The following is a 72,089-nucleotide window of genomic DNA, read 5'->3' on the forward strand; positions in this document are numbered from 1 at the left end:
TGGAGTCAATTACAGTATAATTCAGATGCCACGTAAAATGTCCGATTTGATAGATAGATGGATGAATAAATCAAAATATAGCTGTGCAGCAAATTAAATCGCGATGTGCGTCTGTGAATATACAGCGCAAAAAGGCTGCCGCTTGCTCATTAACCAACTACCCCCCCCCCCCCCCACACACACACACACACACACACACACACACACACACAGCGGCACAGATGATTATTTTGTCCTCCAGGTTCGTGTGCCGCCCCCCATAGAATCCCTCCCGGCGCCCTCCCAACTTCATCCCTTATCGTCTCCGCTCGCCCATCCTCTAGAAAAACGCTTTATTTAGATTATTTTTGTTTTCCTCCAAGTTCGTGTGCCGCCCCCCACGTGACATGAAAAAGTGCCGCCCCGGGCGGCTGCCCCGTTCGCCCATGCCTAAAACCGCCACTGCATGATGGTCATGGTTTTTAAAGCGTCTGCTGTCTCATTCACTATGTGAAGACGTGAACACATGAACATATCCAGAGCTACTCTCAAGAGAACACTTAATGATCATTTTATAATTTTATTTAAAAGAATAATCATCAAATACACTAACTGAAAACTCATAGGTGTTTAGTACAAGTGGACACATTCTCTCACCTCAGCGGTCAAGATTGAGCCCTGAAAATCTCAACATGCTTACATTTCTTCATCATAATCTGACCTGAAAAAAAGCAAAGAAATGCATGCTGCTATGATAATCTCAGGAAAATATTAACAAACATGACCCTGCACATATTGCTCTCCCATATATGCTGTTAAAGAGGAAGGACAGTTTGATTTATTCTTGTCTAATATAAAGAGAAATAACTTATTCCTTATTTTGTTCAAATGGGAGATGCGCAGCTTTATTTTATTTATTTTTCCCCCAAAAGTTAGACTCATACTTCCATAAGTTTTTTTTATTTTCATTAAAAAAAAGTTTGTTACAATAAACCATGTTCATCCAAAAACCATATCTCTTTTTATTCATTTAAGGGTCATTGTAGCTGATGATTATACTAATAATAATGATAGTTTAATACCGTATACCACGAAACCGTGATATTTTCTGAGACGATTATCATACCGTGAAAATCTCATACCGTTACAACCCTAATCCCCACCTTCAGATCAGATCACTAAGACCAATTAATCTGACTCCATTAAATTATGCTGCTGTTTGTAATAGGGTCAGTGGTGGCCTAATGGATAGGGAAGTGCACTTGTAATCGAAAGGTGCCACTGAAGTACCCTGAGCAAGGTACCGCCCCCAAGCACTGCTCTCCTCTGCAATGTCATGGTGTCATATAGGTTAAATGCAGAGTACACATTTTGTTGTTGTGCACTGTGTGCTGTGGTGTGTCAATGACAACTAATCACTTCACTTATATGCCATGCACTACGAGGCATCACAGAAAATATTTAAAAAGTATGACACAAAAGGAATTGTATTACTGATTAATGAATAGTTTGTTTCCAAGTTATAAATAATATAATAACCGATACATTAGATGTTAAAAGTTATAACACCCATAAACAATGACAACTGTATTACATGAAATGGTTGCCAATTGTTAAATGGTTTCCAAATTTGCGACTAAGAGAGCCCATGCGGCAATCAATCAAATGAGTCAATCAATATATAAACAAACAAACAAATACGGAGGAACAAAACATAAAACATGCACCTCTGAGTCTCTGATTTCCGATCGGGCACTTGTGTGCTCCAGATGTGGTAGTCCCCAGCAGTCATCACTGCACACTGGTAGATCTCCTGTCATACATATCAGACCATGCATGAAAATATTAACCAAATAAGTGTTTCACCACATTTCTGTGATACTGAGCCATCTTATGAAGCATATAACACTTTCTTAGGGTGGCTGAAGGTTGGTATACATTTAGCTGCAGATCAAGTACCCACTGCAAACATACATAAGTATACATATTCTAAAAAACATGGATGTGTTAAGGTTTTTATTAAGTTGTACAACCAGGCCCTCAAAAAATATATATTGTCTTCATACCAGGGGATGCTGCAGTTGTCATACCATGAGCTGGTGCTGCTGTTGTTGTTTGTGCTTGTTCGGCTGGTGCTTCAGCTGGTGCTGCAAAAAAGCACATTTTAAACCAAATGATTTAGAATGAGTTAAATCGGTTGTACTGCATGCATTTCTCATCAACGCTATGCTGTCTAGCATTTCTGACAGATTTGTAAGTTATAGCTTTATGATCTTTCAAATTGCAAAATAAACATGAGGAATCACCTACAATTAAAAGACAAATATAACTTCACGGCACCGGACAGCAAAATTACATAAACATGACATAAACATGACATTACCACTAATAATTTAGAATGAGGGTGGAATACATACCCAAAACTGTCTGACCATTGGAATTTAACTGTATGTCCACTCCTTTGCCCAATCTCTTCTTCATGCTTTCTATGGTTCTTGAATTTCTAGCATTGTTGTAGTGACACAAAATATTTCGCATCAAAAAGACATGCGATGAGGGAGTCATCATGTTGAGAAAATGATTGTTTTTCCTCATTCCAGCAAAGAGCTGTTCAGCACACGGGCTGTTGATCCAACCACGTAACTCTGGGACCAGTTCCACCTTTCGCAAGACATCCCTGGCATCTTTTGAGTTTGCCTCATGAAATCTATCATAAAGAGCATAATGCTCAGACGATCCAGTTATAGGGTGGCCATTTTCATCAGGAACTGGCTTCTTGGTGACTAGCCATGGCAAGCTCACTTTTATCTGTCCAGTAGTGGCACATCTGATGTTATCTTCAGTAGGCTCAAGTAACCTACCCCCATGAGGTTTGAAGGGTAATGATTCTGGATCTCTTAGGTTGGTATGTGTTGCCAACCCTCTCGCAAAATCATATAATACAATGTTTGGAAAATGTTTCATCGACAATAAAAGGTCAGCAAAGTCCCGGGGGCTCTCAGCCCTTATGTTGAACTTAACACCATACACCACAGCACAAGGACAGGTGACCACAGCCCATCCACCTGTTTAAGGAAACTGTAAATCAGAGTGCAACCATTCCAAGTAATGAAACTAAGAACTGTCTGTAAAAACGGTCTCTCAGTAATAGAACACAACTTACCAGAAGCTCCCCAGATCTGTGAAAACACCTTATCATAACTCGCTCTGTTCTTCATTTCTTGTTGAAGTCTCGTTACCAGGTCCATCCGTGAGCCTTTGGGGTCTATGCCACACTGTCGGCACAGAGCACGCACAGCTTCCATCTATAATGAACATTAGTATAGTTGGTCTGGCGTGGTTCAAAAACACACATCTTTGACAAAACTGACAAAAATTGACTTAAGTTCAGTACCTTGAGCTTAAGAAGTTCATCAGTCAGTCGGTCCTCTGTGAGGTTAAACTCAGATTCCTCCTTTGCACTACAAGCAGAATACACTTCTTTGTATTCAGTGTTGAGTACAACATCCCTATCTCTTGTGTGAGGACCAATCCACGGAGCCCAACTATGGTAACTGGGATGGACGACAAATGGGTTTGACTTGTTGCCTTTAAATGATGTTAGAAAATATTATTAACATAACAGTACATTATTCCACGATAAACAAAGTAAATGCTAGAATACTGTCATCCCACCTAGAACATTGTGCGGACTGTACTTACTTGGGACCAACCCACGGCTGATCATTTCAAGGGAAACCATCTCCCAGAAATTTTCAACACTTACCTTTCCATCAAAAGTCTGAGATGGTTCCTCAATGCTGCTCACTAAGGAAAGCAAGACTTAAGTAAGCATGTTCCAAACAGTCATAGCTGGATATGTGGTGCTTGAAACAATGTAAGACTAAGAAAATGAATAAATGTGTTCACTTACCAGGCATGCTAAAAACGCCCTTCTCATGAAGGTCCATCACAACAGATACTGGATGATAACCACACGATACACAAGCATATGTGTAACCGAGGTCTGACAGTGCTTCAAAGCTTAAATAAGCCTGCAGGACCCTTTCCCTGGATGGATAGGTTTTACCAGAGGTCTTCTCCAACACATCCATGGCACTCCCTACTGCCTGATGAGTCTGTGAAATTGATGTATGACATTTAAAGGCTTTACAATATATTATTTTGATAAAGTATTCGTAATTGTTTTAAATGATTAAAACAACAGAACATGGTTCCTACCTGAAGTGTATTGCGTAGAAAATGGCACATGTATATGGACAGAAGTGTGTGGTCATCGAAATTGTGGACACCATCAGTCCACTCCTGGTATCGATATGCCATACCACACCTGTAGCACCATTTTCTGTACACTGAAATTCCTAATGGACACAAGCACCAGTAAATGTTACACATTTATCTTTCACCATTTTACACTGTGACATGTCTCTATACTTTGCACAGTACTAAAAGCCAGTGTATGAAATTATCTCAGTAAGCATACAAGTGTGAATTGCTGGGAAGGAGGCTAAGCTGCTGATAGTGGAAGTCATGGCTACACTGACATTTACAGTACATGTAGTGAGTAATGAAATGTTAAAATATCGATAATAAATATTTAAATAAAGAGAGAACATACCTTCTATGACATCAGTGATTGTTAGGATTTTAGCCTTAGATGTAATCAGCACAGGTTCGCTTAGAGGAGTGGGCTCTAAACATTCTGAGCAAAAGGTTTCTGATGGTATGAAGTGCACAGGGAAATGAATGGTCTTGACCACGTCTGAGGGGAAAATCGCAGGCAGTTTCTTCTTATGAAAAATGTATTGAACCATCCGCGACAGATTTTTGCCTTCAGGTGAGTATGGAGCTCCTTCTTCTAGGTCAAAACTTTCCATGTCAATTGGAAAATGTTCTGTGATGTTCTCCTCCACACTTCTGGTTTTTCTGAAGAGTGCCTGGTCTGTTTCAAATAAATGCCACTTGGCAACATATTTAGGTATGCATGACTGCCTTGGGTTCGCGCAAGGACAATGCCATGAAATGATTTTAGAATTGTACCTTACCACCACTCTGCCAAGCCGGCTGTAATAGGAGATAGTTGACTCGTATACAGAAATGTGCTTTTTGTAGGGGGGTCCACACACAGTCACCAGACAGGACAACGGGACTCCTGCATCATTTGCTTCTCTCTGACGTACCAAACACCTTTCCTTTTTGTCTTCCCCAAACCACTTGTCATGTACCATCACCTGCAAAACATCCTCTGTAAGTGATGGAGTGTCCATTCTGGCTGGAGGGCAGTACACGAGGGACTGAATGTGGTGGCACTCAAATGGACGAAGGTTTGACCTCTCTGCAAACTCTGCATTAATTCTGCAGATATCCAGCTCACACATTGTTTTTTGTTCAGGACCCCATGTCCTTTTAATGACACGTACTGGTGTGCTGGGTGCTATAAAAGACTTTGCTACTGCAAACACTCCATTTGTGTAATCAACACACTGAGCACTGAGGTGGTTCTGTGCCGTAATGTCCATTTTGATGGGAGTGTGACGTCTTCGAAGATGTATCCGTAGGTTCCGTCTATTAAGGATTAGGCCACAGCTAGTACACTTCACTGTTTTCTGCTTTCTTTGGGTGAGAGGGTGGTAGTGCTGGTGCTGCTGAGGAGCCAGGATCAGAGGAACATGAAGAAAGTGAGGGGTGGAGGATGGGGACTGGGGGAGGGGGACATGCAGCTTCAGAAGCAGTAAAGGAGGGAGCAGGAGAGGCGGGAGGTGACTGATGCGCTTCCGTTGTGGTTGGCTTGGTTTCACTGATGCATTGGGATACATGATGTTTAAACTGGTCTTTGCGTATTATTGTTTGGCTGCAATAAAGACAATGAAAGTGTCCTGTGGGTCTGCAATAATTGTTGCATTTGCTGATGAAGAAACCTGCAAGACGGCAACATGAAGACCAAAGCTATCAACAGAAAAGAAAGGTATACACAGAACGGGACTGGGGGAGTGAGGTCAGGAGTAGCTGATCAGAAAGTTACAGTGTCAAACAAAACACAAACATAGGTAAATTAGCTTACCAATATTCACATGACTTCAGGGACTCCCACTAAGGAACTCCACATCATTTTGTCTATCTTGATTGTAAGAAGTGCATTCTACATTTAAGCATGTGTATGTTTTAAAACCACCAAAATCAATAGACCAATAAACATCATTAGGAATTACCTCTATGCTGTACTGCATGTCTCACGTGGCTCTGAATGTGTGTTGTAAATTTGAATTGTTGGTCAGTTGCATAAGTGCAGCATGGGCATCTGAACACACCGTCTAGGCAAAACCATGTTGCATCAGGACTGGCCTGTAAATGCGTTGGATGCTTTAAAACATAAACAATAAAACATTGTGTAAACTTACTGTTACTCTGAGGTGCACGCTCATTCTAACAACATAACATGCATGCAGAAGTAATGCAGCTTGTAAGGTTATCAGGCTGTGATATCGATAAAATATCTTATAGAGCATTCATATCATCAGCATTAACTTGAGTATCCTGAGCATCATAATATAGCCTAAACATCTGCATAATTAACAATCATAATATACTATTTTTACATAAATACCATTGAGGTTGTTGGTGTAATTTAATAATATATCGGTCACATACTCCATAACTCTTAATAAAACAATTCGGTCATCATAATCAGAAAAACTCAAAAGCACCTGTCGTAGTCTGTTTTCTACATATGCATTTGTGATAAATATTTTGCAATATTGTCATATAATTTTTAGGACATAAGGCCCAGACCTGCGGTCCCTGAAACAAAAGAGAAACAACCTAGCAGCAAAACGTACCGTCTGCGTTTTCTAGTGTTACGCCCTAAAACAAAACATATATACATGATTTATTTATTCAAATTTCATTTTAGTCTATTCAATGTGTTACCCTTCTCATGTTCTGAATCTAAGGGCATTTCAAGTCCAGAAATTTTAACTAGAGACACAATATTTAAGTAGAGGCATACCCAATTTCATTTTAGTCTATTCAATGTGTTACCCTTCTCATGTTCTGAATCTAAGGGCATTTCAAGTCCGGAAATTTTAACTAGAGACACAATATTTAAGTAGAGGCATACCCAAGCGAAACAAGAGAAAGTGTGAAACAAGCACAACTACTTTAGCCCAAGTTTTTAAAAATGAGAAAAAGCCGTAATCAGTTTAACAGTTTTATTTCAATGTCAAAGAGAAAAAAAAACACTTCACCAAAGGCGAAGATCCATCCATAGCGGCTCTGGGTCCCGTCAGCGTAGCACAAAGCTAGCGTGATCTAGGCTGCCATTATCCAAGGAGCAGGGCCAGGCGCGTGCCACCCGTTTGAACAATGCGGGCGAAATAACTGCCTTATGGGATGCGAAGCTTGCGCATGCGCAGTGACGCAGACGCGCCTTTCAAAATGGCGGCGGCAGCAACACACGCGAAAGATCGATCTCCTGTATTTTCTTAGTTTTATTCTAAACAAGATGCCCCGATTTCATTTAAATACATTTAATAGCTGTAGGAACTAGTGAGCGGTATTTAGCAACATGCTATGTTAGAATAATGCCATCAAACGTGTCTGTTAAGCATATCACAGCGGACATACACGGAGGAAACATGGGGTAGAATCAAACAGGCCACAGGCTTTGAGATAGGCTGGCTCCCCAAGCTATTGCCCCCATTTAGCCCGAATGTCATAGACCTCTCCCCCCCCCCACATCCTGACAAAGATGTATTTAGTTGTATTTTGTTATCAGGGTGATCGTCCGTTCGCAGGCCACTTTGGCCATGTGGTGTAGTCATAAACCGTCGCGGATGTTTACCCGAAACCGGGGCATCAAACAAAGAATAAGGATTCCTTAGACAACCCATTTCAAAATATGGCAGCAACAAACGGAGTGCCCAGTTATTTCAAATAAACCATGACCTTTTTTTTAAAGTATTGAAGCACTTTTCTACCAATGTGAATAATAAACATTTTAGACAAAAAAAATCAACGAATAACGCTGGTAATTCGTTGTCAAAATGAGCGTACGGCATTAGCCCAGAAGAGGGGTGGCAATTTGCATATGTGAAAGCCTATGTGAATGAGACACAGGTCCAAAACTTTTAACTAGAGACACAATATTTAAGTAGAGGCATACCCAAGCGAAACAAGAGAAAGTGTGAAACAAGCACAACTACTTTAGCCCAAGTTTTTAAAAATGAGAAAAAGCCGTAATCAGTTTAACAGTTTTATTTCAATGTCAAAGAGAAAAAAAAACACTTCACCAAAGGCGAAGATCCATCCATAGCGGCTCTGGGTCCCGTCAGCGTAGCACAAAGCTAGCGTGATCTAGGCTGCCATTATCCAAGGAGCAGGGCCAGGCGCGTGCCACCCGTTTGAACAATGCGGGCGAAATAACTGCCTTATGGGATGCGAAGCTTGCGCATGCGCAGTGACGCAGACGCGCCTTTCAAAATGGCGGCGGCAGCAACACACGCGAAAGATCGATCTCCTGTATTTTCTTAGTTTTATTCTAAACAAGATGCCCCGATTTCATTTAAATACATTTAATAGCTGTAGGAACTAGTGAGCGGTATTTAGCAACATGCTATGTTAGAATAATGCCATCAAACGTGTCTGTTAAGCATATCACAGCGGACATACACGGAGGAAACATGGGGTAGAATCAAACAGGCCACAGGCTTTGAGATAGGCTGGCTCCCCAAGCTATTGCCCCCATTTAGCCCGAATGTCATAGACCTCTCCCCCCCCCCACATCCTGACAAAGATGTATTTAGTTGTATTTTGTTATCAGGGTGATCGTCCGTTCGCAGGCCACTTTGGCCATGTGGTGTAGTCATAAACCGTCGCGGATGTTTACCCGAAACCGGGGCATCAAACAAAGAATAAGGATTCCTTAGACAACCCATTTCAAAATATGGCAGCAACAAACGGAGTGCCCAGTTATTTCAAATAAACCATGACCTTTTTTTTAAAGTATTGAAGCACTTTTCTACCAATGTGAATAATAAACATTTTAGACAAAAAAAATCAACGAATAACGCTGGTAATTCGTTGTCAAAATGAGCGTACGGCATTAGCCCAGAAGAGGGGTGGCAATTTGCATATGTGAAAGCCTATGTGAATGAGACACAGGTCCAAAACTTTTAACTAGAGACACAATATTTAAGTAGAGGCATACCCAAGCGAAACAAGAGAAAGTGTGAAACAAGCACAACTACTTTAGCCCAAGTTTTTAAAAATGAGAAAAAGCCGTAATCAGTTTAACAGTTTTATTTCAATGTCAAAGAGAAAAAAAAACACTTCACCAAAGGCGAAGATCCATCCATAGCGGCTCTGGGTCCCGTCAGCGTAGCACAAAGCTAGCGTGATCTAGGCTGCCATTATCCAAGGAGCAGGGCCAGGCGCGTGCCACCCGTTTGAACAATGCGGGCGAAATAACTGCCTTATGGGATGCGAAGCTTGCGCATGCGCAGTGACGCAGACGCGCCTTTCAAAATGGCGGCGGCAGCAACACACGCGAAAGATCGATCTCCTGTATTTTCTTAGTTTTATTCTAAACAAGATGCCCCGATTTCATTTAAATACATTTAATAGCTGTAGGAACTAGTGAGCGGTATTTAGCAACATGCTATGTTAGAATAATGCCATCAAACGTGTCTGTTAAGCATATCACAGCGGACATACACGGAGGAAACATGGGGTAGAATCAAACAGGCCACAGGCTTTGAGATAGGCTGGCTCCCCAAGCTATTGCCCCCATTTAGCCCGAATGTCATAGACCTCCCCCCCCCCCACATCCTGACAAAGATGTATTTAGTTGTATTTTGTTATCAGGGTGATCGTCCGTTCGCAGGCCACTTTGGCCATGTGGTGTAGTCATAAACCGTCGCGGATGTTTACCCGAAACCGGGGCATCAAACAAAGAATAAGGATTCCTTAGACAACCCATTTCAAAATATGGCAGCAACAAACGGAGTGCCCAGTTATTTCAAATAAACCATGACCTTTTTTTTAAAGTATTGAAGCACTTTTCTACCAATGTGAATAATAAACATTTTAGACAAAAAAAATCAACGAATAACGCTGGTAATTCGTTGTCAAAATGAGCGTACGGCATTAGCCCAGAAGAGGGGTGGCAATTTGCATATGTGAAAGCCTATGTGAATGAGACACAGGTCCAAAACTTTTAACTAGAGACACAATATTTAAGTAGAGGCATACCCAAGCGAAACAAGAGAAAGTGTGAAACAAGCACAACTACTTTAGCCCAAGTTTTTAAAAATGAGAAAAAGCCGTAATCAGTTTAACAGTTTTATTTCAATGTCAAAGAGAAAAAAAAACACTTCACCAAAGGCGAAGATCCATCCATAGCGGCTCTGGGTCCCGTCAGCGTAGCACAAAGCTAGCGTGATCTAGGCTGCCATTATCCAAGGAGCAGGGCCAGGCGCGTGCCACCCGTTTGAACAATGCGGGCGAAATAACTGCCTTATGGGATGCGAAGCTTGCGCATGCGCAGTGACGCAGACGCGCCTTTCAAAATGGCGGCGGCAGCAACACACGCGAAAGATCGATCTCCTGTATTTTCTTAGTTTTATTCTAAACAAGATGCCCCGATTTCATTTAAATACATTTAATAGCTGTAGGAACTAGTGAGCGGTATTTAGCAACATGCTATGTTAGAATAATGCCATCAAACGTGTCTGTTAAGCATATCACAGCGGACATACACGGAGGAAACATGGGGTAGAATCAAACAGGCCACAGGCTTTGAGATAGGCTGGCTCCCCAAGCTATTGCCCCCATTTAGCCCGAATGTCATAGACCTCTCCCCCCCCCCACATCCTGACAAAGATGTATTTAGTTGTATTTTGTTATCAGGGTGATCGTCCGTTCGCAGGCCACTTTGGCCATGTGGTGTAGTCATAAACCGTCGCGGATGTTTACCCGAAAACCGGGGCATCAAACAAAGAATAAGGATTCCTTAGACAACCCATTTCAAAATATGGCAGCAACAAACGGAGTGCCCAGTTATTTCAAATAAACCATGACCTTTTTTTTAAAGTATTGAAGCACTTTTCTACCAATGTGAATAATAAACATTTTAGACAAAAAAAATCAACGAATAACGCTGGTAATTCGTTGTCAAAATGAGCGTACGGCATTAGCCCAGAAGAGGGGTGGCAATTTGCATATGTGAAAGCCTATGTGAATGAGACACAGGTCCAAAACTTTTAACTAGAGACACAATATTTAAGTAGAGGCATACCCAAGCGAAACAAGAGAAAGTGTGAAACAAGCACAACTACTTTAGCCCAAGTTTTTAAAAATGAGAAAAAGCCGTAATCAGTTTAACAGTTTTATTTCAATGTCAAAGAGAAAAAAAAACACTTCACCAAAGGCGAAGATCCATCCATAGCGGCTCTGGGTCCCGTCAGCGTAGCACAAAGCTAGCGTGATCTAGGCTGCCATTATCCAAGGAGCAGGGCCAGGCGCGTGCCACCCGTTTGAACAATGCGGGCGAAATAACTGCCTTATGGGATGCGAAGCTTGCGCATGCGCAGTGACGCAGACGCGCCTTTCAAAATGGCGGCGGCAGCAACACACGCGAAAGATCGATCTCCTGTATTTTCTTAGTTTTATTCTAAACAAGATGCCCCGATTTCATTTAAATACATTTAATAGCTGTAGGAACTAGTGAGCGGTATTTAGCAACATGCTATGTTAGAATAATGCCATCAAACGTGTCTGTTAAGCATATCACAGCGGACATACACGGAGGAAACATGGGGTAGAATCAAACAGGCCACAGGCTTTGAGATAGGCTGGCTCCCCAAGCTATTGCCCCCATTTAGCCCGAATGTCATAGACCTCTCCCCCCCCCCACATCCTGACAAAGATGTATTTAGTTGTATTTTGTTATCAGGGTGATCGTCCGTTCGCAGGCCACTTTGGCCATGTGGTGTAGTCATAAACCGTCGCGGATGTTTACCCGAAACCGGGGCATCAAACAAAGAATAAGGATTCCTTAGACAACCCATTTCAAAATATGGCAGCAACAAACGGAGTGCCCAGTTATTTCAAATAAACCATGACCTTTTTTTTAAAGTATTGAAGCACTTTTCTACCAATGTGAATAATAAACACTTTAGACAAAAAAAAATCAACGAATAACGCTGGTAATTCGTTGTCAAAATGAGCGTACGGCATTAGCCCAGAAGAGGGGTGGCAATTTGCATATGTGAAAGCCTATGTGAATGAGACACAGGTCCAAAACTTTTAACTAGAGACACAATATTTAAGTAGAGGCATACCCAAGCGAAACAAGAGAAAGTGTGAAACAAGCACAACTACTTTAGCCCAAGTTTTTAAAAATGAGAAAAAGCCGTAATCAGTTTAACAGTTTTATTTCAATGTCAAAGAGAAAAAAAAACACTTCACCAAAGGCGAAGATCCATCCATAGCGGCTCTGGGTCCCGTCAGCGTAGCACAAAGCTAGCGTGATCTAGGCTGCCATTATCCAAGGAGCAGGGCCAGGCGCGTGCCACCCGTTTGAACAATGCGGGCGAAATAACTGCCTTATGGGATGCGAAGCTTGCGCATGCGCAGTGACGCAGACGCGCCTTTCAAAATGGCGGCGGCAGCAACACACGCGAAAGATCGATCTCCTGTATTTTCTTAGTTTTATTCTAAACAAGATGCCCCGATTTCATTTAAATACATTTAATAGCTGTAGGAACTAGTGAGCGGTATTTAGCAACATGCTATGTTAGAATAATGCCATCAAACGTGTCTGTTAAGCATATCACAGCGGACATACACGGAGGAAACATGGGGTAGAATCAAACAGGCCACAGGCTTTGAGATAGGCTGGCTCCCCAAGCTATTGCCCCCATTTAGCCCGAATGTCATAGACCTCCCCCCCCCCCCACATCCTGACAAAGATGTATTTAGTTGTATTTTGTTATCAGGGTGATCGTCCGTTCGCAGGCCACTTTGGCCATGTGGTGTAGTCATAAACCGTCGCGGATGTTTACCCGAAACCGGGGCATCAAACAAAGAATAAGGATTCCTTAGACAACCCATTTCAAAATATGGCAGCAACAAACGGAGTGCCCAGTTATTTCAAATAAACCATGACCTTTTTTTAAAGTATTGAAGCACTTTTCTACCAATGTGAATAATAAACATTTTAGACAAAAAAAATCAACGAATAACGCTGGTAATTCGTTGTCAAAATGAGCGTACGGCATTAGCCCAGAAGAGGGGTGGCAATTTGCATATGTGAAAGCCTATGTGAATGAGACACAGGTCCAAAACTTTTAACTAGAGACACAATATTTAAGTAGAGGCATACCCAAGCGAAACAAGAGAAAGTGTGAAACAAGCACAACTACTTTAGCCCAAGTTTTTAAAAATGAGAAAAAGCCGTAATCAGTTTAACAGTTTTATTTCAATGTCAAAGAGAAAAAAAAACACTTCACCAAAGGCGAAGATCCATCCATAGCGGCTCTGGGTCCCGTCAGTGTAGCACAAAGCTAGCGTGATCTAGGCTGCCATTATCCAAGGAGCAGGGCCAGGCGCGTGCCACCCGTTTGAACAATGCGGGCGAAATAACTGCCTTATGGGATGCGAAGCTTGCGCATGCGCAGTGACGCAGACGCGCCTTTCAAAATGGCGGCGGCAGCAACACACGCGAAAGATCGATCTCCTGTATTTTCTTAGTTTTATTCTAAACAAGATGCCCCGATTTCATTTAAATACATTTAATAGCTGTAGGAACTAGTGAGCGGTATTTAGCAACATGCTATGTTAGAATAATGCCATCAAACGTGTCTGTTAAGCATATCACAGCGGACATACACGGAGGAAACATGGGGTAGAATCAAACAGGCCACAGGCTTTGAGATAGGCTGGCTCCCCAAGCTATTGCCCCCATTTAGCCCGAATGTCATAGACCTGCCCCGCCCCACATCCTGACAAAGATGTATTTAGTTGTATTTTGTTATCAGGGTGATCGTCCGTTCGCAGGCCACTTTGGCCATGTGGTGTAGTCATAAACCGTCGCGGATGTTTACCCGAAACCGGGGCATCAAACAAAGAATAAGGATTCCTTAGACAACCCATTTCAAAATATGGCAGCAACAAACGGAGTGCCCAGTTATTTCAAATAAACCATGACCTTTTTTTAAAGTATTGAAGCACTTTTCTACCAATGTGAATAATAAACATTTTAGACAAAAAAAATCAACGAATAACGCTGGCAATTCGTTGTCAAAATGAGCGTACGGCATTAGCCCAGAAGAGGGGTGGCAATTTGCATATGTGAAAGCCTATGTGAATGAGACACAGGTCCCAAACTTTTAACTAGAGACACAATATTTAAGTAGAGGCATATGTAGTGGATCCTCTTGTGCGTTGTGTGCGTTGATAATAAAAGAGACTCCACACAAGGATGTAGTTGTCATGTGCTTTAGTTTTTGATTTCTTCGAGTCTGCATTGAAACATAACAGCCACCATGAGACAGTGAAAGGAGGAATCTCTGCTCTAGTTGTGCCTCCTATCGCTATGACATCCCGCGTAAGAGAGCTAACAAGCATTGACAATTCTTTGAACAACAATAATAATGAAAATATAATGGAGAGAAAAGCAAATACAGCAAAATAAAACAATGCTATAATGATCCATTTACATACCTGCATTGAAACATAACAGCCACCATGAGACAGTGAAAGGAGGAATCTCTGCTCTAGTTGTGCCTGTCAATCATTACATACTTTTTCAGTGTATATTCGTTTCACAGGAAATACATTCAAATCTCTCCTGGATCATTAAAAATAAACAAATATAACTTCATAAGTTATAATTGTATAACTTCTATCACAGATGAAACTTTTAAACTCTTTTACCAAAGAATCATGAAATACTGAAAACGCAGAAGCGTACCGCATGTGTAATGGCGACCATTAATCACAATCATACCTGGAATAAACGTACTCTTTACAACATTCATAACTTGGATTACTAATCCCCGAACAGAGTTAACAAACAACCACGTTTCACACAGAAACTCTATAAACAATCAGTAATGAACAATATTTAACCACTTTTTCCGAGGAGCTGATAAAACATACCTCCTATCGCTATGACATCCCGCGTAAGAGAGAGCGCGCCCGGAAATGACATCAGCTCTACCCTCGCGGTTACACACTACATAGTCTACGTGACAGCGGTTCCTGAACATCTTAGATAAATTAACTAATTCACAAAAAGGGAAAACAAAAAAATAATAATTCAGAAATATAAATTGACCTATATAAAGAAATGAAAATGATGCATAACATATACTCAATCACATGACCTACACTCACGCAGTGTCTCCTAATACAAATTTCAAAATAAAAATTCTGTACATTTAGTGCAATTGGTTAATAGCAATTTCAATAATCTAGTGTAACAACATTACACTTGCCACATCCACCCCCACTGTTTTACACTAGATTATCGGACAGACCAACATCTCGACTCATCAGCGTTGTCATTCCACATAAACCATCCTAGGTCATACAGCTTTAAAGCTATCTTGTTACAGATTCAGATAAATCAAGGGCAGCTAATCCCCAACCTACCATTTGAAAAGCCATGCCATATACACAGCCTCAAGTATGACATACACTAACAGCCACTAAGTGAGCTTGCTTTTACAAGCAAACCCATATATCAAAGATCATAAAAAAAATCCTCCTTTCCCCCAGGAAAAGTTGACAGGTGTACACTTAAGCACCAAAATACACAGAGCAACACAAAACCGATACCCGATGGAAAAGTAAGAAAAAAAAAAAAAAAACACAGTCACACTTCTATCACAGGACAGACCCCTTGAGTCGACATTATCTGTATCAATCTGCTGACGGGTTTAATAATTCTACCAAACCTTGTGTGCATTCTTTGCTGTTCATGAGATTCTGCTACAACATGACAAAAATCTTCATGTTGAGACGAACTCACAGGTCGCTCTTCCGAAACAGTGCAATTATGATCAGCAACAGCCATCACAATTTGAGACACAGAATCTTCGTTCTGAACATCTAGTACAGGTGGCACCTCCTCGTATGGTGCATGGCACACAGACATTGAACCATGAGACGTATCGTCAGAATCGGCCTGACACTCCATCCCCCCATCATGGCTAGTGTGTCGCATCACTTCGTAATCACAAATCCCATGTTCAACACTGTCCGTCACACCCTCCATTTCACCCGCACCCATGCCCGCAACCTCATTCAAATCAGCAATCCATTGAGAAGTTCTGTCTGCAGAATTACCTGTCGGACAGTCAGTATGTGACGTAGCACAGTTCGAACATAGATCACTCTCTGAATCCACTGAATCATCCCAAGCAGGCAATGGTAAGAAGTTCACAGGCATCAACAGATTCCGATGGACAGTCCTGACACGACCTGAACCAGGGTGGCGAATCTTGTACGTATTCAAGGAACAGTTCTTACTCACTACAATATACACTGCGCTTTCCCAACGGTCAGCTAATTTCCTTTTTCCTTTCTCCCCCTTGTTTGCCAGGAGGACCCTATCACCCAACTCCAACAAATGACCCTTGCACTTGCGATTATAATGTTCAGCCTGTTTGCTCTGTTGTTGGCGTGCATGTCGTTGTGCGAGTGACATAGCCTCCCTTAAATCCTCCCCCAGGGACTGGACATATTTACTCACATCAACAGTTCCCCCATCCAAAATTACACTCTCAAACAAAACATCCACTGGCAATCTCGGGGTACGACCAAACATCAAGAAGAAAGGAGGGTAGCCAGTAGTCTCATGCCTAGTGCAATTGTATGAAAAAGTCAGTGTGTTCAGCATCCGAGGCCAGTTAATCTTAGACCTCGGAGGCAAAGACCTTAGCATATCACCGAGCGTACGATTAAACCTTTCGGTCTGACCGTTACCCATAGGATGATATGGTGTGGTACGAGATTTGGCAACACCTGACAATTTTAACATTTCTGCAATTAGAGAACTTTCAAAGTTCGCACCCTTATCAGAATGAATACGTGCCGGGAAACCATATACACAGAAGAAATTGTTCCACAGAACACGAGCAACAGACTTTGCAGTTTGATTCGGACAAACGTACGCACATGCAAGTTTTGTGAAATGGTCGGTTATCACCAACACATCAACCGACTTGTTATTGACATCCTCAGCCATCCAGAAATCGATACAAACTAACTCTAGCGGTGCTGTTGTAGCTATCGACACAAGTGGTGCCCTGGCCTCCGGCTCAGGAGTCTTACTCAACACACATCTCTTGCAATGCGACACGTGCAGCTTTGTGTCTTTCTCCATAGAAGACCAATAAAATCGCTGTCTTGCAAGCCAAAGAGTGCGGTGTTGGCCCTGATGACCTGCGTCATCATGCACCCCTTTCAGGACCAAACCTCGCAAGGCTGCTGGCACAACGTACTGGAAAACCTTTTTCTTGGTTATTGGATTCTTAGATACCCGGTAAAGCACGCCTAAATTGATTGTGAATTTACCCCATTGCCTGAGTGTTCGTACAGTTTCCTTCGACTCATGACCCTTTTCTCGTCTAGAAGGCCGTCTACCTCGTTCCACAAAGAACCTCACCCTACTTATGACTGGATCCTTACACTGCTTGTCGAGCAACTCAGCATGAGTAAGCTTATTGAAAGGATACTGCGTGTCATCCTCCAAACCTCCCAAATGCTGGACATATGCGACTGCTCTAGCTGCAGCAGCTTCCTCCCAGTGACGATGAGAACGGAGCACAGCTGACATCTCCTCACAAGACACTTTCCCACCAGCAAAACTCTGGACCAAATTAGTCACTTCATGACACCCCTGCGACCCAGACATTGTCTCAACATCCTCCCCTTTTGTACGGTCACAGGATAAATGAAACATACCTTGCACCTGCCCAATCTCGAGCATCTCCGCTTCATGCCTCAAGATGTCATATGGTGTTCTGGTCAGTCTGTGCAAAATCCTGGAGGCTGCAAAAGGCTCCCGGCTTAAGGCATCAGCTACCACGTTCTTCTGTCCAGGTATGTACTGTATGTCAAACTCAAAAGGAGCTAACTTCGCAACCCATCTCTGTTCACAGGCATCAAGCTTCGGCTTGGTTAAAATATACTTGAGCGGGTTGTTATCCGTCCAAACCGTAAACCTGTGCCCGTGAAGCCAATGACTGAATTTATCGCAAATGGCCCATTTCATTGCCAGAAATTCGAGCCTATGAGCGGGATACTTGGACTGAGCATGGTTAAGGGATTTTGAAGCAAAAACGATTGGTCTCGCGACAGCATGCCCCTCCTGAACTTGGGAGAGCACTGCGCCAAGACCCTTCATCGAAGCATCAACAGACAGAATGAACGGTCTCGAGAAGTCAGGATGAGCAAGTAAAACTTGTTTTACCAGCGCCGCCTTCAAATCCTCAAATGCCCCTCTACATTCATCTGTCCAGTCATCAGAGGTGATTTTCCGGACAGCTCCGGTTCTTTTTCCCATACCCTTCGCCTTCCGAGGTTTCTTTTGGCCAGTCGTCAACTGAAAAAGAGGCCTAGCAATCATCGAACAATTCTCAATGAAGTGCTGATAGTATATAACCATCCCCAAAAAGGACCTTATTTTGCCCACCGAAGGGGTGACACCATCAGCCTCCATTAAATCCTCTTCTAATACATTCGTAATAGCCTCTACTTTCATTGGATCACTAGCCACCCCCTGCTGCGAAACGATGTGCCCTAAAAATTTAACTGATTTCTGTAAAAATCTACACTTGGAGGGCGACAGCTTCAAATTATGATCCTTGAGACGCCGAAACACCATTTCAAGTCTCTGCAAACTTTCTTCCTCATCCTTACCAAAGACCAACAGGTCATCCAGGTAGCAGAGTAAGCTCATGAAATTTTGATCCCCGAAAATAGTCAGCATCATTCTCATGAACGTCGCGGGACTGTTGCAAAGCCCCTGTGGTAAGCGGTTGTACTCATGCAGACCAAGGGGAGAGCTGAAGGCGGTAAATTTTTTATCCTCCTCATGTAAAGGGATGTTATAGTACCCAGACGTTAAATCCATGGTGCTAAACAAAGCATTTCCCCCCAGTGCTGCCAGTACATCTGCCTGGTGAGGGAGGGGGTGCGCGTCCCTCACTGTTCGGGCATTCAACCACCGAAAGTCAGTGCACAGCCGCAAGTCCCCATTCTTTTTCCAAACTAATACCAACGGTGACGCGAACTCGCTGGATGATTTTCTGATGATCTCTTTCTGCTCCATTTCATCTAAAGTCTGCTTCAGCTTTAGATAATGTGCCGGTGAGAGTCTGCGGTAAGGTAAACGAAAGGGCTTGTCATCCGTCAAACGAATGCGATGACAGAACCCCTTAGCCTCACCACAATCCAACGAGTGCCTAGAGAAAACACACTCGTATTTCTTTATCAGGTCAACAAGCCTGCTCCTCCAAAAAGGCGACACCTCACAGTCATTCACATTTAAGTCTGTGAGACCAAGCTTATTCAATCGAAAGTCACTAGAGTGCCCAACATCAGACACTGAGCTCTTCGCTGATAAACTACCACAAGAACTTGTACTAGTCCTGGCCACATTCTGGAAAAATTCCTGCTCTGGCACCTGATCAAAATCTTCCAAAGCGACGCATGGATAGACATCAGCCAGCTTCGCGTTCCTGCGCAGCACAATTTCAGAGTTTGTGGGGTTTATCATTTTCACTGGGAGCCAGCCATCGCCCCATAAAGGCGAAATCACTCTTCCAACAAGGACATTACGATGGACACAGCGAGAAGTACTAGGCTCAATCACAACCGTGCTGCCCACTGAGAGTTTCAGTCCTGGTGGCAGCCGACCCCAGACAAGGTGCTCACTCATCGGCTGCAAAACGACAGCAGATTTTGACTTTAAAGTACCAACCTTGTCAGGAATAGCACTACCCCTCCACCTTTCAATGCTGGCAAGCATACGTAGAAACTGACAATCTTCACTCTGATTTGATTGGTCTGGTTTATCTAGAACTCTCCAGAATCCCTCATTCGATTTCATCTCTCTGATTAGGGGTTTCAGCACATTGGTACCAACAATAAGCTGGTCCACCTGTCCACTAACAATAAGAACCGGGACACTAAAACAGGACCCATACACCTCAAGTTTCAGATCACACATACCTACAGGACTAGTCTGCTTCCCACCACACCCAACCAGGACAATGTCTGACGGAGGAATTAACTCCTGATCCAGGACTCCAACTTCTCTCAGTTGAGGTACAACGTCGGCACTCAAAGTAGTCGCCATGGAGCCACTGTCCAGCATTCCCTTCAGACAGACCTTGTCCTGTACCAAAACACTTGTATAAAACAGACTGTCATTCGGCACTAACTGAATAGTATTTTGAAAAATCACAGTTTTGTCTTTGCTTACACTTCCACAATAAAATGAATAAACAGACTCAACATCAGTATCCAAGGAGGACCTTTCATATTGCCCCACATTGCCCTCCCCCCAATGGAGGCTCTCTAGTTTCCCTGAGGTGCGTCATCTCCTCGTCTGCCAGTGCTCTCCCTGGACACAGTTTTCTCACAATTGAAGCTCATATGCCCAGAAGAAAAACACTTAAAGCAGAGATTGTACATCCTGCAATGGGCTGTAGTACTGTGATCTTTGCTGGTACAAACTCTACATTCACGGCTCCGCCAGTTAGCATTCTTGAGCCAGCCACCACGCACTGACTGTGTATTGCAAACAAGAGCCTTTTCCAACATGGTCAAGACTTTGTCTAGTGCACCATTATCTACTGCTGGTGTGGCTGTCTCAGACCTATGAGAAGACAGGGGTGGTGAATCATCAATAGGCTCAAGAACCTTGGCCATTTGGTGACACGCAATTCGCTTGGCTACTTTCTGTTCCCTTAGCATCTCGTCCAATCTCTCTTGGACCTCAGAAGCTGTCCATGACTGTGTAGGTTTACTTTTGAACACTAGGGACAGTCCCTTATCAGGGCAATGCCGAATAAACATTACAGCCAGTTCTCTACTTCGATTTTCTAAGGTTCTGCCCTCCACCCTAAGGCCCTGCTCCGCCACCTCAGCTGCTTTGTTCAACCTTATCCAATAATCTAAGGGACTTTCATTGGAGTAAGGTTTCACAGAGTAGAAATCGGCCAAAGGCATTCCTGAGCTACTGGAATCACTGAAATGGTGCCTCAATACCGTGAAAACAGCATCAACAGTCGGAGTAACCATTCTGTTGCTCAACCAGACCTTGATGATGTCCCTAGCCCTCCCCATTAGTCTGTTCAACACTTCTTCAACCCTTTCAGAGTCTACCACTTCTTTTCTGTTAAGGTACACTCGCATCAGCTCTTCCCACTCCATCATGGAGCATTTGTCTGCACCGTCCCCACGATAATAAGGCGGTGCAGCTATCTCAGACTTCAGCACCAAATTTAACTTGGAAGCATCGATAACAGTCGCATTCGACATCTTAGTGTCAGAAATAATGGGGCTCCCTCCAAAACAACCACCAGGTGACAGACCTGAATTTCTAGTCTGTAACAGACTGTCCCTGATAGCTTCGCCAATTTCAGATCCAATTTGTCTGACAAGGTCACTCATGTCACTTGGAAGACCTGAGTCATGTTTGGCATACCCTGGGTTTGTTATTGGACTACAGCACATGTCAGGTCTAGTACCAACTGATGATCTGAGCATACCACCCCTCCCAGTGCTTGCATACTCAGGACCCTCAAACTGAAAGCCTCTGTCAGGTGTGGTTAGCAGTGCACCCCGTCCTCTACCAGCCAACATTCGGCTGTGGTCGAAAGCCAACCTTCCCTCCTTGTCATCTGTCATAACAAATCCCCAAAATTTGCTTAATACCCACACAAAAAAATTGTGCCTTCAAAATTAAGTGGTCAACCTTACTGCCAAATGTCTATAATGCTGAAGGAATTGACCCTCCAAGAGATAAAGAAGTCCAAACCAGTCACTGACAAACCGCTCCCATAACGTAGGTCAACGATGACATCAGCACAGCACCAGCAAAGACGGTCACTCTCGCAGCATCCCCAGCGGTCAGCAACCAGCAAACCAAACGAAGGGTCACGGCACCATTTTGTAGTGGATCCTCTTGTGCGTTGTGTGCGTTGATAATAAAAGAGACTCCACACAAGGATGTAGTTGTCATGTGCTTTAGTTTTTGATTTCTTCGAGTCTGCATTGAAACATAACAGCCACCATGAGACAGTGAAAGGAGGAATCTCTGCTCTAGTTGTGCCTCCTATCGCTATGACATCCCGCGTAAGAGAGCTAACAAGCATTGACAATTCTTTGAACAACAATAATAATGAAAATATAATGGAGAGAAAAGCAAATACAGCAAAATAAAACAATGCTATAATGATCCATTTACATACCTGCATTGAAACATAACAGCCACCATGAGACAGTGAAAGGAGGAATCTCTGCTCTAGTTGTGCCTGTCAATCATTACATACTTTTTCAGTGTATATTCGTTTCACAGGAAATACATTCAAATCTCTCCTGGATCATTAAAAATAAACAAATATAACTTCATAAGTTATAATTGTATAACTTCTATCACAGATGAAACTTTTAAACTCTTTTACCAAAGAATCATGAAATACTGAAAACGCAGAAGCGTACCGCATGTGTAATGGCGACCATTAATCACAATCATACCTGGAATAAACGTACTCTTTACAACATTCATAACTTGGATTACTAATCCCCGAACAGAGTTAACAAACAACCACGTTTCACACAGAAACTCTATAAACAATCAGTAATGAACAATATTTAACCACTTTTTCCGAGGAGCTGATAAAACATACCTCCTATCGCTATGACATCCCGCGTAAGAGAGAGCGCGCCCGGAAATGACATCAGCTCTACCCTCGCGGTTACACACTACATAGTCTACGTGACAGCGGTTCCTGAACATCTTAGATAAATTAACTAATTCACAAAAAGGGAAAACAAAAAAATAATAATTCAGAAATATAAATTGACCTATATAAAGAAATGAAAATGATGCATAACATATACTCAATCACATGACCTACACTCACGCAGTGTCTCCTAATACAAATTTCAAAATAAAAATTCTGTACATTTAGTGCAATTGGTTAATAGCAATTTCAATAATCTAGTGTAACAACATTACACTTGCCACACATACCCAAGCGAAACAAGAGAAAGTGTGAAACAAGCACAACTATTTTAGCGGTGAGGGTAAAATGCGGACCGTTTACAAACAGCGGATTCCGTGTTTAATAGTGTTGAGGCAATGTTTTCTAGCCATTTAAGAAAGGCAGCAAAGGTTTTTTTTTATACCTTTAAACATTAACAAAAACCGCTAATGTCTTTTCTTTAAAATTTTCAAGTCTATTTCTGTCTGGTTTTTCGCGATAAGTTGCGTGAACGCCTGAGTTAGTGTGTTTTTGGGGCTTGGATACACATCGAGGTCCTGACAGAAATAATTATGTCTGCTTTCACAAACCTAAAGTTAAACTTTAAAGCCCATCGGCGTGTGTGTGTGTGTGTGTGTGTGTGCTTGTGCACATGAGCACAAGCACATGGTTCAATGTAACTGTAGCAGCTTATTCCATTCATTCATTGTGCACATACACACATACACTCACCTAAAGGATTATTAGGAACACCATACTAATATGGTGTTTGACCCCCTTTCGCCTTCAGAACTGCCTTAATTCTACGTGGCATTGATTCAACAAGGTGCTGAAAGCATTCTTTAGAAATGTTGGCCCATATTGATAGGATAGCATCTTGCAGTTGATGGAGATTTGTGGGATGCACATCCAGGGCACGAAGCTCCCGTTCCAACACATCCCGAAGATGCTCTATTGGGTTGAGATCTGGTGACTGTTGGGGCCATTGTAGTACAGTGAACTCACTGTCATGTTCAAGAAATCAATTTGAAATGATTCGAGCTTTGTGACATGGTGCATTATCCTGCTGGAAGTAGCCATCAGAGGATGGGTACATGGTGGTCATAAAGGGATGGACATGGTCAGAAACAATGCTCAGGTAGGCCGTGGCATTTAAACGATGCCCAATTGGCACTAAGGGGCCTAAAGTGTGCCAAGAAAACATCCCCCACACCATTACACCACCACCAGCAGCCTGCACAGTGGTAACAAGGCATGATGGATCCATGTTCTCATTCTGTTTACGCCAAATTCTGACTCTACCATTTGAATGTCTCAACAGAAATCGAGACTCATCAGACCAGGCAACATTTTTCCAGTCTTCAACTGTCCAATTTTGGTGAGCTCGTGCAAATTGTAGCCTCTTTTTCCTATTTGTAGTGGAGATGAGTGGTACCCGGTGGGGTCTTCTGCTGTTGTAGCCCATCCGCCTCAAGGTTGTGCGTGTTGTGGCTTCACAAATGCTTTGCTGCATACCTCGGTTGTAACGAGTGGTTATTTCAGCCAAAGTTGCTCTTCTATCAGCTTGAATCAGTCGGACCATTCTCCTCTGACCTCTAGCATCAACAAGGCATTTTCGCCCAACGGGACTGCCGCATACTGGATGTTTTTCCCTTTGCACACCATTCTTTGTAAACCCTAGAAATGGTTGTGCGTGAAAATCCCAGTAACTGAGCAGATTGTGAAATACTCAGACCGGCCCGTCTGGCACCAACAACTATGCCACGCTCAAAATTGCTTAAATCACCTTTCTTTCCCATTCTGACATTCAGTTTGGAGTTCAGGAGATTGTCTTGACCAGGACCACACCCCTAAATGCATTGAAGCAACTGCCATGTGATTGGTTGATTAGATAATTGCATTAATGAGAAATTGAACAGGTGTTCCTAATAATCCTTTAGGTGAGCATATATGCTATGTCTAGATCTCCTGGGGAAATCAAGAGTGTTGCCCACAAACATTGTTCAGCTTTTGGCCTAACATGGTCCTTGCGTGTTTTAAAGTTGCGTGAAGTGGAGTGAGGAGCATTCTGAACATCAAACTATTTTAAGATAAATTGTCTGTAACAGGAAATTTAGTTTCTCAATTTATTTCTTATATATTATTTTGTTAATTATTGAGTTCAAAGTTTTGTAGTAAATGGTGATATTGTCATCAATTTGGTGATAATGCGAGCCAAACATTTCTCGAAAATGACATTTGCATACAGTAAGTAAAACATTCTGAAATCATATTTCTATTTTATTCTGCTGCTGCTTACATGTTTACATCTCTGTCTCTCTCGCTCTCTCTCTCCAGGACAGTGAAAGTAGGACTATTTACCCTTGTTTATGTAGCTGTAGGATGGCCATAATATAGTTTCAATCCGATATCGATGTAATGCTTGTCTGTGATGATTGGTTAACATATTGATTGGTGTATTAATATAGCCGGAAAGTAATAAAACCCATTGCAATCAAGTATACAGTGCCTTATAAAAGTATTCAGTTATCATAATTTTACTCAATTACAAAGGATAGTTAAACGTTTTCCAAATGAGCATTTTATTGCATTTCCAAAGGCACTGTAACTTATTTCTGTGCCAACATTAAAATTAAATAAACTTATGATTTAATGTCGATATGAGATGACAAATTATTCACAAATGATACAGAGGTGCCACTCATTTCCACATACAGTAACTCATCACAATTGGGTGCCACTGTGCTTTTTAATGAAAAGCTGATAAAACTTAAAATGTGGTTCGGTCATGTGTGTAGTCTGTGTGTAGACAAGGAAACAGAGGCATAGTAGCTGTTATTTTTTTATTCCAAAGTCATCCAATTTGCTATTTTCCTTACATACCCACCCATTCACTCACTCACTCACTGACCCACCCACCCATTCACACACCCAAGTCTTCCGTAAGGTGTTTGCAGAACTCGCTGCAGAACCCAGGCTGTGTGAAGTTCCCCTCGTCTTCCACGCCCAATGTAGCCTATGGGACAATAAATAATAAGCAAGCATACTTAGTATCAAAACAGAGCAACAATGTTTTTCATTGCATACTTTCAAGAAAATATTCAGGACCTGACACACAATAAATTGTTCTGGTGACTTTCTTTTTGCAACCACTGACTTCAGCAACAATTGTCAACATTCTTACACAGTATGCATACCTGGTAAGCTGTTCTTATAAGTCTCTAGACAGTGCTGGCAGCATTCCAGGCGATACAATCGTCGGAATTGTGCTTGATAGGCCGCACTGTACAGTTTCCATGGGACTACACCTGTAGGTTTCAAATTTAAGAATGATTCATTAGAGTAAAATCCCTTGTTAATGGGAATACAAACATCCTAACTCAAAGGGTATTCAAATATCATAATATGTTTTATACCTACTGTCAAGCCACTGAAAATGCGCTCGGGCACGGAATGTTTCCCTTCCGACTAAGTCCCAAAAAAAGGTGACAAACAAGTGACAGCTTTAAAAAAGCTTTGTCACCCTCGAACAGGACTACTTCTAAAAGGATATCCTCCAGGACGTCGAGGGGGATCTGTGAAAGAAATCATACAAGCACGCAAATATTATTTTACAATAGTTCTGTAATATAACAAAAACAGACAAAAATAGCATGACTTCTACATTCCAACTCCAACTGCTTAAAATGAAGCTCATTGTTTTCACATTTTTGTAGGGTACAGCACAGTAAGCACAGAGAAAAAAAGAGAAAAACAGCAGGTTCAGCTGTAAGATCAGCTACATAAATACCTGTTCAATGGAGATGGAACCCATTCCTCCTCCTCTACCATCTGTGCTTTCAACACATTGAATTTTCCTAAAAGAAATTATATTGTCACAACTATTGTAAAACTATGACATATTGTAATGGTATCACATAGAGTTGACTCCACCTGAGGGCACAGGTGTAAAACAATTTGATCACGTTGGGCACCAGACCTGGAAAAAGGCAGTCATGATACTACCAGCTTGTCAGACTGAAAGGCTTATATGCATATGGGTCAGAACAATGCATCAGAGTGATAAATATTACAGCATCAACTTTGTAAGGTGTATCAATCCCCACTAGGGTTGTAACGGTATACCGGTATGGCGGTTTATTGTGATATTGACATGTACGATTATCATATCATGCACATTTGCCTATCCGCGGTTTGGAAAAAAAAAAAAGAAACCAGATCTCACCTGCGCTGCTGTGTATATGCAACTTCTTTCCGCTTTACTGCTTAGACTCCACCCATAAATGCACAGCGGCGAAAATGTCCGATAGTGGCTGCAAATTCTAATCTCTATTTCCTGCCGAAAAAAAAATTAAAATCTGCAGTATGGGAATATTTTGGGTATCCGAAAAATGATCGTGGGGTGGATATCCAGTTTGCAAGAAATGTGGACGAACAGTGGCCGCAAAAGGAGGAAATACGTCGAACATGTTCTCCCATATTCGCGAACACCATCCCTCCGTGAAGATAAAGGTAAGTTCCATTTATAACTTAAAGCCGTATTATTTCTGTGATGCAGAGGGAATCCCGGAATCCAGTCATGTAATTGGAGTCAATTACAGTATAATTCAGATGCCACGTAAAATGTCCGATTTGATAGATAGATGGATGAATAAATCAAAATATAGCTGTGCAGCAAATTAAATCGCGATGTGCGTCTGTGAATATACAGCGCAAAAAGGCTGCCGCTTGCTCATTAACCAACTACCCCCCCCCCACACACACACACACACACACACACACACACACAGCGGCACAGATGATTATTTTGTCCTCCAGGTTCGTGTGCCGCCCCCCATAGAATCCCTCCCGGCGCCCTCCCAACTTCATCCCTTATCGTCTCCGCTCGCCCATCCTCTAGAAAAACGCTTTATTTAGATTATTTTTGTTTTCCTCCAAGTTCGTGTGCCGCCCCCCACGTGACATGAAAAAGTGCCGCCCCAGGCGGCTGCCCCGTTCGCCCATGCCTAAAACCGCCACTGCATGATGATCATGGTTTTTAAAGCGTCTGCTGTCTCATTCACTATGTGAAGACTAGGGTTGTAACGGTATACCGGTATGGCGGTTTATTGTGATATTGACATGTACGATTATCATATCATGCACATTTGCCTATCCGCGGTTTGGAAAAAAAAAAAAGAAACCAGATCTCACCTGCGCTGCTGTGTATATGCAACTTCTTTCCGCTTTACTGCTTAGACTCCACCCATAAATGCACAGCGGCGAAAATGTCCGATAGTGGCTGCAAATTCTAATCTCTATTTCCCGCCGAAAAAAAAATTAAAATCTGCAGTATGGGAATATTTTGGGTATCCGAAAAATGATCGTGGGGTGGATATCCAGTTTGCAAGAAATGTGGACGAACAGTGGCCGCAAAAGGAGGAAATACGTCGAACATGTTCTCCCATATTCGCGAACACCATCCCTCCGTGAAGATAAAGGTAAGTTCCATTTATAACTTAAAGCCGTATTATTTCTGTGATGCAGAGGGAATCCCGGAATCCAGTCATGTAATTGGAGTCAATTACAGTATAATTCAGATGCCACGTAAAATGTCCGATTTGATAGATAGATGGATGAATAAATCAAAATATAGCTGTGCAGCAAATTAAATCGCGATGTGCGTCTGTGAATATACAGCGCAAAAAGGCTGCCGCTTGCTCATTAACCAACTACCCCCCCCCCCCCCACACACACACACACACACACACACACACAGCGGCACAGATGATTATTTTGTCCTCCAGGTTCGTGTGCCGCCCCCCATAGAATCCCTCCCGGCGCCCTCCCAACTTCATCCCTTATCGTCTCCTGCTCGCCCATCCTCTAGAAAAACGCTTTATTTAGATTATTTTTGTTTTCCTCCAAGTTCGTGTGCCGCCCCCCACGTGACATGAAAAAGTGCCGCCCCGGGCGGCTGCCCCGTTCGCCCATGCCTAAAACCGCCACTGCATGATGGTCATGGTTTTTAAAGCGTCTGCTGTCTCATTCACTATGTGAAGACGTGAACACATGAACATATCCAGAGCTACTCTCAAGAGAACACTTAATGATCATTTTATAATTTTATTTAAAAGAATAATCATCAAATACACTAACTGAAAACTCATAGGTGTTTAGTACAAGTGGACACATTCTCTCACCTCAGCGGTCAAGATTGAGCCCTGAAAATCTCAACATGCTTACATTTCTTCATCATAATCTGACCTGAAAAAAAGCAAAGAAATGCATGCTGCTATGATAATCTCAGGAAAATATTAACAAACATGACCCTGCACATATTGCTCTCCCATATATGCTGTTAAAGAGGAAGGACAGTTTGATTTATTCTTGTCTAATATAAAGAGAAATAACTTATTCCTTATTTTGTTCAAATGGGAGATGCGCAGCTTTATTTTATTTATTTTTCCCCCAAAAGTTAGACTCATACTTCCATAAGTTTTTTTTATTTTCATTAAAAAAAAGTTTGTTACAATAAACCATGTTCATCCAAAAACCATATCTCTTTTTATTCATTTAAGGGTCATTGTAGCTGATGATTATACTAATAATAATGATAGTTTAATACCGTATACCACGAAACCGTGATATTTTCTGAGACGATTATCATACCGTGAAAATCTCATACCGTTACAACCCTAATCCCCACCTTCAGATCAGATCACTAAGACCAATTAATCTGACTCCATTAAATTATGCTGCTGTTTGTAATAGGGTCAGTGGTGGCCTAATGGATAGGGAAGTGCACTTGTAATCGAAAGGTGCCACTGAAGTACCCTGAGCAAGGTACCGCCCCCAAGCACTGCTCTCCTCTGCAATGTCATGGTGTCATATAGGTTAAATGCAGAGTACACATTTTGTTGTTGTGCACTGTGTGCTGTGGTGTGTCAATGACAACTAATCACTTCACTTATATGCCATGCACTACGAGGCATCACAGAAAATATTTAAAAAGTATGACACAAAAGGAATTGTATTACTGATTAATGAATAGTTTGTTTCCAAGTTATAAATAATATAATAACCGATACATTAGATGTTAAAAGTTATAACACCCATAAACAATGACAACTGTATTACATGAAATGGTTGCCAATTGTTAAATGGTTTCCAAATTTGCGACTAAGAGAGCCCATGCGGCAATCAATCAAATGAGTCAATCAATATATAAACAAACAAACAAATACGGAGGAACAAAACATAAAACATGCACCTCTGAGTCTCTGATTTCCGATCGGGCACTTGTGTGCTCCAGATGTGGTAGTCCCCAGCAGTCATCACTGCACACTGGTAGATCTCCTGTCATACATATCAGACCATGCATGAAAATATTAACCAAATAAGTGTTTCACCACATTTCTGTGATACTGAGCCATCTTATGAAGCATATAACACTTTCTTAGGGTGGCTGAAGGTTGGTATACATTTAGCTGCAGATCAAGTACCCACTGCAAACATACATAAGTATACATATTCTAAAAAACATGGATGTGTTAAGGTTTTTATTAAGTTGTACAACCAGGCCCTCAAAAAATATATATTGTCTTCATACCAGGGGATGCTGCAGTTGTCATACCATGAGCTGGTGCTGCTGTTGTTGTTTGTGCTTGTTCGGCTGGTGCTTCAGCTGGTGCTGCAAAAAAGCACATTTTAAACCAAATGATTTAGAATGAGTTAAATCGGTTGTACTGCATGCATTTCTCATCAACGCTATGCTGTCTAGCATTTCTGACAGATTTGTAAGTTATAGCTTTATGATCTTTCAAATTGCAAAATAAACATGAGGAATCACCTACAATTAAAAGACAAATATAACTTCACGGCACCGGACAGCAAAATTACATAAACATGACATAAACATGACATTACCACTAATAATTTAGAATGAGGGTGGAATACATACCCAAAACTGTCTGACCATTGGAATTTAACTGTATGTCCACTCCTTTGCCCAATCTCTTCTTCATGCTTTCTATGGTTCTTGAATTTCTAGCATTGTTGTAGTGACACAAAATATTTCGCATCAAAAAGACATGCGATGAGGGAGTCATCATGTTGAGAAAATGATTGTTTTTCCTCATTCCAGCAAAGAGCTGTTCAGCACACGGGCTGTTGATCCAACCACGTAACTCTGGGACCAGTTCCACCTTTCGCAAGACATCCCTGGCATCTTTTGAGTTTGCCTCATGAAATCTATCATAAAGAGCATAATGCTCAGACGATCCAGTTATAGGGTGGCCATTTTCATCAGGAACTGGCTTCTTGGTGACTAGCCATGGCAAGCTCACTTTTATCTGTCCAGTAGTGGCACATCTGATGTTATCTTCAGTAGGCTCAAGTAACCTACCCCCATGAGGTTTGAAGGGTAATGATTCTGGATCTCTTAGGTTGGTATGTGTTGCCAACCCTCTCGCAAAATCATATAATACAATGTTTGGAAAATGTTTCATCGACAATAAAAGGTCAGCAAAGTCCCGGGGGCTCTCAGCCCTTATGTTGAACTTAACACCATACACCACAGCACAAGGACAGGTGACCACAGCCCATCCACCTGTTTAAGGAAACTGTAAATCAGAGTGCAACCATTCCAAGTAATGAAACTAAGAACTGTCTGTAAAAACGGTCTCTCAGTAATAGAACACAACTTACCAGAAGCTCCCCAGATCTGTGAAAACACCTTATCATAACTCGCTCTGTTCTTCATTTCTTGTTGAAGTCTCGTTACCAGGTCCATCCGTGAGCCTTTGGGGTCTATGCCACACTGTCGGCACAGAGCACGCACAGCTTCCATCTATAATGAACATTAGTATAGTTGGTCTGGCGTGGTTCAAAAACACACATCTTTGACAAAACTGACAAAAATTGACTTAAGTTCAGTACCTTGAGCTTAAGAAGTTCATCAGTCAGTCGGTCCTCTGTGAGGTTAAACTCAGATTCCTCCTTTGCACTACAAGCAGAATACACTTCTTTGTATTCAGTGTTGAGTACAACATCCCTATCTCTTGTGTGAGGACCAATCCACGGAGCCCAACTATGGTAACTGGGATGGACGACAAATGGGTTTGACTTGTTGCCTTTAAATGATGTTAGAAAATATTATTAACATAACAGTACATTATTCCACGATAAACAAAGTAAATGCTAGAATACTGTCATCCCACCTAGAACATTGTGCGGACTGTACTTACTTGGGACCAACCCACGGCTGATCATTTCAAGGGAAACCATCTCCCAGAAATTTTCAACACTTACCTTTCCATCAAAAGTCTGAGATGGTTCCTCAATGCTGCTCACTAAGGAAAGCAAGACTTAAGTAAGCATGTTCCAAACAGTCATAGCTGGATATGTGGTGCTTGAAACAATGTAAGACTAAGAAAATGAATAAATGTGTTCACTTACCAGGCATGCTAAAAACGCCCTTCTCATGAAGGTCCATCACAACAGATACTGGATGATAACCACACGATACACAAGCATATGTGTAACCGAGGTCTGACAGTGCTTCAAAGCTTAAATAAGCCTGCAGGACCCTTTCCCTGGATGGATAGGTTTTACCAGAGGTCTTCTCCAACACATCCATGGCACTCCCTACTGCCTGATGAGTCTGTGAAATTGATGTATGACATTTAAAGGCTTTACAATATATTATTTTGATAAAGTATTCGTAATTGTTTTAAATGATTAAAACAACAGAACATGGTTCCTACCTGAAGTGTATTGCGTAGAAAATGGCACATGTATATGGACAGAAGTGTGTGGTCATCGAAATTGTGGACACCATCAGTCCACTCCTGGTATCGATATGCCATACCACACCTGTAGCACCATTTTCTGTACACTGAAATTCCTAATGGACACAAGCACCAGTAAATGTTACACATTTATCTTTCACCATTTTACACTGTGACATGTCTCTATACTTTGCACAGTACTAAAAGCCAGTGTATGAAATTATCTCAGTAAGCATACAAGTGTGAATTGCTGGGAAGGAGGCTAAGCTGCTGATAGTGGAAGTCATGGCTACACTGACATTTACAGTACATGTAGTGAGTAATGAAATGTTAAAATATCGATAATAAATATTTAAATAAAGAGAGAACATACCTTCTATGACATCAGTGATTGTTAGGATTTTAGCCTTAGATGTAATCAGCACAGGTTCGCTTAGAGGAGTGGGCTCTAAACATTCTGAGCAAAAGGTTTCTGATGGTATGAAGTGCACAGGGAAATGAATGGTCTTGACCACGTCTGAGGGGAAAATCGCAGGCAGTTTCTTCTTATGAAAAATGTATTGAACCATCCGCGACAGATTTTTGCCTTCAGGTGAGTATGGAGCTCCTTCTTCTAGGTCAAAACTTTCCATGTCAATTGGAAAATGTTCTGTGATGTTCTCCTCCACACTTCTGGTTTTTCTGAAGAGTGCCTGGTCTGTTTCAAATAAATGCCACTTGGCAACATATTTAGGTATGCATGACTGCCTTGGGTTCGCGCAAGGACAATGCCATGAAATGATTTTAGAATTGTACCTTACCACCACTCTGCCAAAGCCGGCTGTAATAGGAGATAGTTGACTCGTATACAGAAATGTGCTTTTTGTAGGGGGGTCCACACACAGTCACCAGACAGGACAACGGGACTCCTGCATCATTTGCTTCTCTCTGACGTACCAAACACCTTTCCTTTTTGTCTTCCCCAAACCACTTGTCATGTACCATCACCTGCAAAACATCCTCTGTAAGTGATGGAGTGTCCATTCTGGCTGGAGGGCAGTACACGAGGGACTGAATGTGGTGGCACTCAAATGGACGAAGGTTTGACCTCTCTGCAAACTCTGCATTAATTCTGCAGATATCCAGCTCACACATTGTTTTTTGTTCAGGACCCCATGTCCTTTTAATGACACGTACTGGTGTGCTGGGTGCTATAAAAGACTTTGCTACTGCAAACACTCCATTTGTGTAATCAACACACTGAGCACTGAGGTGGTTCTGTGCCGTAATGTCCATTTTGATGGGAGTGTGACGTCTTCGAAGATGTATCCGTAGGTTCCGTCTATTAAGGATTAGGCCACAGCTAGTACACTTCACTGTTTTCTGCTTTCTTTGGGTGAGAGGGTGGTAGTGCTGGTGCTGCTGAGGAGCCAGGATCAGAGGAACATGAAGAAAGTGAGGGGTGGAGGATGGGGACTGGGGGAGGGGGACATGCAGCTTCAGAAGCAGTAAAGGAGGGAGCAGGAGAGGCGGGAGGTGACTGATGCGCTTCCGTTGTGGTTGGCTTGGTTTCACTGATGCATTGGGATACATGATGTTTAAACTGGTCTTTGCGTATTATTGTTTGGCTGCAATAAAGACAATGAAAGTGTCCTGTGGGTCTGCAATAATTGTTGCATTTGCTGATGAAGAAACCTGCAAGACGGCAACATGAAGACCAAAGCTATCAACAGAAAAGAAAGGTATACACAGAACGGGACTGGGGGAGTGAGGTCAGGAGTAGCTGATCAGAAAGTTACAGTGTCAAACAAAACACAAACATAGGTAAATTAGCTTACCAATATTCACATGACTTCAGGGACTCCCACTAAGGAACTCCACATCATTTTGTCTATCTTGATTGTAAGAAGTGCATTCTACATTTAAGCATGTGTATGTTTTAAAACCACCAAAATCAATAGACCAATAAACATCATTAGGAATTACCTCTATGCTGTACTGCATGTCTCACGTGGCTCTGAATGTGTGTTGTAAATTTGAATTGTTGGTCAGTTGCATAAGTGCAGCATGGGCATCTGAACACACCGTCTAGGCAAAACCTTGTTGCATCAGGACTGGCCTGTAAATGCGTTGGATGCTTTAAAACATAAACAATAAAACATTGTGTAAACTTACTGTTACTCTGAGGTGCACGCTCATTCTAACAACATAACATGCATGCAGAAGTAATGCAGCTTGTAAGGTTATCAGGCTGTGATATCGATAAAATATCTTATAGAGCATTCATATCATCAGCATTAACTTGAGTATCCTGAGCATCATAATATAGCCTAAACATCTGCATAATTAACAATCATAATATACTATTTTTACATAAATACCATTGAGGTTGTTGGTGTAATTTAATAATATATCGGTCACATACTCCATAACTCTTAATAAAACAATTCGGTCATCATAATCAGAAAAACTCAAAAGCACCTGTCGTAGTCTGTTTTCTACATATGCATTTGTGATAAATATTTTGCAATATTGTCATATAATTTTTAGGACATAAGGCCCAGACCTGCGGTCCCTGAAACAAAAGAGAAACAACCTAGCAGCAAAACGTACCGTCTGCGTTTTCTAGTGTTACGCCCTAAAACAAAACATATATACATGATTTATTTATTCAAATTTCATTTTAGTCTATTCAATGTGTTACCCTTCTCATGTTCTGAATCTAAGGGCATTTCAAGTCCGGAAATTTTAACTAGAGACACAATATTTAAGTAGAGGCATACCCAATTTCATTTTAGTCTATTCAATGTGTTACCCTTCTCATGTTCTGAATCTAAGGGCATTTCAAGTCCGGAAATTTTAACTAGAGACACAATATTTAAGTAGAGGCATACCCAAGCGAAACAAGAGAAAGTGTGAAACAAGCACAACTACTTTAGCCCAAGTTTTTAAAAATGAGAAAAAGCCGTAATCAGTTTAACAGTTTTATTTCAATGTCAAAGAGAAAAAAAAACACTTCACCAAAGGCGAAGATCCATCCATAGCGGCTCTGGGTCCCGTCAGCGTAGCACAAAGCTAGCGTGATCTAGGCTGCCATTATCCAAGGAGCAGGGCCAGGCGCGTGCCACCCGTTTGAACAATGCGGGCGAAATAACTGCCTTATGGGATGCGAAGCTTGCGCATGCGCAGTGACGCAGACGCGCCTTTCAAAATGGCGGCGGCAGCAACACACGCGAAAGATCGATCTCCTGTATTTTCTTAGTTTTATTCTAAACAAGATGCCCCGATTTCATTTAAATACATTTAATAGCTGTAGGAACTAGTGAGCGGTATTTAGCAACATGCTATGTTAGAATAATGCCATCAAACGTGTCTGTTAAGCATATCACAGCGGACATACACGGAGGAAACATGGGGTAGAATCAAACAGGCCACAGGCTTTGAGATAGGCTGGCTCCCCAAGCTATTGCCCCCATTTAGCCCGAATGTCATAGACCTCTCCCCCCCCCCACATCCTGACAAAGATGTATTTAGTTGTATTTTGTTATCAGGGTGATCGTCCGTTCGCAGGCCACTTTGGCCATGTGGTGTAGTCATAAACCGTCGCGGATGTTTACCCGAAACCGGGGCATCAAACAAAGAATAAGGATTCCTTAGACAACCCATTTCAAAATATGGCAGCAACAAACGGAGTGCCCAGTTATTTCAAATAAACCATGACCTTTTTTTTAAAGTATTGAAGCACTTTTCTACCAATGTGAATAATAAACATTTTAGACAAAAAAAAATCAACGAATAACGCTGGTAATTCGTTGTCAAAATGAGCGTACGGCATTAGCCCAGAAGAGGGGTGGCAATTTGCATATGTGAAAGCCTATGTGAATGAGACACAGGTCCAAAACTTTTAACTAGAGACACAATATTTAAGTAGAGGCATACCCAAGCGAAACAAGAGAAAGTGTGAAACAAGCACAACTACTTTAGCCCAAGTTTTTAAAAATGAGAAAAAGCCGTAATCAGTTTAACAGTTTTATTTCAATGTCAAAGAGAAAAAAAAACACTTCACCAAAGGCGAAGATCCATCCATAGCGGCTCTGGGTCCCGTCAGCGTAGCACAAAGCTAGCGTGATCTAGGCTGCCATTATCCAAGGAGCAGGGCCAGGCGCGTGCCACCCGTTTGAACAATGCGGGCGAAATAACTGCCTTATGGGATGCGAAGCTTGCGCATGCGCAGTGACGCAGACGCGCCTTTCAAAATGGCGGCGGCAGCAACACACGCGAAAGATCGATCTCCTGTATTTTCTTAGTTTTATTCTAAACAAGATGCCCCGATTTCATTTAAATACATTTAATAGCTGTAGGAACTAGTGAGCGGTATTTAGCAACATGCTATGTTAGAATAATGCCATCAAACGTGTCTGTTAAGCATATCACAGCGGACATACACGGAGGAAACATGGGGTAGAATCAAACAGGCCACAGGCTTTGAGATAGGCTGGCTCCCCAAGCTATTGCCCCCATTTAGCCCGAATGTCATAGACCTCCCCCCCCCCCCACATCCTGACAAAGATGTATTTAGTTGTATTTTGTTATCAGGGTGATCGTCCGTTCGCAGGCCACTTTGGCCATGTGGTGTAGTCATAAACCGTCGCGGATGTTTACCCGAAACCGGGGCATCAAACAAAGAATAAGGATTCCTTAGACAACCCATTTCAAAATATGGCAGCAACAAACGGAGTGCCCAGTTATTTCAAATAAACCATGACCTTTTTTTAAAGTATTGAAGCACTTTTCTACCAATGTGAATAATAAACATTTTAGACAAAAAAAATCAACGAATAACGCTGGTAATTCGTTGTCAAAATGAGCGTACGGCATTAGCCCAGAAGAGGGGTGGCAATTTGCATATGTGAAAGCCTATGTGAATGAGACACAGGTCCAAAACTTTTAACTAGAGACACAATATTTAAGTAGAGGCATACCCAAGCGAAACAAGAGAAAGTGTGAAACAAGCACAACTACTTTAGCCCAAGTTTTTAAAAATGAGAAAAAGCCGTAATCAGTTTAACAGTTTTATTTCAATGTCAAAGAGAAAAAAAAACACTTCACCAAAGGCGAAGATCCATCCATAGCGGCTCTGGGTCCCGTCAGTGTAGCACAAAGCTAGCGTGATCTAGGCTGCCATTATCCAAGGAGCAGGGCCAGGCGCGTGCCACCCGTTTGAACAATGCGGGCGAAATAACTGCCTTATGGGATGCGAAGCTTGCGCATGCGCAGTGACGCAGACGCGCCTTTCAAAATGGCGGCGGCAGCAACACACGCGAAAGATCGATCTCCTGTATTTTCTTAGTTTTATTCTAAACAAGATGCCCCGATTTCATTTAAATACATTTAATAGCTGTAGGAACTAGTGAGCGGTATTTAGCAACATGCTATGTTAGAATAATGCCATCAAACGTGTCTGTTAAGCATATCACAGCGGACATACACGGAGGAAACATGGGGTAGAATCAAACAGGCCACAGGCTTTGAGATAGGCTGGCTCCCCAAGCTATTGCCCCCATTTAGCCCGAATGTCATAGACCTGCCCCGCCCCACATCCTGACAAAGATGTATTTAGTTGTATTTTGTTATCAGGGTGATCGTCCGTTCGCAGGCCACTTTGGCCATGTGGTGTAGTCATAAACCGTCGCGGATGTTTACCCGAAACCGGGGCATCAAACAAAGAATAAGGATTCCTTAGACAACCCATTTCAAAATATGGCAGCAACAAACGGAGTGCCCAGTTATTTCAAATAAACCATGACCTTTTTTTAAAGTATTGAAGCACTTTTCTACCAATGTGAATAATAAACATTTTAGACAAAAAAAATCAACGAATAACGCTGGCAATTCGTTGTCAAAATGAGCGTACGGCATTAGCCCAGAAGAGGGGTGGCAATTTGCATATGTGAAAGCCTATGTGAATGAGACACAGGTCCCAAACTTTTAACTAGAGACACAATATTTAAGTAGAGGCATACCCAAGCGAAACAAGAGAAAGTGTGAAACAAGCACAACTATTTTAGCGGTGAGGGTAAAATGCGGACCGTTTACAAACAGCGGATTCCGTGTTTAATAGTGTTGAGGCAATGTTTTCTAGCCATTTAAGAAAGGCAGCAAAGGTTTTTTTTTTATACCTTTAAACATTAACAAAAACCGCTAATGTCTTTTCTTTAAAATTTTCAAGTCTATTTCTGTCTGGTTTTTCGCGATAAGTTGCGTGAACGCCTGAGTTAGTGTGTTTTTGGGGCTTGGATACACATCGAGGTCCTGACAGAAATAATTATGTCTGCTTTCACAAACCTAAAGTTAAACTTTAAAGCCCATCGGCGTGTGTGTGTGTGTGTGTGTGTGTGTGCTTGTGCACATGAGCACAAGCACATGGTTCAATGTAACTGTAGCAGCTTATTCCATTCATTCATTGTGCACATACACACATACACTCACCTAAAGGATTATTAGGAACACCATACTAATATGGTGTTTGACCCCCTTTCGCCTTCAGAACTGCCTTAATTCTACGTGGCATTGATTCAACAAGGTGCTGAAAGCATTCTTTAGAAATGTTGGCCCATATTGATAGGATAGCATCTTGCAGTTGATGGAGATTTGTGGGATGCACATCCAGGGCACGAAGCTCCCGTTCCAACACATCCCGAAGATGCTCTATTGGGTTGAGATCTGGTGACTGTTGGGGCCATTGTAGTACAGTGAACTCACTGTCATGTTCAAGAAATCAATTTGAAATGATTCGAGCTTTGTGACATGGTGCATTATCCTGCTGGAAGTAGCCATCAGAGGATGGGTACATGGTGGTCATAAAGGGATGGACATGGTCAGAAACAATGCTCAGGTAGGCCGTGGCATTTAAACGATGCCCAATTGGCACTAAGGGGCCTAAAGTGTGCCAAGAAAACATCCCCCACACCATTACACCACCACCAGCAGCCTGCACAGTGGTAACAAGGCATGATGGATCCATGTTCTCATTCTGTTTACGCCAAATTCTGACTCTACCATTTGAATGTCTCAACAGAAATCGAGACTCATCAGACCAGGCAACATTTTTCCAGTCTTCAACTGTCCAATTTTGGTGAGCTCGTGCAAATTGTAGCCTCTTTTTCCTATTTGTAGTGGAGATGAGTGGTACCCGGTGGGGTCTTCTGCTGTTGTAGCCCATCCGCCTCAAGGTTGTGCGTGTTGTGGCTTCACAAATGCTTTGCTGCATACCTCGGTTGTAACGAGTGGTTATTTCAGCCAAAGTTGCTCTTCTATCAGCTTGAATCAGTCGGACCATTCTCCTCTGACCTCTAGCATCAACAAGGCATTTTCGCCCAACGGGACTGCCGCATACTGGATGTTTTTCCCTTTGCACACCATTCTTTGTAAACCCTAGAAATGGTTGTGCGTGAAAATCCCAGTAACTGAGCAGATTGTGAAATACTCAGACCGGCCCGTCTGGCACCAACAACTATGCCACGCTCAAAATTGCTTAAATCACCTTTCTTTCCCATTCTGACATTCAGTTTGGAGTTCAGGAGATTGTCTTGACCAGGACCACACCCCTAAATGCATTGAAGCAACTGCCATGTGATTGGTTGATTAGATAATTGCATTAATGAGAAATTGAACAGGTGTTCCTAATAATCCTTTAGGTGAGCATATATGCTATGTCTAGATCTCCTGGGGAAATCAAGAGTGTTGCCCACAAACATTGTTCAGCTTTTGGCCTAACATGGTCCTTGCGTGTTTTAAAGTTGCGTGAAGTGGAGTGAGGAGCATTCTGAACATCAAACTATTTTAAGATAAATTGTCTGTAACAGGAAATTTAGTTTCTCAATTTATTTCTTATATATTATTTTGTTAATTATTGAGTTCAAAGTTTTGTAGTAAATGGTGATATTGTCATCAATTTGGTGATAATGCGAGCCAAACATTTCTCGAAAATGACATTTGCATACAGTAAGTAAAACATTCTGAAATCATATTTCTATTTTATTCTGCTGCTGCTTACATGTTTACATCTCTGTCTCTCTCGCTCTCTCTCTCCAGGACAGTGAAAGTAGGACTATTTACCCTTGTTTATGTAGCTGTAGGATGGCCATAATATAGTTTCAATCCGATATCGATGTAATGCTTGTCTGTGATGATTGGTTAACATATTGATTGGTGTATTAATATAGCCGGAAAGTAATAAAACCCATTGCAATCAAGTATACAGTGCCTTATAAAAGTATTCAGTTATCATAATTTTACTCAATTACAAAGGATAGTTAAACGTTTTCCAAATGAGCATTTTATTGCATTTCCAAAGGCACTGTAACTTATTTCTGTGCCAACATTAAAATTAAATAAACTTATGATTTAATGTCGATATGAGATGACAAATTATTCACAAATGATACAGAGGTGCCACTCATTTCCACATACAGTAACTCATCACAATTGGGTGCCACTGTGCTTTTTAATGAAAAGCTGATAAAACTTAAAATGTGGTTCGGTCATGTGTGTAGTCTGTGTGTAGACAAGGAAACAGAGGCATAGTAGCTGTTATTTTTTTATTCCAAAGTCATCCAATTTGCTATTTTCCTTACATACCCACCCATTCACTCACTCACTCACTGACCCACCCACCCATTCACACACCCAAGTCTTCCGTAAGGTGTTTGCAGAACTCGCTGCAGAACCCAGGCTGTGTGAAGTTCCCCTCGTCTTCCACGCCCAATGTAGCCTATGGGACAATAAATAATAAGCAAGCATACTTAGTATCAAAACAGAGCAACAATGTTTTTCATTGCATACTTTCAAGAAAATATTCAGGACCTGACACACAATAAATTGTTCTGGTGACTTTCTTTTTGCAACCACTGACTTCAGCAACAATTGTCAACATTCTTACACAGTATGCATACCTGGTAAGCTGTTCTTATAAGTCTCTAGACAGTGCTGGCAGCATTCCAGGCGATACAATCGTCGGAATTGTGCTTGATAGGCCGCACTGTACAGTTTCCATGGGACTACACCTGTAGGTTTCAAATTTAAGAATGATTCATTAGAGTAAAATCCCTTGTTAATGGGAATACAAACATCCTAACTCAAAGGGTATTCAAATATCATAATATGTTTTATACCTACTGTCAAGCCACTGAAAATGCGCTCGGGCACGGAATGTTTCCCTTCCGACTAAGTCCCAAAAAAAGGTGACAAACAAGTGACAGCTTTAAAAAAGCTTTGTCACCCTCGAACAGGACTACTTCTAAAAGGATATCCTCCAGGACGTCGAGGGGGATCTGTGAAAGAAATCATACAAGCACGCAAATATTATTTTACAATAGTTCTGTAATATAACAAAAACAGACAAAAATAGCATGACTTCTACATTCCAACTCCAACTGCTTAAAATGAAGCTCATTGTTTTCACATTTTTGTAGGGTACAGCACAGTAAGCACAGAGAAAAAAAGAGAAAAACAGCAGGTTCAGCTGTAAGATCAGCTACATAAATACCTGTTCAATGGAGATGGAACCCATTCCTCCTCCTCTACCATCTGTGCTTTCAACACATTGAATTTTCCTAAAAGAAATTATATTGTCACAACTATTGTAAAACTATGACATATTGTAATGGTATCACATAGAGTTGACTCCACCTGAGGGCACAGGTGTAAAACAATTTGATCACGTTGGGCACCAGACCTGGAAAAAGGCAGTCATGATACTACCAGCTTGTCAGACTGAAAGGCTTATATGCATATGGGTCAGAACAATGCATCAGAGTGATAAATATTACAGCATCAACTTTGTAAGGTGTATCAATCCCCACTAGGGTTGTAACGGTATACCGGTATGGCGGTTTATTGTGATATTGACATGTACGATTATCATATCATGCACATTTGCCTATCCGTGGTTTGGAAAAAAAAAAAAGAAACCAGATCTCACCTGCGCTGCTGTGTATATGCAACTTCTTTCCGCTTTACTGCTTAGACTCCACCCATAAATGCACAGCGGCGAAAATGTCCGATAGTGGCTGCAAATTCTAATCTCTATTTCCTGCCGAAAAAAAAATTTAAATCTGCAGTATGGGAATATTTTGGGTATCCGAAAAATGATCGTGGGGTGGATATCCAGTTTGCAAGAAATGTGGACGAACAGTGGCCGCAAAAGGAGGAAATACGTCGAACATGTTCTCCCATATTCGCGAACACCATCCCTCCGTGAAGATAAAGGTAAGTTCCATTTATAACTTAAAGCCGTATTATTTCTGTGATGCAGAGGGAATCCCGGAATCCAGTCATGTAATTGGAGTCAATTACAGTATAATTCAGATGCCACGTAAAATGTCCGATTTGATAGATAGATGGATGAATAAATCAAAATATAGCTGTGCAGCAAATTAAATCGCGATGTGCGTCTGTGAATATACAGCGCAAAAAGGCTGCCGCTTGCTCATTAACCAACTACCCCCCCCCCCCCCCCACACACACACACACACACACACACACAGCGGCACAGATGATTATTTTGTCCTCCAGGTTCGTGTGCCGCCCCCCATAGAATCCCTCCCGGCGCCCTCCCAACTTCATCCCTTATCGTCTCCGCTCGCCCATCCTCTAGAAAAACGCTTTATTTAGATTATTTTTGTTTTCCTCCAAGTTCGTGTGCCGCCCCCCACGTGACATGAAAAAGTGCCGCCCCGGGCGGCTGCCCCGTTCGCCCATGCCTAAAACCGCCACTGCATGATGGTCATGGTTTTTAAAGCGTCTGCTGTCTCATTCACTACAGATGAAGTCGCTTCAATTTTCCCAGCCCTGCCGGAGGCCATTCGGCTGACAGCCGAAAGCCAGCCAGTTCCCAGCCAAAAACCAGCCGAAGGAGTTGACCCCCCTTCTTCTGGAGGTGTGCCTCAGTAATCCTTTAAACCCGCCCATTTTTCCACTTGCAGGGTGTTACCATTAGATGGCGCTTCCTTAACAAAAACAAATTTCAGCTGTGGTCAGATGTCCAACAGGTATCAACCTGAAGCTTTTGGTAGCCATCAGCAAGCTTCTGGCTTAATTCTGACTGGATATTTGACCACTGTTCTTGGCAGAATTGGTAGTTGGTTTCCTAGTATGGCTTTAAAGAATAACCTACAAATTTTCAATATGTTTGAGAACATATAGGTGAACTGTTCCATAAAGCAGGAACAGTTCTGAAGCTTGGCATACTTATCAGGAGTGAAAATTTATTATTCCAATATTTATTTATTTATTTATTGTTTTGTACTATTCCTGTAATATAGAAAAGCTCAAAAGTCTTGGCAAAAAAATTCATGATGTGATTTTTACATTTTCTCAGCACCAAATAGATTTTTGAAAAGTGTATGTTTGATTTGAACAAAAATAGAATAATCACACTCCAAATGGTCTCAGATAATTGATGCTAAGTTTGTGCTGAATAAAAGCATTTGATTCACTTTGGGATAAATGTGTTTTAGGTCAAGGGTGAAATATTTTTAACACTAGAATCACTGAGTTTTTATTTTCTGGTGCAAGTCCCGAGGTGTTCTTCACCCCTGCTGAGATTTTCACAGGTCTTCAGCTCGATTCTCCTCCTGCTTTTGTTGTGCAAACCACCCTGTGAGGCCTGGCATATTTGCATTTGTTTACTCAGAGTAGCTCAGATCCAAGTCAGGCCAAACCTCTGTGTGACATGGAAACCTTCAGAAAAGCCTGCCGTATCTATGCAAATTATCCCACACACTGACTGACCTGCAAATATGAAAGACACACATTCACAAAATATATGGACACACAAGTTTGCATGTCACACACAGAGGTTTGGCCTGCCTTGGATTTGAGCCACTCTGAGTAAGCAAATGCCGGGCCTCACAGGTAATGGGTGTGTCTGCACAACAAAAGCAGGAGGACAATGGAGCTGAAGACCTGTGAAAATTTTTGCTGAACTGAAGAAGCGTCTGAGTGCCACGGAAACAAAGGTTGCAGCCCTGACGGAAGCACTGAGCGCCACAGAGTCCCAGCTCACAAGCACAAGGTCTGCACTGGAGGCTGTGACACAGAGACTCATCCTGCTGGAACAGGACAGACCAGAGAATACAGGACACCAACCGGGTTGCAGTCCAGTTGTGAGGAGGCAACTTTTTCAAACTCCAAATGATGAAGATGATCAACTGACATGTGGATCCACCACCCCCGCCGCTCAGCCAGCCAGTGCCACCCCTTCCTACACCCCCTGCACGCCACTGCCAGGTCCTTTGCCAGAGATCTCCACCAGGACTGTATCTATTGAACGGGAGGAAGTCTTCTACCGGGACTGCTTTGTGCGAGGCCAGTATAGGCCAGAGGTGTATGCAGCCAATTTATTTATGGCTCTTACACCTTTTGAGACCTATACAAGCTGGGTGAAGCATGCGAACTGGTGCGGCACAAATGGCAAGAGGGAGTTGCCTCATAACTTAAAGGAAAAAATACAATGTTATCTGGTCAAGAGGTTCCCAGAGCTGACAGGGGAACAGTGGCATAGAATAAGAAACAGAATCAATGAGAGACTGAGGAGCCCCCGAAAGATTGATCCAGAGACGCCTCGCCTTGGTTTCTCCCCCCACTGAATGTTAATGACACATGCCTGAATAAACAAAACACATGAAAGCAATAAAATTGAGCCTCGTTACCTTTTGTTTTTGCCACTATTGAGTACTGTACTATACAGTGCAGTATTTGCAATAAAAATGCATCTCCTATTGATCTCGTATCAAGATATAATGATAAGACTACTACAGAGAATTTGTTGTATTTGTGATAAAAAATGTTGATGGCCCATTAGCCGTGAACAAAGATCAATGCTGCGCAGATTTTTGCAGGCCTTCAGCTCCATTGTCCTGCTTTTGCTGTGTAAACACACCCATTACCTGTGAGGCCTGGCATATTTGCATTTATTTACTCAGACTGCTAGCTCAATTCCAAGGCAGCCCAAACCTATGTGTGTGATATCTATACAAAATATCCCACACACTGACTGACCTGCAAATACGAAGACACAGACTCACAGAATATATGGAGAGACAAGCCTGTTTTATTTATAGAAAAGAGTGAATATAGAATAAAAAGTTGCCAATAGAATGAAATGAGTAGCAATGAGTAGGTTTGCAGACCATGGACCATGACTTCACTCAGTTTATGACATATATGAACAAACATACGTTGGGGACTGATGTGTTAGCGGGTTTTCATTCTATTAATTTCATTCTATTAGCAACTTTTTATTCTATAAACGATATTTTCGTATAGATATGGCAAGCATCTGTCACACACATAGGTTTGGGCTGCCTTAGATTTGAGTTAGCAGTCTGAGTAAATAAATGCAAATGTGCCAGGGTTCACAGGTAAGTAGTGCGTTTGCACAACGAAAGCAGAAGGGCAATGGAGCTGAAGGCCTGCTCAAATCTGCTCAGGCTTAGTAGTTCTAGGTATTTTTCACCAGAATATAAAAAGCTCAGTAATTTTAGTGTTAACAGAGACAACATCTACTGTTATATTTATATTAAACAGTGCAATATGAAAATACAAAACCAGTACAAAATAGATTATATTCTATTCAAATATACATTCTGTCCCTCTTTGTTCAACATCCTGTCCATCTTATTACTTTATTTAGGCCTGTAATTAGTGTGTTGCACACATCCTGGGTCAGTCTCACCAAAAAAAAGACTAAAATACACTAATGAGTTACAGTTACCTGATAACAGGGAAACTCACTGCAGCTTAATTTATCACTGCTCCTCCTGGTGGATAGGTAAATCACTGCAAGTGTTATACACAGAAAAGGTTTAGGGGCGGATCATGCCGGCCCCCTTGTTCATGACATCACCAAGGGGGATCTCATTACAGTCAAGGTCCCACCCAGATCCCAGCAGGGACCTGTCAGGGACCAGCCATGGCCCCATCAAGGAAACAGGGGAAATTTCAAGCGACTGCATCTGTATGTGAAGACGTGAACACATGAACATATCCAGAGCTACTCTCAAGAGAACACTTAATGATCATTTTATAATTTTATTTAAAAGAATAATCATCAAATACACTAACTGAAAACTCATAGGTGTTTAGTACAAGTGGACACATTCTCTCACCTCAGCGGTCAAGATTGAGCCCTGAAAATCTCAACATGCTTACATTTCTTCATCATAATCTGACCTGAAAAAAAGCAAAGAAATGCATGCTGCTATGATAATCTCAGGAAAATATTAACAAACATGACCCTGCACATATTGCTCTCCCATATATGCTGTTAAAGAGGAAGGACAGTTTGATTTATTCTTGTCTAATATAAAGAGAAATAACTTATTCCTTATTTTGTTCAAATGGGAGATGCGCAGCTTTATTAAGGGTCCAAAGGACGAAGTCCTTATGGACCATTATTGTTTTTCTTAGGATTATTATTATTATTAAGGGTCCAAAGCACGTAGTGCTATGGAACCTTATTGTTTTTGTTAGGATTATTATTTTTTTTATTATTTTTAAGGGTCCAAAGCACGTAGTGCTATGGAACCTTATTGTTTTTGTTAGGATTATTATTTTTTTTATTATTAAGGGTCCAAAGCACGTAGTGCTATGGAACCTTATTGTTTTTGTTAAGATTATTATTATTATTATTATTATTATTATTAAGGGTCCAAAGCACGTAGTGCTATGGAACCTTATTGTTTTTGTTAAGATTATTATTATTATTATTATTAAGGGTCCAAAGCACGTAGTGCTATGGAACCTTATTGTTTTTGTTAAGATTATTATTATTATTATTATTATTATTATTATTAAGGGTCCAAAGGACGAAGTCCTTATGGACCATTATTGTTTTTCTTAGGATTTTTCTCTTTTATTATTATTAAGGGTCCAAAGGACGAAGTCCTTATGGACCATTATTGTTTTTCTTAGGATTTTTCTCTTTTATTAAGGGTCCAAAGGACGAAGTCCTTATGGACCATTATTGTTTTTCTTAGGATTTTTCTCTTTTATTATTATTATTATTATTTTTCTGCCGTAAAACTGAATGCCCAGCCTAAACCGTAAGTCCTAGGCCTACCAAATTTGGTAGGATGATTGGAATTCCTACCCACTACTCAGCGTGTCCGACGCGTCCGACTCAGCCAGAGGGCGCCGTAGCGCCCCCCAACACGTTTTGGACGATATCTCCTGTCCAGTTTGTCCGACCTTCGAAATTCTTTTTTCTCCTGATACAGACAGCCATGCCCTACCAAAAAGTCAATGGGACCATGAAGCTCCGCCTACTTAGATTTTTTGCTAATTTGCTTATTTTGCAAATACTACTTATCTTTTAAAGTCCTAGCTTGTCCTACCAAATCAGACATATGAAGTGTCAAACGAATCAGAACTCTGAGCTGATCAAGAATCATCCACAAATTTCAGACTTTTCTATGTCCTACGGCCATTAGCCACGCCCAGACAATGTCCAAATTTGACCAGTTGTGGTCTGACTGCTATAACTTGGCCGTGCCTTGGCCTACCTTGTCCAAATTTGAAATCTTACCTCCCTACACCATTCTGGGGACACGGTCCAAGGCGGGCCGCATTTCGTCCATAGGGGGCGCTACAACTAAAAACTGCCAATATCTTCTGACTGCCTCGGCCAATCCAACTGAAATTTGGAAGGTATGTACTAGGACGCAGCCTGAGGTCAGTCACGTACAATGGTAGTCATGAGTCCTGAAACAGTGGCCGCCATCGGCCAATCAAAATTAAGCAGCAATTTGACTGGCTTAATGATGACCAATCTAAATCAAAAATTTAACTGGTACATTTGTCCTCTGACCCTTAGCCCACCCTGTAAAGGACATCTCATTAGGCCAGATGGGGGCGTGACAGCACCCCCATCTGCATTTCTGCCTATTTCTCCAGAACTGCCAAGCCTACACTTAAATTTTATTGCCAGTCCAATTTACTATGTCCTGAAGAATCCAACTGCATATAGAACTTGGTTCTCCATTTTTGTGATTTTACATGATTTATATTTCTCTGAAAACAGGTCATTTCATTCACCTCCTAGGATTTTCACCACACCTACATAAGTTTGTTGTCATTTAAATCAAGAGACAGTCCTTTTAAAGACTTAGGGAAAAAACATAAACTTTCAGTAAGTTACGGCCACCAGGCACACCCTGACTATACTGCTGCCTTTCCCATTTCGATCAGACAGCTATATGTTAGGGATGCTTCAGCCAATCATTACCAAATATCTCTCATTAATAAAGGGCTGTACCGCAAAGATACCCTCCAAATTTCGTGTCGATCGGTCAAATGGATGTGCTACTTTCACTGTCTATATGTGTCTAAGACTCACCTATGCTTATTGAGCTAAAATGAGTAACCAGATCAGGTAGGAAGGTGTCTACCAATCTCACCCAATTTAACCACAGCAACGGGTGGCTCAGTGGGCTAAACTTGTATGCATGTAATCAGAGGGTCGCAGGTTCAAACCCAGCTTTGGTGGGTACTCGAGCAAGGCAGCCCGATGTGCACAGCATACCATCCGTGAAGTGAGCTGGGGAGACGTGAAGGCGTCTTCCCCACAACGATCAACGAAGCTTCTATTATTGTTAATTTAGACGTGCTCAGGCACTACTTCAGAGGGTTGAACAATAATTATTCTTCCCTAAAACTGAATGCCCAGCCAAAACCGTAAGTCCTAGGCCGACCAAATTTGGCAACAAGATTCCTATTCCTACCCACTACTCAGTCCCATTGACCCATCACAGTCAGTCAGATGGGGGCGCTACAGCACCCCGATTTGCATTTATGCCTATATCTTCAGAACTGTCAAGCCTACAGTTGAAATTTTTTGCGATTCCAATTCACGACTTCATGACTAATCTAACAACATATACAACTTGGTCCTCCCTCTTTGTGTTTTTGCATGATTTCTATTTGTCTGAAAACAGGTTATTTTGTTAACCTCCTTAGATTTTCGCTCAACATACATAAATCTGTTGTCATTCAAGTCAGGAGACAGTCCTTTTAAAGATTTAGAGAAAAAAACTTAAACTTTCAGTGCGGTACCGCCACCAGCCACACCCTGACTGTACTGGTGCCACGTCCATTTCAATCAGACAGCTAAATCTCATGCATGCTTCAGCCAATCATTTCCAAATATCTATCTCTGATGAATGGCTGTACCGCAGAGAGACCCTCCAAACTTTATGTCAATAGGTTAACTGGGAATGCTATAGCCACTGTCCATATATGTCTATGGCCTCCATAGTCTAATTCAGCTATAATGAGTTACCTGATCAGGTAGGAAGGTGTCTACCGATCTCACCCATCTTACCCACAGCAGCGGGTGGCTCAGTGTGCTAATCCTGTGTGCCTGTAATCACAGGGTCGCCGGTTCGAACCCAGCTTCGGTTGGTGTTTCATCTTGGTATCCTGATGTGCACAGTGTGCTCTCTGATGTTTACTGGCCTGTTACACCTGCACTAAAAGCATCTACATCGTAATGTCTGCCTACTACTGAGACCGTCCTGCTCTGTCCTACATATACTATCTTGTTATGGCAGTCTAATTCTGTCTGACATTCTACTACCGTACCCGCCGGTTCTCTGCCATTATTCCTCTACTGTCCTACCAGTCCGATCGTCCTACGCTTTGGACCCTTTCGTAACTGCTTGTTATTAAGGGTCCAAAGCATGAAATGCTTATGGAACCTTATTGTTTTTCTTAGGATTTTTCTCTTTTATTATTATTATTATTATTATTATTATTATTAAGGGTCCAAAGCATGAAATGCTTATGGACCATTATTGTTTTTCTTAGGATTATTAAGGGTCCAAAGCATGAAATGCTTATGGACCATTATTGTTTTTCTTACGGTTTTTCTTTTTATTAAGGGTCCAAAGGACGAAGTCCTTATGGACCATTATTGTTTTTCTTAGGATTTTTCTTTTTATTATTATTATTATTATTAAGGGTCCAAAGCATGAAATGCTTATGGACCATTATTGTTTTTCTTAGGATTATTAAGGGTCCAAAGGACGAAGTCCTTATGGACCATTATTGTTTTTCTTAGGATTATTAAGGGTCCAAAGGACGAAGTCCTTATGGACCATTATTGTTTTTCTTAGGATTATTAAGGGTCCAAAGCATGAAATGCTTATGGACCATTATTGTTTTTCTTACGGTTTTTCTTTTTATTAAGGGTCCAAAGGACGAAGTCCTTATGGACCATTATTGTTTTTCTTAGGATTATTATTATTATTATTATTATTATTATTTTTCTGCCCTAAAACTGAATGTACAGCCTAAACTGTAAGAGCTAGACCAACCAAACTTGGTCAGATGATGTCAATTCCTACCCACTACTCAGGTTGTCCTACCCAGTCCTGCCAGCCAGATGGGGGCGCCTTAGCGCCCCCCAACACGTTTCGGTCGATATCTCCTGTCCTGTTAGACCTACAATCGAAATTCTTTGTTCTACATATACAGACAGCAAAGCCCTACCAACTTGCCATTTGGACTATGAAGCTCCGCCTACTTAGATTTTTTGCTAATTTGCATAATTTGCCAATCCTACTTTTTCCTTAAAGTCCTGGCTTGTCCTACCAAATCAGACAAATGAGGTGTCAGACGAATCAGAATTCTCTGCTGATCAAGAATTATCCACAAAATTCAGACATTTTTATATCCTACGGCCATTAGCCACGCCCAAACAATGTCCAAATTTGGCCCGTTTTGGTCTGACGGCTATAACTTGGCCGTGCCTTGGCCTACCTTGACCAAATTTGAAATGCTACCTCCCTACACCATTCTGGGGACACGGTCCGAGGCGGGCCGCATTTCGTCAATAGGGGGCGCTACAACTAAAAACTGGCAATATCTCCTGACTGCCTTTGCCAATCTAACTGAAATTTGGTAGATATGTACTAGGAAGCAGCCTGTGGTCAGTCACCTACAATGGCAGTAATTATTCCTTAAAGAGTGGCCGCCATCAGCCAATCAAAATCAAGCAGGCATTTCACAGGCTTCTCAATGACCAATCTAAATCAAATTTGGGTGATACATTTGTGCTCTGACCCTCTGCCTAAACTGTAAAGGACACCTCACTCGGCCAGATGGGGGCGCAACAGTGACAACTTTTGCATTTCTGCCTATTTCTCGAGAACGGTGAAGCCTACAATCGACATTTCTTGCCAGGTCAATTCAGTACGACATGCCAAATCAAACAACATGTAGAACTTGCTTCTGCATCTTTGCGTTTTTGCATAATTCATATTGGTCTGAAAACAAGACATTTCGTTAACCTCCTAGGATTTTCACCAAACCTACACAAATCTGGTATCATTTAAATCAGGAGACAGTCATAATAAATAATTCATAAAAAAATCATAAACTTTCCATGAGGTATAGTCACCAGCCACACACAAACCATACAGGTGCCATGCCCAATTCAATCAGACAGCTATATCTCAGGCCTGCCTCAGCCAATCATCACCAAACTTTAATATATCCTGTAGAATAGTAGTCCGGAAGGGCCCTCCAAATTTGGTGCCGATCGGTCAAACGGGGGCGCTACAACAACATAACATGTCTGTATAAACCTTGAAAATCAGTTCAACTTACATTTATCTCATTTCTGTTCTAGTTAAGGGTCCAAAGGACGAAGTCCTTATGGACCATTATTGTTTTTCTTAGGATTATTATTATTATTATTATTATTATTATTTTTCTGCCCTAAAACTGAATGTACAGCCTAAACTGTAAGAGCTAGACCAACCAAACTTGGTCAGATGATGTCAATTCCTACCCACTACTCAGGTTGTCCTACCCAGTCCTGCCAGCCAGATGGGGGCGCCTTAGCGCCCCCCAACACGTTTCGGTCGATATCTCCTGTCCTGTTAGACCTACAATCGAAATTCTTTGTTCTACATATACAGACAGCAAAGCCCTACCAACTTGCCATTTGGACTATGAAGCTCCGCCTACTTAGATTTTTTGCTAATTTGCATAATTTGCCAATCCTACTTTTTCCTTAAAGTCCTGGCTTGTCCTACCAAATCAGACAAATGAGGTGTCAGACGAATCAGAATTCTCTGCTGATCAAGAATTATCCACAAAATTCAGACATTTTTATATCCTACGGCCATTAGCCACGCCCAAACAATGTCCAAATTTGGCCCGTTTTGGTCTGACGGCTATAACTTGGCCGTGCCTTGGCCTACCTTGACCAAATTTGAAATGCTACCTCCCTACACCATTCTGGGGACACGGTCCGAGGCGGGCCGCATTTCGTCAATAGGGGGCGCTACAACTAAAAACTGGCAATATCTCCTGACTGCCTTTGCCAATCTAACTGAAATTTGGTAGATATGTACTAGGAAGCAGCCTGTGGTCAGTCACCTACAATGGCAGTAATTATTCCTTAAAGAGTGGCCGCCATCAGCCAATCAAAATCAAGCAGGCATTTCACAGGCTTCTCAATGACCAATCTAAATCAAATTTGGGTGATACATTTGTGCTCTGACCCTCTGCCTAAACTGTAAAGGACACCTCACTCGGCCAGATGGGGGCGCAACAGTGACAACTTTTGCATTTCTGCCTATTTCTCGAGAACGGTGAAGCCTACAATCGACATTTCTTGCCAGGTCAATTCAGTACGACATGCCAAATCAAACAACATGTAGAACTTGCTTCTGCATCTTTGCGTTTTTGCATAATTCATATTGGTCTGAAAACAAGACATTTCGTTAACCTCCTAGGATTTTCACCAAACCTACACAAATCTGGTATCATTTAAATCAGGAGACAGTCATAATAAATAATTCATAAAAAAAATCATAAACTTTCCATGAGGTATAGTCACCAGCCACACACAAACCATACAGGTGCCATGCCCAATTCAATCAGACAGCTATATCTCAGGCCTGCCTCAGCCAATCATCACCAAACTTTAATATATCCTGTAGAATAGTAGTCCGGAAGGGCCCTCCAAATTTGGTGCCGATCGGTCAAACGGGGGCGCTACAACAACATAACATGTCTGTATAAACCTTGAAAATCAGTTCAACTTACATTTATCTCATTTCTGTTCTAGTGACATGTTACTGGTTAAAATATTTTGTACTGCCAGTTCTGTGAGTCATGCCAAATCAAGACATATGCAATGCCCAATGATAGTCATTTTCATTCCCTTGTGATGTTTAAAAACTTAATAAATAACATATTACTGTAACTTCTACAATGTTCAGCCCAAGTAGGTCATTCTGGTAGTACATCAATCAGGACATTGCCATTATGGATAATTCATAAAAATATCTTAACCTGTACGCTATGGCCACCAGCTACAACAAACCTGCACCATATCCATGCTCATTTCAATCAACCATCTAAATCTCAGCCGTGCTTCAGCCAATCCTCATCAAATTTGACGGCCTAATGTAGTAAGGGACCTCAGACAGACCCTCCAATTTTGGTGCCAATCGGTCAAACGGGGGCGCTACAGCCACTGTCCATATATTTCTAAGACCCACCTTAGCAAATTCAGCTGAAATGTCCTTATTTCTCATAAAACCTTGAAATAATTGTTACCTTTCCCTTCACCTGAGTCCATATTTTTTTATTCACTTTCATTTTTCACCGATTTGCCTCATAGAACATTATCAGACTTAATTTACACATAAGAAGGCCTGAAAGTATTGAATACAATTTCTAAAATGGAGCGCTAACTCCACCTGCTGGCCACACTGTTTCCATGCCTATTTCATTCAAATAGCTATATCTCTGGCATGCTTCATCCAATCCTCACAAAATTTGACGCACATCTGTGTTACTAGACGTCAGAAAGACCTTCCAAGTTTGGTGGCAATCAGTCAAACGGGGGCACTACAGCCACTGTCATAATATGTCTAAGACCAACCTTGGTTAATGCAGCTGAAATCTGCTTATTGTTTATTTAAAAATTAAAATATTCATCACCTTTCCCTTCATCTAAGTCCATATTTTTACTCTGCTTATATTTTCCTGCCATTTGACTTTTACAAATCTTTCAAACTTCAATCTTTCTTCAGGCTGTGTACACTGCAGCAATTACAATTTTATAATAAATTGGCCAGCAGGTGGAGTCAGCGCTCCATTTCAATAATGCCTTCAATACTTTTAGCCTTTCTCCTGTCTAAATATACAACCTAGAATCGGATACAGCATGATATTACTGCTGTTACATGTCACACTACCTCAACTCAGCACTTTGTTAAGAATATGCAACACAGCCTATGTTTACACAGGCAGTATAAAAAAGCAACTCTGTAATATCTAGATTTACCAGACCAGGTTTGAAGGTGCCTAAATCTACCAACTAGTCAGGCCATCTGACCAAAACCATGCATTAAGTCAGGCTAAGGCACTCCACCACAGGGTTCTACATTCTGTCCTACATTTCCTGACCTGTTAGACCGACACTCAACAATCTACATCATGATTTCTTCCTTCTACTCAAACCATCTGACCCAATCAACCATCTAAATCTCAGCCGTGCTTCAGCCAATCCTCATCAAATTTGACGGCCTAATGTAGTAAGGGACCTCAGACAGACCCTCCAATTTTGGTGCCAATCGGTCAAACGGGGGCGCTACAACAATATAACATGTCTGTATAAACCTTGAAAATCAGTTCAACTTACATTTATCTCATTTCTGTTCTAGTGACATATTACTGGTTAAAATATTTTGTACTGCCAGTTCTGTGAGTCATGCCAAATCAAGACATATGCAATGCCCAATGATAGTCATTTTCATTCCCTTGTGATGTTTAATAACTTAATAAATAACATATTACTGTAACTTCTACAATATCCAGCCCAAGTAGGTCATTCTGGTAGTACATCAATCAGGACATTGCCCTTATGGATAATTCATAAAAATATCTTGACCTGTATGCTATGGCCACCAGCTACAACAAACCTGCACCATATCCATGCTCATTTCAATCAACCATCTAAATCTCAGCCGTGCTTCAGCCAATCCTCATCAAATTTGACGGCCTAATGTAGTAAAGGACCTCAGACAAACCCTCCAATTTTGGTGCCAATCGGTCAAACAGGGGCGCTACAGCCACTGTCCATATATGTCTAAGACCGACCTTAGCAAATTCAGCTGAAATGTCCTTATTTCTCATAAAACCTTGAAAGAATTGTTACCTTTCCCTTCACCTGAGTCCATATTTTTTATTCACTTTCATTTTTCACCAATTTGCCTCATAGAACATTATCAGACTTAATTTACACATAAGAAGGCCTGAATGTATTGAATACAATTGCTAAAATGGAGCGCTGACTCCACCTGCTGGCCACACTATTTCCATGCCCATTTCATTCAAATAGCTATATCTCTGGCATGCTTCATCCAATCCTCACAAAATTTGATGCACATCTGTGTTACTAGACTTCAGAAAGACCTTCCAAGTTTGGTGGCAATCGGTCAAACGGGGGACCTACAGCCACTGTCTTAATATGTCTAAGACTAACCTTGGTTAATGCAGCTTAAATCTGCTTATTGTTTATTTAAAAATTAAAATATTAATCACCTTTCCCTTCATCTAAGTCCATATTTTTAATCTGCTTATATTTTCCTGCCATTTGACTTTTACAAATCTTTCAAACTTCAATCTTTCTTCAGGCTGTGTACACTGCAGCAATTACAATTTTATAATAAATTGGCCAGCAGGTGGAGTCAGCGCTCCATTTCAATAATGCCTTCAATACTTTTAGCCTTTCTCCTGTCTAAATGTACAACCTAGAATACGATACAGCATGATATTCCTGCTGTTACATGTCACTACGCAACTCAGCACTTTGTTAAGAATATGCAACACAGCCTATGTTTACACAGGCAGTATGAAAAAGCAACTCTGTAATATCTAGACTTACCAGACCAGGTATGAAGGTCCCTAAATCTACCAACTAGTCAGGCCATCTGACCCAAACCATGCATTCAGTCAGGCTAAGGCACTCCACCACAGGGTTCTACATTCTGTCCTACATTTGCTGACCTGTTAGACCGATACTAACTAATCTATATCCTGATTTCTACCTACTACTGAGACCATCTGACCAAAACAATGCATTCAGTCAGGTTCAGGCACTACAACACAGGGTTCTACATTCTGTCCTACATTTCCTGACCTGTTAGACCGACACTAAACAATCTCCATCCTGATTTCTACCTTCTACTCAAACCATCTGACCTAAACAACTTCTGTTCTGTCTGACATCTGCTGACCTGTAGTTCTGTCTGACTTGTTAGTATCCTCCTCTACGGTTTGCCCTACATCTCCTTTCGCATTAGAGCTACGCTAAATCTACATCCTGTTATGGCAGTCTAATTCTGTCTGACTTTCTACTACCCTGGTCACCAGTCCTCTGCCGTTATTCCTCTATTGCTTGTCCTACCTGTCCTACCTGTCCTACTTGTCATACCCTTTGGACCCTTCAGTAACTGCCTGCAGTTTCTAGTTATTATTATTATTATTATTATTTTTCTGCCCTAAAACTGAATGTACAGCCTAAACTGTAAGAGCTAGACCAACCAAACTTGGTCAGATGATGTCAATTCCTACCCACTACTCAGGTTGTCCTACCCAGTCCTGCCAGCCAGATGGGGGCGCCTTAGCGCCCCCCAACACGTTTCGGTCGATATCTCCTGTCCTGTTAGACCTACAATCGAAATTCTTTGTTCTACATATACAGACAGCAAAGCCCTACCAACTTGCCATTTGGACTATGAAGCTCCGCCTACTTAGATTTTTTGCTAATTTGCATAATTTGCCAATCCTACTTTTTCCTTAAAGTCCTGGCTTGTCCTACCAAATCAGACAAATGAGGTGTCAGACGAATCAGAATTCTCTGCTGATCAAGAATTATCCACAAAATTCAGACATTTTTATATCCTACGGCCATTAGCCACGCCCAAACAATGTCCAAATTTGGCCCGTTTTGGTCTGACGGCTATAACTTGGCCGTGCCTTGGCCTACCTTGACCAAATTTGAAATGCTACCTCCCTACACCATTCTGGGGACACGGTCCGAGGCGGGCCGCATTTCGTCAATAGGGGGCGCTACAACTAAAAACTGGCAATATCTCCTGACTGCCTTTGCCAATCTAACTGAAATTTGGTAGATATGTACTAGGAAGCAGCCTGTGGTCAGTCACCTACAATGGCAGTAATTATTCCTTAAAGAGTGGCCGCCATCAGCCAATCAAAATCAAGCAGGCATTTCACAGGCTTCTCAATGACCAATCTAAATCAAATTTGGGTGATACATTTGTGCTCTGACCCTCTGCCTAAACTGTAAAGGACACCTCACTCGGCCAGATGGGGGCGCAACAGTGACAACTTTTGCATTTCTGCCTATTTCTCGAGAACGGTGAAGCCTACAATCGACATTTCTTGCCAGGTCAATTCAGTACGACATGCCAAATCAAACAACATGTAGAACTTGCTTCTGCATCTTTGCGTTTTTGCATAATTCATATTGGTCTGAAAACAAGACATTTCGTTAACCTCCTAGGATTTTCACCAAACCTACACAAATCTGGTATCATTTAAATCAGGAGACAGTCATAATAAATAATTCATAAAAAAAATCATAAACTTTCCATGAGGTATAGTCACCAGCCACACACAAACCATACAGGTGCCATGCCCAATTCAATCAGACAGCTATATCTCAGGCCTGCCTCAGCCAATCATCACCAAACTTTAATATATCCTGTAGAATAGTAGTCCGGAAGGGCCCTCCAAATTTGGTGCCGATCGGTCAAACGGGGGCGCTACAACAACATAACATGTCTGTATAAACCTTGAAAATCAGTTCAACTTACATTTATCTCATTTCTGTTCTAGTGACATGTTACTGGTTAAAATATTTTGTACTGCCAGTTCTGTGAGTCATGCCAAATCAAGACATATGCAATGCCCAATGATAGTCATTTTCATTCCCTTGTGATGTTTAAAAACTTAATAAATAACATATTACTGTAACTTCTACAATGTTCAGCCCAAGTAGGTCATTCTGGTAGTACATCAATCAGGACATTGCCATTATGGATAATTCATAAAAATATCTTAACCTGTACGCTATGGCCACCAGCTACAACAAACCTGCACCATATCCATGCTCATTTCAATCAACCATCTAAAGCTCAGCTGTGCTTCAGCCAATCCTCATCAAATTTGACGGCCTAATGTAGTAAGGGACCTCAGACAGACCCTCCAATTTTGGTTCCAATCGGTCAAATGGGGGCGCTACAGCCACTGTCCATATATTTCTAAGACCCACCTTAGCAAATTCAGCTGAAATGTCCTTATTTCTCATAAAACCTTGAAAGAATTGTTACCTTTCCCTTCACCTGAGTCCATATTTCTTATTCACTTTCATTTTTCACCGATTTGCCTCATAGAACATTATCAGACTTAATTTACACATAAGAAGGCCTGAAAGTATTGAATACAATTTCTAAAATGGAGCGCTGACTCCACCTGCTGGCCACACTGTTTCCATGCCCATTTCATTAAAATAGCTATATCTCTGGCATGCTTCATCCAATCCTCACAAAATTTGACGCACATCTGTGTTACTAGACTTCAGAAAGACCTTCCAAGTTTGGTGGCAATCGGTCAAACGGGGGCACTACAGCCACTGTCCTAATATGTCTAAGACCAACCTTGGTTAATGCAGCTGAAATCTGCTTATCGTTTATTTAAAAATTAAAAAATTAATCACCTTTCCCTTCATCTAAGTCCATATTTTTAATCTGCTTATATTTTCCTGCCATTTGACTTTTACAAATCTTTCAAACTTCAATCTTTCTTCAGGCTGTGTACACTGCAGCAATTACAATTTTATAATAAATTGGCCAGCAGGTGGAGTCAGCGCTCCATTTCAATAATGCCTTCAATACTTTTAGCCTTTCTCCTGTCTAAATGTATAACCTAGAATATGATACAGCATGATATTACTGCTGTTACATGTCACAATACGCAACTCAGCACTTTGTTAAGAATATGCAACACAGCCTATGTTTACACAGGCAGTATAAAAAAGAAAACTCTGTAATATCTAGACTTACCAGACCAGGTATGAAGGTCCCTAAATCTACCAACTAGTCAGGCCATCTGACCCAAACCATGCATTCAGTCAGGCTAAGGCACTCCACCACAGGGTTCTACATTCTGTCCTACATTTGCTGACCTGTTAGACCGATACTAACTAATCTATATCCTGATTTCTACCTACTACTGAGACCATCTGACCAAAACAATGCATTCAGTCAGGTTCAGGCACTACACCACAGGGTTCTACATTCTGTCCTACATTTCCTGACCTGTTAGACCGACACTCAACAATCTACATCATGATTTCTACCTTCTACTCAAACCATCTGACCTAAACAAGTTCTGTTCTGTCTGACATCTGCTGACCTGTAGTTCTGTCTGACTTTTTAGTATCCTCCTCTACGGTTTGCCCTACATCTCCTGTCACATTAGAGCTACGCTAAATCTCCATCCTGTTATGGCAGTCTAATTGTTGCCCGGTCAATTAAGTACGACATGCCAAATCAAACAACATGTAGAACTTGCTTCTGCATCTTTGCGTTTTTGCATAATTCATATTGGTCTGAAAACAAGACATTTCGTTAACCTCCTAGGATTTTCACCAAACCTACACAAATCTGGTATCATTTAAATCAGGAGACAGTCATAATAAATAATTCATAAAAAAATCATAAACTTTCCATGAGGTATAGTCACCAGCCACACACAAACCATACAGGTGCCATGCCCAATTCAATCAGACAGCTATATCTCAGGCCTGCCTCAGCCAATCATCACCAAACTTTAATATATCCTGTAGAATAGTAGTCCGGAAGGGCCCTCCAAATTTGGTGCCGATCGGTCAAACGGGGGCGCTACAACAATATAACATGTCTGTATAAACCTTGAAAATCAGTTCAACTTACATTTATCTCATTTCTGTTCTAGTGACATATTACTGGTTAAAATATTTTGTACTGCCAGTTCTGTGAGTCATGCCAAATCAAGACATATGCAATGCCCAATGATAGTCATTTTCATTCCCTTGTGATGTTTAATAACTTAATAAATAACATATTACTGTAACTTCTACAATATCCAGCCCAAGTAGGTCATTCTGGTAGTACATCAATCAGGACATTGCCCTTATGGATAATTCATAAAAATATCTTGACCTGTATGCTATGGCCACCAGCTACAACAAACCTGCACCATATCCATGCTCATTTCAATCAACCATCTGAATCTCAGCCGTGCTTCAGCCAATCCTCATCAAATTTGACGGCCTAATGTAGTAAGGGACCTCAGACAGACCCTCCAATATTGGTGCCAATCGGTCAAACAGGGGCGCTACAGCCACTGTCCATATATGTCTAAGACCCACCTTAGCAAATTCAGCTGAAATGTCCTTATTTCTCATAAAACCTTGAAAGAATTGTTACCTTTCCCTTCACCTGAGTCCATATTTTTTATTCACTTTCATTTTTCACCAATTTGCCTCATAGAACATTATCAGACTTAATTTACACATAAGAAGGCCTGAAAGTATTGAATACAATTTCTAAAATGGAGCGCTGACTCCACCTGCTGGCCACACTGTTTCCATGCCTATTTCATTCAAATAGCTATATCTCTGGCATGCTTCATCCAATCCTCACAAAATTTGATGCACGGCTGTGTTACTAGACTGCCTCAGCCAAGCTGCAAAAGACCTTCCAAGTTTGGTGGCAATCAGTCAAACGGGGGCACTACAGCCACTGTCATAATATGTCTAAGACCAACCTTGGTTAATGCAGCTGAAATCTGCTTATTGTTTATTTAAAAATTAAAATATTAATCACCTTAACCTTCATCTAAGTCCATATTTTTAATCTGCTTATATTCTCCTGCCATTTGACTTTTACAAATCTTTCAAACTTTAATCTTTCTTCAGGCTGTGTACACTACAGCAATTACAATTTTATAATAAATTGGCCAGCAGGTGGAGTCAGCGCTCCATTTCAATAATGCCTTCAATACTTTTAGCCTTTCTCCTGTCTAAATATACATCCTAGAATAGCATACAGCATGATATTACTGCTGTTACATGTCACACTCCCGCAACTCAGCACTTTGTTAAGAATATGCAACACAGCCTATGTTTACACAGGCAGTATAAAAAAGCAACTATGTAATATCTACACTTACCAGACCAGGTATGAAGGTCCCTAAATCTACCAACTAGTCAGGCCATCTGACCCAAAACATGTATTAAGTCAGGCTAAGGCACTCCACCACAGGGTTCTACATTCTGTCCTGCATTTGCTGACCTGTTAGACCGATACTAACTAGTCTATATCCTGATTTCTACCTACTACTCAGACTATCTCACCAAAACATTACATTCAGTCAGGTTCAGGCACTACACCACAGGGTCCTACATTCTGTCCTACATTTCCTGACCTGTTAGACGGACACTCAACAATCTCCATCCTGATTTCTACCTTCTACTCAAACCATCTGTTGTCCTACCTGTCCTACCTGTCCTACTTGTCATACCCTTTGGACCCTTCAGTAACTGCCTGCAGTTTCTAGTTATTATTATTATTTTTTTCCTGCCGTAAAACTGAATGTACAGCCTAAACCGTAAGAGCTAGACCAACCAATCTTGGTCAGATGATGTCAATTCCTACCCGCTACTCAGATTCTCCGACCCAAGCCTGTCAGCCAGATGGGGGCGCTCTAGCGCCCCCCAACGCGTTTCAGTCCATATCTCCTGTCCTATTAGTCCTACAATTGAATTTTTTTTTTCTGCTGATACAGACAGCATTGCTCTACCAACTTGCCATTTGGACTATGAAGCTCCGCCTACTTAGATTTTTTGCTAATTTGCATAATTTGCAAAACTGACCTCTGCCTTCAAGTCCTACCCCGTCTGTCCCAATCAGACAAGTGAGGTGTCAAACCAATCAGTTATCTGAGCTGATCAAGACTTACCAAAATAATCATGAAATTTCTGTATCATACGGTCTTCAGCCACGCCAAAACTATGTATAAATTTGGCCAGTTTCAGTCTGATTGCTATAACTTGGCTCTGCTTTAACCAATCTTAACCAAATTTGAAATTCTTCCTCCCAGCGCCATTCTGGGGACTAGATATAAAGCTAGCCCTATTTCATCAATAGGGGGCGCTACAACTAAAAACTGCCAATATCTCCTGACTGCCTTGACCAATCAAACTAAAATTTGGCAAATACATACTATGACCAATTCTGAGATCAGACATATATCATATTAGTCATTGATCATAAAATCATGGTCATCATCAGCCAATCAAATTGAAGCAGCCATTTGACAGGCTAAACAATACCGAATCTCAACCAAAACAGGCTGTCACATTTGATTCCCGAACCTTAGCATACCCTGTTAAGGACACCACAATCAGCCAGATGGGGGCGCTACAGCAACAAGTTTTGCATTTCTGCTGATTTCTCCTGAACTCTTAAAGATTAAATTTAGAATGGTTGCGAATCATATCCACTAGATCATGGCAGATTTAATGTTATAAAGAACTTCATCATAACTATTGCCCTTTTTGCCTATTTTGTAAAAGTCTGGAAACAGGGCTTTTTGTTAGCCTCCTAGGGTTTTCACCAATCCTACACAAATCTGTTATCATTTAAATCAGGAGACAGTCCATATATAAAATTATTAAAAAAATCATAAACTTTCCATGAGGTATGGCCACCAGCCACACCCGAACCATACTGGTGCCACACCCATTTCAATCAGACAGCTATATCTTAGGCATGCCTCAACCAATCATCACCAAACTTAAATATATAATGTAGGACATTACTGGGGAAGGGCCCTCCAAATTTTGTGCCGATTGGTCAAACGGGGGTGCTACAGCAATATAACATGTCTGTATAAACCTGGAAAATCAGTTCAACTTACATTGTTCTTATTTCTGTTACAGTCACATATTACTTATAAAAATCTTTTGTCCTGCAAGTTCTGTGTGTAATTCCAAATCAAGTTATATGCAATGCCTAATGATAGTCATTTCCATTCCCTTGTGATATTTAAAAACTTAATAAATTACATATTGCTATAACTACTGCAATGTCCAGCCAAAGTAGGTCATTCTGGTAGTAGATCAATCAGGACACTGCCCTTATGTCTAATTTATAAGGATAACTTCACCTGCATGTACAGTATGGCCACCAGCCACACTGAACCTACAGCATTTCCATGCTCATTTCAATCAAACAGCTTAATCTGAGGCATACTTCATCTGATCATCACCAAATTTGACCCACTAATGTAGCACTGCACCTCAGACAGACCCACCAAATTTGGTGCTGATCGGTCAAATGGGGGCGCTACAGTTACTGTCCATATATGTCTACGACCTACCTTAGCAAATTCAGCTGAAATGTCCTTCTTTCTCATAAAACCTTCAAAGAATTGTTACCTTTCCCTTCACCTTAGTCCATATTTTTCATTTCCTTTCATTTTTCACCTATTTGCCTCATATAACATTATCAGACTTCATTTACACATGAGAAGGCCTAAAAGTATTAAATAGTATTTCTAAAATGGAGCGCTGACTCCACCTGCTGGCCAAACCATTTCCATGCCCATTTCAATCAAACAGTTATATCGCTGGCATGCTTCATCCAATCCTCTCAAAAATTGACCGACTGATTTATCTCTGGCCCACAGACAGACCCTCCACCTTATGTGCTGATTGGTCAAAGGGGGGCGCTACAGCTACTCTCTAAATATGTCTAAGACCAACATAGGCTAATGCAGCTGATATTACCTTATTTCTCATCAAATATTTAAAGATTAATCACCATTACCTTGATCTCAGTTAATATTTTTAAATTGCTTTAATTTTCGTGCCATTAGACTTTTAGAAATGTATCAAACTTCAGTGATACTTCATGCTCTGTACATTGCAGCAATTGCAATTTCTTTGAACAGCTAGTCACCACATTTCCCTTCTGTTTCTCATCTACCGATTTCCATTTATTGTACCTTAATCAACATTTCTACGGTAATGTTCAAATGTCAGGTATCATCTTATAGTAGCATTTCCTACTTTCTGACTATTTAAATGCATTGGCCATCAGTTACAGTCTGTACTTCATTTACAATTTAGCCACTGTCATAATATTTCTAAGACCAACCTTGGTTAATGCAACTGAAATTAGCTTATTTCTCATCAAATATTTAAAAATTAATCACCATTCCCTTCACCTCAGTCAATATTAATAAATTGGTTTCATTATCCTGCCATTTGACTTTTAGAAATGTATCAAACTTCAGTGATGTACACTGCAGCAATTTCAATTTTTTTCCAACAGCTAGTCACCACATGTCTGTTATTTCTTATCTACCATTTTCTTACTTTCTGACTATTTCAATGCATTGGCCATCAGTTACACTATGTAATTCATTTACAATTTAGCCACTGTCCTAATATGTTTAAGACCAACCTTGGTTAATGCAGCTGACATCTACTTATTGTTTATTTAGACATTTAAATATTAATCACCTTTCCCTTCATCTAAGTCCATATTTTTAATCTGCTTATATGTTACTGCCATTTGACTTTTAGAAATCTATCAAACTTCAATGTTACTTCATCCTGTGTACACTGCAGCAATTGCAATATTTCTCAAACAGCTAGTCACCACATTTCCCTTCGGTTTCTCATCTACCCTTTTCCCTTCATCGTACCTTAATAAACATATCTACGGTAATGTTCAAATGTCAGGTATCATCTTATAGTAGCATTTCCTACTTTCTGACTATTTAAATGCATTGGCCATCAGTTACAGTCTGTACTTCATTTACAATTTAGCCACTGTCATAATATTTCTAAGACCAACCTTGGTTAATGCAACTGAAATTAGCTTATTTCTCATCAAATATTTAAAAATTAATCACCATTCCCTTCACCTCAGTCAATATTAATAAATTGGTTTCATTATCCTGCCATTTGAGTTTATGAAATGTATCAAACTTCAGTGATGTACACTGCAGCAATTTAAATTTTTTTCCAACAGCTAGTCACCACATGTCTGTTATTTCTTATCTACCATTTTCTTACTTTCTGACTATTTCAATGCATTGGCCATCAGTTACACTATGTACTTCATTTACAATTTAGCCACTGTCCGATTATGTTGAAGACCAACCTTGGTTAATGCAGCTGACATCTCCTTATTGTTTATTTAGACATTTAAATATTAATCACCTTTTCCTTCATCTAAGTCCATATTTTTAATCTGCTTATATGTTACTGCCATTTGACTTTTAGAAATCTATCAAACTTCAATGTTACTTCATCCTGTGCACACTGCAGCAATTGCAATATTTCTCAAACAGCTAGTCACCACATTTCCCTTCTGTTTCTCATCTACCCTTTTCCCTTCATCGTACCTTGATAAACATTTCCAAGGTAATGTTCAAATGTTAGGTATCATCTCATAGAAGCATTTCCTATTTTCTGCCAATTTAAATGCATTGCTCATGAATTACAGTCTGTACTTCATTTGCAATAATTAGTGAACTTCTAATTTTATACCATTCACTTCATTCCTCTTCATTGCTTCTTTCCATTAGCTTTGGACCCGATTGTCACTGCTTGCAGTTATCTTTATTATTAAGGGTCCAAAGGACGAAGTCCTTATGGACCATTATTGTTTTTCTTAGGATTATTAAGGGTCCAAAGCACGTAGTGCTATGGAACCTTATTGTTTTTGTTAGGATTATTATTTTTATTTTTATTTTTTTTTTTATTATTTTTCTTCCCTAAAACTGAATGCCCAGCCTAAACCGTAAGTCCTAGGCCGACCAAATTTGGTAGTATGATTGGTATTCCTACCCACTACTCAGGTTGTCCGACCCGTCCGACTCAGCCAGAGGGGGGCGCCGTAGCGCCCCCCAACACGTTTCAGTCGATATCTCCTGTCCTGTTTGTCCTACAATCGAAATTCTTTTTTCTGCTGATACAGACAGCCATGCCCTACCAAAATGTCAATGGGACCATGAAGTTCCGCCTACTTAGATTTTTTGCTAATTTGCATATTTTGCAAATCATACTTTTTTGTTACAGTCCTAGCTTGCCCTACCAAATCAGACAAATGAGGTGTCAAATGAATCAGAACTCTGACCTGATCAAGAATCATCCACAAATTTCAGACATTTCTATGTCCTACGGCCATTAGCCTAGCCCAAACAATATCTAAATTTGACACATTGTGGTCTGACTACTATAACTTGGCCGTGCCTTGGCCTACCTTGACCAAATTTGAAATCCTACCTCCCTACACCATTTTGGGGGCACGGTCCAAGGCGGGCCGCATTTCGTCCATAGGGGGCGCTACAACTAAAAACTGCCAATATCTTCTGACTGCCTCGGCCAATCCAACTGAAATTTGGAAGGTATGTACTAGGACGCAGCCTGAGGTCAGTCACGTACAATGGCAGTCATGAGTCCTGAAACAGTGGCCGCCATCGGCCAATCAAAATCAAGCAGCAATTTGACTGGCTTAATGATGACCAATCTAAATCAAATTTAGCTGGTACATTTGTCCTCTGACCCTCAGCCTACCCTGTAAACAGTGGCTATGGCCACTGTTTTTATATTACTAAGACCAACCTAGGCCAATTCAGCTCAAATGAGTTACCAGATCAGGTAGGAAGGTGTCTACCGATCTCACCAGCTTTAACCACAGCAAGGGGTGGCTCAGTGGGCTAAACTTGTATGCTTGTAATCAGAGGGTCGCAGGTTCGAACCCAGCTTCGGTGGGTACTTGAGCTAGGCAGCCAGATGTGCACAGCATACCCTCCGTGAAGTGAGCTGGGGAGACGTGAAGGCGTTTTCCCCACGATGATCAATGAAGCTTATATTATTGTTAATTTAGACATGCTCAGGCACTACTTCAGAGGGTTGAACAATAATTATTTTTCTTCCCTAAAACTGAATACCCAGCCTAAACCGTAAGTCCTAGACTGACCAAATTTGGCAACAAGATTCCTATTCCTACCCACTACTCAGTCCCACTGACCCGTCCCAGTCAGTCAGATGGGGGCGCTACAGCACCCCTATTTGCATTTCTGCCTATATCTACAGACCTGTCAAGCCTACAGTTGAAATTTATTGCCAGTCCAATTCACTATGTCCTGACGAATCAAACTGCATATAGACCTTGGTTCTACATCTTTGCCTTCTTGCATGATTTACAGATGTTTTGAAAACAGGTTTTTTTGTTAACCTCCTAGGATTTTCGACTAACATCCATAAATCTGGTGTCATTCAAATCAGGAGACAGTCCTTTTAAAGATTTACAGAAAAATCTTAAACTTTCGGTAAGATACAGCCACCAGCCACACCCTGACTGTACTGATGTCTTGCCCATTTCAATCAGCCAGCTATATCTCAGGGATGCTTCATCCAATCATTACAAAATTTGGCTCACTGATGTAGGACTGAACCACAGAGAGACCCTCCAAACTTCGTGTCAATCGGTCAATCAGGAGCGCTACGCCACTGTCTATATACATCTAAGACCCACCTAGGCTCCTTGAGGTACAATGAGTTTCCAGATCAGGTAGGAAGGTGTCCAGCGATCTCTCCAGTTTTACCAACAGCAGCGGGTGGCTCAGTGGGCTAAACTTGTATGCTTGTAATCAGAGGGTTGCAGGTTCGAACCCAGCTTAGGTGGGTCCTCGAGCTAGGCAGCCCGATGTGCCCAGCATACCCTCCGTGAAGTGAGCTGGGGATACGTGAAGGCGTTTTCCCCACGATGATCAATGAAGCTTATATTATTGTTAATTTAGACGTGCTCAGGCACTACTCCAGAGGGTTGAACAATAATTATTTTTCTTCCCTAAAACTGAATGCCCAGCCTAAACCGTAAGTCCTAGACTGACCAAATTTGGCAACAAGATTCCTATTCCTACCCACTACTCAGTCCCACTGACCCGTCCCAGTCAGTCAGATGGGGGCGCTACAGCACCCCGATTTGCATTTCTGCCTATATCTCCAGACCTGTCAAGCCAACAGTTGAAATTTATTGCCAGTCCAATTTACTATGTCATGACGAATTTCAACTGCATATAGAACTTGGTTCTCCATCTTTGCCTTTTTGCATGATTTATAGTTGTTTGAAAACAGGTTATTTTGTTAACCTCCTCGGATTTTCGCCAAACATACATAAATCTGGTGTCATTCAAACCAGGAGACAGTCCTTTTAAAGATTTAGAGAAAAAACTTAAACTTTCGGTAAGATACAGCCACCAGCCACACCCTGACTGTACTGTTGTCTTGCCCATTTCAATCAGACAGCTATATCTCAGGGATGCTTCAGCCAATCATTACAAAATTTGCCTCACTGATGTAGGACTGTACCCCAGAGAGACCCTCCAAATTTCGTGTCGATCGGTCAATTAGGAGCGCTACGCCACTGTCAATATACATCTAAGACCCTCCTAGGCTCATTGAGGTAAAATGAGTTACCAGATCAGGTAAGAAGTTGTCTACCGATCTCACCTGTTTTAACAACAGCAACGGGTGGCTCAGTGGGCTAAACTTGTATGCTTGTAATCAGAGGGTCGCAGGTTCGAACCCAGCTTCGGTGGGTAGTCGAGCTAGACAGCCCGATGTGCACAGCATACCCTCCGTAAAGTGAGCTGGGGAGACGTGAAGGCGTTTTCCCCACGATGATCAATGAAGCTTATATCTTATATCTACAGACCTGTCAAGCCAACAGTTGAAATTTATTGCCAGTCCAATTCACTATGTCATGATGAATTTCATCTGCATATAGAACTTGGTTCTACATCTTTGCCTTTTTGCATGATTTATAGTTGTTGGAAATCAGGTTGTTTTGTTTACCTCCTCCGATTTTCGCCCAACATACATAAATCTGATGTCTTTAAAACCAGGAGACAGTCCTTTTAAAGATTTAGGTGTCTACTGATCTCAGTCGTCTTACCCACAGCAGCGGGTGGCTCAGTGTGCTAATCCTGTGTGCCTGTAATCAGAGGATCGCCGGTTCGAACCCAGCTTAGTATTTTGGTATTTCAGCTAGGTATCCTGATGTGCACAGTGTACTCTCTGATGTTGACTGGCCTGTTACACCTGCACTAAAAGCATCTCCATCCTAATGTCTGCCTACTACTGAGACCGTCCAGCTCTGTCCTACATCTCCTATCCTGTTATGGCAGTCTAATTCTGTCTGACTTTCTACTACCATGGCCACTGGATCTCTGCCCTTATTACTCTACTGTCCTACCAGTCCGATTGTCCTACGCTTTGGACCCTTTCGTAACTGCTTGCAGTTTCTAGTTAAGGGTCCAAAGCACGTAGTGCTATGGAACCTTATTGTTTTTGTTAAGATTATTATTATTTTTATTATTTTTCTTCCCTAAAACTGAATGCCCAGCCTAAACCGTAAGTCCTAGGCCGACCAAATTTGGTAGGATGATTGGAATTCCTACCCACTACTCAGGTTATCCGACCCATCCGACTCAGCCAATAGGGGGCGCCGTAGCGCCCCCCAACATGTTTCCATCGATATCTCCTGTCCTGTTTGTCCTACAACCGAAATTCTTTTTTCTGCTGATACAGACAGCCATGCCCTACCAAAAAGTCAATGGGACCATGAAGCTCCGCCTACTTAGATTTTTTGCTAATTTGCATATTTTGCAAATCATACTTTTTTCTTACAGTCCTAGCTTGTCCTACCAAATCAGACAAATGAGGTGTCAAACGAATCAGAACTCTGAGCTGATCAAGAATCATCCACAAATTTCAGACATTTCTATGTCCTACGGCCATTAGCCTAGCCCAAACAATATCTAAATTTGACACATTGTGGTCTGACTACTATAACTTGGCCGTGCCTTGGCCTACCTTGACCAAATTTGAAATCCTACCTCCCTACACCATTTTGGGGGCACGGTCCAAGGCGGGCCGCATTTCGTCCATAGGGGGCGCTACAACTAAAAACTGCCAATATCTTCTGACTGCCTCGGCCAATCCAACAGAAATTTGGAAGGTATGTACTAGGACGCAGCCTGAGGTCAGTCACATACAATGGCAGTCATGAGTCCTGAAACAGTGGCCGCTATGGCCACTGTTTTTATATTACTAAGACCAACCTAGGCCAATTCAGCTCAAATGAGTTACCAGATCAGGTAGGAAGGTGTCCAGCGATCTCTCCCATTTTACCAACAGCAGCGGGTGGCTCAGTGGGCTAAACTTGTATGCTTGTAATCAGAGGGTCGCAGGTTCGAACCCAGCTTCGGTGGGTACTCGAGCTAGGCAGCCCGATGTGCACAGCATACCCTCCGTGAAGTGAGCTGGGGAGACGTGAAGGCGTTTTCCCCACGAGGATCAATGAAACTTCTATTATTGTTAATTTAGACATGCTCAGGCACTACTTCAGAGGGTTGAACAATAATTATTTTTCTTCCCTAAAACTGAATGCCCAGCCTAAACCGTAAGTCCTAGACTGACCAAATTTGGCAACAAGATTGCTATTCCTACCCACTACTCAGTCCCACTGACCCGTCCCAGTCAGTCAGATGGGGGCGCTACAGCACCTCGATTTGCATTTCTGCCTATATCTACAGACCTGTCAAGCCTACAGTTGAAATTTATTGCCAGTCCAATTCAATATGTCCTGACAAATCAAACTGCATATAGATCTTGGTTCTACATCTTTGCCTTCTTGCATGATTTACAGATGTTTTGAAAACAGGTTTTTTTGTTAACCTCCTAGGATTGTCGCCTAACATCCATAAATCTGATGTCATTCAAATCAGGAGACAGTCCTTTTAAAGATTTACAGAAAAAACTTAAACTTTCGGTAAGATACAGCCAACAGCCACACCCTGACTGTACTGATGTCTTGCCCATTTCAATCAGACAGCTATATCTCAGGGATGCTTCAGCCAATCATTATAAAATTTGGCTCACTGATGTAGGACTGTACCACAGAGAGACCCTCCAAATTTCGTGTCAATCGGTCAATCAGGAGCGCTACGCCACTGTCTATATACATCTAAGACCCACCTAGGCTCATTGAGGTAAAATGAGTTTCCAGATCAGGTAGGAAGGTGTCCAGCGATCTCTCCCGTTTTACCAACAGCAGCGGGTGGCTCAGTGGGCTAAACTTGTATGCTTGTAATCAGAGGGTTGCAGGTTCGAACCCAG

At 41.5% G+C, this 72,089-nt stretch overlaps 2 long non-coding RNA genes across 2 annotated transcripts; both read right to left on the bottom strand.

The window, feature by feature from the left end:
• Window positions 1-14,461: 14,461 nt before the first annotated feature.
• On the bottom strand, window positions 14,462-15,238 carry LOC140578249 (uncharacterized). Its single transcript, XR_011982348.1, has 2 exons — window positions 15,139-15,238; window positions 14,462-14,763 (listed from the first exon to the last, which is right to left on the bottom strand). It is a non-coding gene; the product is annotated as an uncharacterized lncRNA (long non-coding RNA).
• A 6,989-nt stretch (window positions 15,239-22,227) lies between these two features.
• LOC140578250 (uncharacterized) lies at window positions 22,228-23,001 on the bottom strand. Its single transcript, XR_011982349.1, has 2 exons — window positions 22,905-23,001; window positions 22,228-22,529 (listed from the first exon to the last, which is right to left on the bottom strand). It is a non-coding gene; the product is annotated as an uncharacterized lncRNA (long non-coding RNA).
• Window positions 23,002-72,089: the final 49,088 nt, after the last annotated feature.

Source organism: Paramormyrops kingsleyae, chromosome 13 (genome assembly GCF_048594095.1).
Source record: "Paramormyrops kingsleyae isolate MSU_618 chromosome 13, PKINGS_0.4, whole genome shotgun sequence".
Classification (NCBI taxonomy): Eukaryota; Metazoa; Chordata; class Actinopteri; order Osteoglossiformes; family Mormyridae; genus Paramormyrops; species Paramormyrops kingsleyae.